General features: G+C 34.8%; 1 pseudogene; it reads left to right on the top strand.

Moving 5' to 3' along the window:
• Positions 1-48,221: 48,221 nt before the first annotated feature.
• Positions 48,222-48,322, top strand: LOC123324451 (annotated as a pseudogene).
• Positions 48,323-72,089: the final 23,767 nt, after the last annotated feature.

Below are 72,089 nucleotides of genomic sequence, written 5' to 3'. Positions count from 1 at the left end.
TTTCAGTTTTTTACTACTAAGTATAATTGCTAGCTGTGGGTTTTTTTTTTTTAATAAATTCCCTCTATCATGTTGAAAAAAATTTCCTTCTATTCCTAGTGTTCTAAGTGTTTTTATCATGAAAGAGTTTGTTTTTGTCAAATGCTTTCACTGCTTTAATTTTTCTATTGATTTAGGTGCAAAATTTTGCTATTTATTTGAGATCTTTTTTTATATGTTGGCATTCATCCCTATAAGTTTTTCTCTAAGCACTGTTTTCTTTGCATTCCATGTATTTTGGTATGTTTTATTTTCATTGGTCTTAAAGTAATTTCTAATCTCCCATGTAATTTCTTCTTTGTTACATTGGTTGTTCACTAATGTGTTGCTTAATTTCCATATATTTGTCAATACTCCAGTTTACTGTCTGTTATTGATTTATATTTTCATTTCATTATGATTGGAGGCAAGATACTTTCATTATTTCAGTCTTTTTATATAAAAACTTGTTTTGTGGCCCAGCATATGGTCTGTCCTGGAGAATGTCTCTTGTGTGTTTAAGAAAAACATATATCCTGTACATATATTATCATTGTCTCTATTTTTGCTTTATGCAGTCAGTTTGTAAGAGTAGCTTTAAAAATAACTTCATTTATGGTCGTTCTTGGACTTCCCATTTTTTATGTGTAGATCTAAATTTCTGCCTCATATCATACTTCTTCCTGAATAACTGCTTTTACATTTCTTGTAATACAGGTGTTTTGGCATTGAATACACTTTTTAATTCTTTTTTTTACCTGAGAAGGTTTTTATATCTCTTTCCTTTTTTAAAAGATTATTTATTTATTTGAGAGAGAGGGAGAGAGCATGTGCAAGCCAGGGGAGAGGCAGAGGGAGATGGAAAGGGAGAGAATCCCAAGCAGACTCTGCACTGAGCATGGATGCAGGGCTCAATCTCATGACCCTGGGATCATGCCCTGAGCCGAAACCAAGAATCAGACGCTTAAGAGACTGAGCCACCCAGGTGACCCTCTCTTTTGTTTTTTAAAGATAATTTTTCTGGGTGTAGATTTTTTGGTTGATTTATTGATTTATTTATCTTTTAGCACTTTGAAGATGTAACTCCATGGTCTTTTGGCTTGTGTGGTTTGTGCAATGAGTAAGAAACCAGTTTGTTTTTAGTAATAATAGCAAATAATGACAAAAATAAGCATTTATGTAGTCTTACTACATTTAGGCACAATTGTAGTACCTTTCAAATATTATTTATTTTTTAAATTTACATGTCATCTTAAATTTTTTTTTAACAAAGTGAATTTAACTGCTTGTACACATCTTGAAGGAGTAAACATACATCCATACACATTTCCATTTCTTCTTAACATATATACATGTTAAGAAGAAAAATGATAAATGACTAGTATCAGAAGTAGCAATGAGCTCTCCCCTAAAGACTAAAGATTGTTTATTTAATTTAGAAAATGAGAGATTGTTGATGCTCTTAGTTAAATTTTTTTGGTAAAATATTTATAGGGCTAAAATCAGATTATAGTGGGTTGTAGATATAAAAGCTATTGAAAAGGAGATAGGGCAAAATTAAGTTAGTCTTTTGAAAAGTTTGCATGGGAAAATGGAAAAGTGTGAAAAAGGATAATAGGAATAGTTATAAAATTTATTACGATAAAAGTATATAGAACACTAAATTTGAACATTTATTATTTGCTTACTATGCCGAGCACTTTACATACATTATTATGTATACATACATTATTTTAGTCAATTTGCTTCAGTCTTATAATAGTATTTTGAGGGAGATTATATTAATTATCTCAATTGTACAAATAAGGAAACTGAGGCATAAAAAGATTGAGTTACCTATCTGTGTCTTGAGAGTTTTGTTTAAAAAGAAAAATGAAGTCTCTCTCTCTCTCTCTCCCCAGAAATACTGTAATAGAATTTGATTGCTTCTTTGTCTTGGTTAAAATACATGGGCATGACATCTTTTGTTTATTTTTTTTATTTTTATTTTTTTAAAGATTTTATTTATTTATTTGAGAGAGAGAGAATGAGAGAAAGCACATGAAAGGGGGTAGGGTCAGAGGGAGAAGCAGGCTCCCTGCCAAGCAGGGAGCCCGATGCGGGACTCGATCCAGGGACTCCAGGATCATGACCTGAGCCGAAGGCAGTCGCTTAACCAACTGAGCCACCCAGGCGCCCCTTTTGTTTATTTTTTTTAACAGGTAGAAGTCAAATGTGAATTAAAGTTTACCTTGTTTTAACTGCCACATGAAATATTAATAGTAAAGCCAATTTGGAGAATAGTTTGGCAATATCTACTGAAATTTAAATGCTCATTTCCTTTCATTGCAGATGAGATTTTCCAAAATATGGCTGCCCAATGTCATGATGACATCTTCCTTCAAAAGTAAGGTTATGTTTACTTCCTTTGAAACTAGACAGATCTGTGTGAATATCTTAACCCTTACAATGTAATGAAAGTGATGATGTGTGGCTTTTGAAACCAGGTTGTAATAAGCAATATGGCTTCCTTCTGACCTTTTCCCTGTCTTGACAAGCTTGTTCTGGGAAACCCTGCCACCATGTTGTGAAGAAGTCCAGGTGACACAGAGAGGTCATGAGTGGATATTCCACTGACAGAGTGGGCCAAGCTTGTAGCTGACAATTAGCCACAACCATCAGATAGATTTGAGCTCTTGACTTCAGATCTTGGAGCTGAGGCCTTAGACATCAGAGCACAGACACAAGCCATCCCCATTGTGCCCTGTTTGAATATTTGACCCAGAGGAACCATGAGAAATAATAAATAACTACTGTGTATATGGTGTATAGCCACAAGCTTTTGAAATAATTTGTTACCCAACCATAGATAACTGAGATGTGTTTGTTCCAGTAATCCATATTTGGTATATACTCAGGAAGTGTTGTACAATAAGAAATAATATGAAAAATGTTTGTTGAGTCATAATTTGTAAGGGCAAGAAACTTGAAAAATCTAGAAATAAGCATCTAAAAATCAGAGACTGGCTAAATAATCTTAGAAAATACATACTATGAAACACAATTCCATAATTTAAAAAATCAAATTTATTTATGGGGAAAGTTTTTTAATACATACTGTTGGATAAAAACAGCAAAGCACAAAAGGGAACATAACATTTATGTAAAACACATACATATCCCTAAAATAATATTACATATTTTCTACTGGAATATAAAAGTCAGTCAAAACTGGTGTGATAAGATGCACCCAATCTAATGCATAAATGAGGGTAACAATAGTACAAATTCAAACTAACATGAGTTAAACAGAAAGAGGAAGAAGTTATTTGGGGTTCTATTCTGTGCAAGTTATTGAACTATGAGTCTCTTTGATGTTATTTTATATATATCTCATAATAATCTTGGAAATATATATTATTGCCATGTTTTTTTAAGAGAAGATAAATGATTATAAGGGTATTTAATACATGCTGTAGAAGCTAACCAGGCTTAGTCAGCTACATAATTGATTCTAGAGAGCCTAATTTTTGACTGCTTAGTACATATGGGCCCCTTTAAACGTACATACTGCTTTTGAAATTTATCTTTAATCAAATAAGTTCTTAAACCTACCTAACCTTATTTTCCTCATGTACAGTGCCAAGGGGCTAACCAGATGAATTACATGATTTTTTTAACTCTGAAATTCTGAAAGCACATTGTAGTTTGAATCAAACTGAATGGATATACGTTAGTGGCCTCTCAGGTCATTTTTTTGCTTCCTTTATTTCAGTAGACATTTGTATTATACCAATCATTCAGAGTTCTTTGATGTTCTCCTTGAGGATTATGGAGAATGAAGCAGAAAGTTTCCATGACTGTTCTGAAAACAATTGCCAAATGCTATTTGTATGAAGCTTGTTTATTCATTGATACCAACTCCACAGGTATATGCAACAGATCATCCAGCTGAATGCAAGCAGAGGTTTGGGTAACACTTGATTCAAATCAAATTACTGTATGTGAAGGAACTGGACCTTCCTTCCTCTGTGATTGCCTCATAAAAACCTTTCTCAGTCACTTGAGTATGCTTTGGTTCTGTAAGAAATGGCATTATCATGTGTGGCATCCACATTTTGGCTTAAGTTAGTTCTAGTTTAGTGTCTTTTTCATTGCAAAGCAAGTATTTCTGGAAGAGCCAGATCTATGCTAGTCCTAAGTTAGTAGAGCAAGGAGGAGTAAGAGAAGGAAAGCAGTTTTAAGTAGAGGGTACTAGAAAAACAAAACCCCAGTGATGTGCAAGAGTACATAGTCAAGAAACTGTCAGTGGTCAAGTTGACTGGTTCCTCTGTGTGTGTGTGTGTGTGTGTGCAAATATGCAACAAGAGAATATGCAGGAGAATGGGCAGAGGAATAAGCAGCAAGTAATAAGATTATTTCTCAGAACAAGAACCAGGTAATATAGGCCTAAGGCATTAAGAATTTGTTATATTCAGATTCTTGGTAATGTGTTGGTTCACCTTAATTAGTAACTCCACTTCTCTTAAATAGATTTTAATCACCATGAACGTTCAGGTACTTCCGTTTATCATCTTATGTCAATGCTATTCATCTTGTGTGTATAGTGCTGTGCTTTGTCACTTGGCCATTATACTACCCATTAGTTTCCTTGAATATATTCTTTTCTGTAATAACGAGTCAGTGTCAAGAAATCTTGTGGCAAGATCTTGATATATTTTTAACTGGAGGACTCCTTTAAAAAATGAGTCAATGATGAAGGATTGTCTTGTAGTGAAGGGGGAAAAAAAAGTAGAAAGTTAATGAATCTGGACTTTGACATGTCATATATCTTATGCAGGGACACCCAAGAATTGTTGGAGAATGTTGGACATATTCCAGGAATTGTCATGGCAGGATGGTAGCCAGGTTGATGATGATGCATTGTCATTTTACTTTTGGAAAATCCTGTGAGGCTCGCTATGGAGTCTGGCAATAGCAATTACAATTACTGTACTTCATTTTATTCACTTGGGCAAAATAATGTCATTTCACTTAAAACATACAAAATTACAAACTAATAATAAAGCTCTCTTAATGGCCCTTAGAGCAAGGAGTTAACCTTGATGATAAAGTGATGTAAGGCTTAATAAACCTTGTTTCTGGCTAAGTCTCAGAGAGAATGAATTCTGTGTGATTTAGCTGTGTAGAATCAATAATAACTGACTGCTGCCTGGCACTAGTTGAATCTGAGGACTGAGCACAATGCTCACACAGGTATGGCATTTGCGCAGGCTTTCTCTGCCTACCCTCACAGTGCTTCCCTTTTGCTTTTCTTGTCATCAAATGACTCTCCTCTGTGATGTGAGCCTCAAGTGCTTTGGCGTGTATTTGACTATGGCTCCCCAACAAGGATAGTCTCACTAATGAAATCAAGCACAGTTAGTTGTTTCAGATATTTATGTGCTAAATAACAATAAACCTTGGGTAAATATTCTAAACAGCCAATCCAATAGCAAGCTTTGTAGTGAATTGGGTAAATACACCGGCATTGTGTTCAAAGATCTTTTATAAAAGAAAGTTGTTGAGCAGCTCCACTTAGAGCTGTCACTGAAAAAATTTACAAAGCCTGGATATTAGTAGAATGCTATATAGACCAGGAAAATTCATATTGCCGAATTTTGAAGAAAGGGTATCTGGACAAAGTCCCTGTCTAAGAAGACACTTGCCTGACTAAATTTACTGTTTTCTCAGTCTTGTGGACTCAAGAAAAAAGAAAACTTTCTGTTGAGTGTCCTGGTAGACAGTAGAACTGAGGATGTGGAATTATCTAAGTAAAAGTCTTGAGAGCATGATGTACAAAATATGCAGCTGTATTCATATACACCAGAATGTATGGATATCTACCAGTTTATTCCCTGTACCATTCAGAAAGTAGCTAGTCAGAAAGTTATTTAAGTGAGTCTAAATTAACATAGGCGTAATTAATTGCATGTTACAAATGAGTAATTGCCTCATGCTATAATATTTGAGGCAGATGAGATTCTTAAAGTAGCTTAACAGGGATGCATTCCCATGGCCAATGCTGGGTAGCATCTTCCCATTGCAAGCTGACCCATGGACACTGTCATTGCCTATTTGCTCCTTTGGTTTCTCCGATTTTATATATATATGTTTAATTTTCATATTAGTTTTGTTTTATATAAATAGTAACAGAAGTACATTTATAATATAAATAATGGCAGTGGTTGGAATGCAATGAAATCTAAGAGCCAGTTTACATGCTGAGAATTTAAAGGTATTTCTAGGACTTGCAGGCATAGATTGAGGGTCTCTGGAAAGAGGCTTTATGCTCAGAATTCCAGGCTGAATTCCAGGGGTACGAATAAACCCCAAGGTGGTTTTGTGGATTGTGGGAATAGAAGGGCCATGTGATCCACTTCCTATATGGAACACTGGGACAGTAAGCAAGGGTATTTTTCCATTACCGTTTAAATGGGGAAGAATACAACATTTTCAGGATGTCAGAAAGAGTATGAGGGAGCTGGCTGGGGATCTAGAAGGTATCGGGATGGACCATGTAATTGGACACCAGTTGAGACTGTGTCCCTGACAGCAACCAGTGTGGAAAAGCTGGGAAGCTGAAAAAAGGTTATAACTCAGTAAGGCTATCATGGACAGAAACCAGCCTCTGACTGTCTGAATTTTTCTCTTGAGGTCATGGTCAGTTTAAGCCTGGATACCTAAATTATCCAGCCCATGGAAAAGGAAGTGAAAAAGGAGAAATCTTAATTGGCTGAGTTTAAATTTGAAATGGCTGAAAAGTATACAAGCTTATCTGATGTTAACTAGATTGATTTTTTTTTTTTGCCACTAGTCAGAAAATAGTCTCAATATAAATTGAATATAAAAAAAAGTCAAGCTAAATTTTGCCAATCAGAATTTGTGGCTTGAAAATACACATCTGCTTTTTGTTTACATGTATGTATAAGTGGTTGTGGGGTTTATACTGAGATTTAAGGCGTTTAGAACATTATTAAAAAGATGGGTTGTTGAGGTTTTTTAAGAGATAGAGAATTTGGGTAGCTATAATTCAAATTTATAAAACAACTATTCACAAATATTTCAATATTATTGGTTTAATGACAACAGATACTCTGTCTTGACACAGTTTTACGATGAGATTTGTAATCTGGAATTAATGTTATTGACTTTGCTGTTAGGTTTCTTTAAAAATTCTGTTTATTAAGTGTGTAATGTTTTAATGATAGCATGTGAAGAAGAGGAATTGGGACATTCCTGACCAAATTTTGAGCTATAGTGGCCTCAAGATAGCTTTAACTTCTTTATTTCTCTTATACAGCAATTTATACTAATTACAACAATTCATTTTAGCTAACACGTGGAAACATAAAAATGTAGAACGATACATAATGAAATTGAAAGTGATCATAAAATTTTAAAATAAATTTTAATATGAGTGGTTCCATGCAGCTGCATATTCAGACTTCTTTTTCCTATTTAGGTCCCCAAATATTTCATTGGTTTTTGTTATTTCATGATCAGTATGAATGCCATAGCCCAAACAATTTTGAGCAATAAGTAAAACAGGAGAAACTCATTATCATATAAACTTCTTAGAAATAATATTGAGTTTCAAATCATTGGAAATAGTAATAACCAAATTAGATACTATCAGACTTTTCTAATACAAAATATATGTTTCTCCATTCTATTACTTGAATACTTGAGCAACTAGATGCCACCAGCAATGTTCAATTTGATTAGGGGTTTTTGGCTTACTACTTAATAAGCTTAGTTATGAATATTAGCTCACTATCTTTTAGATCTAGAAAAAAAGCCAGAGTATTACAAATGAGTTAGATTCCCTTTAAAAAAAAAAATCTTATTTGGTTTTAAAAGACCAGCAATCACAGGACAGTGAAAGTACTAATAGTAGCAGAAATTAACAAATTTGCATATAGAAGATATTGAAGAGGTGAGGTTGGGGTGAGTGAGCAAGTAAAGTAGAAAACACATGAGCAGAAGTATAGGAATCTGAAAAAAATGTTTATATAAAGTGTTTCCCATCATTCAGTATGTCTATCATATCTGGTGTGAAGAGGAAAAGGCTTTGGATGGCTGGAGAAGTATACAGGACCATATTATGGAGAACCTTAATTTCCATGCATCGACTTAGGACTTTATGCTGGTCATTTCTTTCTTTTTTTATGCTGGTCATTTCTAATGGGACATTTCACCGAGCCATAGGGTGACCTTAATCTTTGTGACTGCCATTTTCTTGAAGAAGAAAGAGAAAGAAAGGAAATTGGGGTTGATTATGAGATTTGAAGGGAATATTGATCATTAATAATAGCCAATGAGGAAAATGGGAAAGTGTGTGACCAATAATCAGGACAAGTTTTTTAGAATGGCACTGGTGTTTAACTAAGATCATGTGTTAGAACTTTGTTATGTTGCCCATAGATAGTTTTATTCAACTGTGCTAAGCAACCATGGTAGGGAAACAGAAATGTGAAAAAGAAAAAAGTGATCATAGGTGTTATGATATAGAATAAATCTTTATAATATAAAGTAAGTTAAGAACAGGAAGCTATCCTATGGTCAAATAAACAAAAAAAAAAACAACCTTCAAATTCAATGTGTTGACCAGTTTCTTGCTCTCATGACTAATGCAGGTTGAGTGGTGTTAAGGTTGAATTGTGTCCTCCAAAAGGTATGTTGAAGATCTGACCCCTAGGACCTAAAAATGTAACCTTATTTTGAAATAAGTTCTTCACAGATGTAGTCAAATTAAGATGAAGCCTTTAGAGTGGGCCCTAACGTAGTTTAACCAGTCTCCTTATAAAATGGTGAAATGTGGGCACAGATACAGACATATGCAGAGGAAAGATATTATGAAGAGACACACAGAGAATAAACTATTTACAAGCCAAGCCTGAAGCTACCAGAAGCTAGGGGCAAAATGTGGAACAGATCATTCCCTAGAGCCTTCCGAAGAGAGCACAGACCTATTGATACCTTGATTACAGAGTTCTGACCTCCAGAACTGTGAGACAATATATTTCTATTATTGAAGCCCCTTAGATTAAGGAACTTTGTAACGGCAGCCCTAGGCCACTAATACACTAATTTCCACCTTTTTATAATTTCAGCATCTAAAAGATGTCATCAAACTAGCCTTAACAGAGAGAAGCATGGAGGTTCCACACTGTTTCTTATCTGCCTTGGTGAGAAGGGGCATAAGTAACTTCCATTCATAATCCAATGGCTAGAAATAGACATATGGTCTCAGGTTAACTCCAAAAGAGCCTGGAAAGTGTTTTTAGTATTTGGTATACAGATACTGTCTTCTTTGCAACAGCTGCTGAAGAAGATGTATCTGGCTCTTTTTTTGTTTGTTTATTCTTGAGGGGGAGAGAGAGAGAAAGAGAGAGAGTGAAAGAGAGAGAAGGGGGGCAGAGGGAGAGGGAGAGAGTCTTAAGCAGGCTCTGCGTAGGGTATGGAGCTGCACGCTGGGCTCAATCTCACGACCCTAAGATCATGACCTGAGCCGAAACCAAGAGTTGGACACTTAACCAACTGAGCTACCTGGGTGCCCCAGTGTATCTGGCCTCTTAATTCAGTGTCTGCCTCTTAATAGTAGTGGGAAAATTGTTCCTAACTTAAACATTAATTTTTAGATAAGAGTAATGCTACCCTTAAATAAGAGTAATCTTATCTAGTTGATATGAAGCACCTGACATAGAGAATACTTTCAGTAGGCCACTGTTACTAAGAATTAGAGGATTTTTGTAGAATGAGTTCTGCCAGAGGATATTAGTACTGAGAACGTTAGTGTCCTGGTGATATTTCTTTTTAAAAGCTTGAAGATATCTTGAAATATTTTAGATCTTGCCTATTATCAAAACATTGGTAGAGTTGGATAGGAATTAAGCAATTTGGGGAACACCAACCTATTCACTCTATTTCTTTACTTTTGCTGACTCATTTTACTATTCATATGTGAATTGATGTGTATTATATATGATAACTTGCTAAAAATTAGGCTTCCTCACTTTACATTTTTATCACTCACTAAGGAAAAATAGAAAAAAAATAAGTTTATAAGAGAACATGTAGGCAAATAACCAATAATTTGTCCTGTATAAATGTCATTTTACTTGACATCCTTTTTATATTTATCTTCTTAAATAAATATAAATATAAATACTGACCAGACATATTTTGTTATGCTGAAAATAAAAGATAAAGAAATTCTGGAGATTCTATTTATTTATCATTAAATGAAATTTTAGAAATTTATGTTTCCAAATAACTTTGTATTTGAAATAAAACCATTGTGTAATGTTATATGGTAATGAAAAGCAGAAAATGTTCTACAGTCCCTGTCCACTTACCTTACAAACATATTTATTTGTGTTTTTAAAGAATCTTGACTTAAATGAATGGTGCCAGGAAGCAGCTAAAGGAGCATTTTTTTTTTTACTTATTCTCAATGATTCCTGTCTTAATAAAATTTCCACATAATAAGTTGAGTAGTGTGGCTTATACTAATGAACTCAGATAAATAATGGTATTAGTAAGGGAAGCACATGACAAAAAGGATTCCATTTGCAAAGTATTTTAATCTTGCAAAGGATTCTAAGACTGAGGGAAAACAGTACAAATGATTGCAAAAGAGCTGAGAAGAGGCATAGAAAATCAGTTGAAAGTTTGCATGATTTGGCAGTCAAAAAGTACAGTCAAAACAATAATGCAAATAATTACATTATTACAATAATCTGTTAGAACTACCGAAGTATGATTTTTGTGGTTGTCGTTAAATCAAGGGATGATTCCATCTTCTCTACTGCCACAGAAAGTGCACAGGAAACACATTTTTGCCACCCAGAAAGTATGAAAATTACAGAGAATAATAATGGCAATGACAATGATTAAAGAGAAAGACCTATTAAAGAATAAAGCAAATGAATTTTTGATATTGCCAAGTGATTAATATAACTTCAGAAAGTCATTCATTCTTTGCCACATTATACATTTATCATGGGGTTGTAAAAGAAGAACAGGGTCAGGTATGACAAACTAGGGCCTAAGTCTTCTGTAGGCTGTTCTTTTATACATGCTGGCTATCATGAAGTCTTCCCTGTCATAAGAGTCCTCAGTAATCTCCTGCAAATGCAGTAAACAGCCTGTTTTTTCAGAGTTGGTGGTTTGGAGTTCTCTACTCCCTCTGGTAACATTCTGTCTTGCTGTTCATTCCTGCCTCCCTCCATATCAGGCAGACTCTTGGAGAAGAAGACAAGTGAACTCATAATTCATGAGGCTGCAATTTAACTATTTCCTACATGCTGGGGCTTTGCCCCAAAAGTAGATTGACAGCAGCAAGTCGCTATAAACTTTACCTCTTAAAACCCTTATCATGATAAGGCAGAGTTTTAAACTGACCAGATATATCAGAGAAATTTAAAGCAGGTAAGTAATGACTAGGTGAAGACTGGAATATCGTACCACTAAGTGATAGGGCAAAGCAGCATGTAGTAGTGATCAGAATCCTGAAACATCATGCTAGTTTTGTTTTGTTTGTGAAGACTAGAAATTTGACAAGCCTAATTAGAGAATGGTAATTATTTTCTTTTTCTTTTTCATGTATTTTCAACTATATGACAGGAATAAAACATTATTTTCTAATTGGCCTTTCAAAGATTTAAAACATTATTTAATAGATAATGTTGGACAAACTGCCCACTTCCTTTCACGTCACTGTCCTCTCCCTGATGTTTCCAGTTTCTCTTAACATGTTTTCCAAACATAGGTGAAAGAGTAACATTAATAGTTATTATTTAATTGAGTATTACTATATGCTAGACACTGACCTAGATCTGTTATGGGTCTTCTCAACAAACTTATGGGGGTAGGCACTGTTCTTATTTACATTTTACCAGTGTAAAAACGGAAGCAGAGAAAGGGTAGGTGACTTTTCCTCAGCCACATTTATTTAGAGCGCTTTATGCCCTGATGCAGATTTAGACAGTGTGGCTCCAGAGTTTGTCCTCTCAATGTCTGCCTTATACTAGGCTACAGTAGAAGCATCCTCCTTCCATATTTGTCTTGGGCCCTTTCACAGCTAATAAGTAACAGAAAGAGAAGAAACCTTACTCAGTCAGTGCCTCCCCAATTTTATGTTCATGAGAATCACCTGGAGACTTGTTAAAACATTTTCCTCAGTCCTTCTCCCCCGTGTTGGGGCCTACCAGTTTGCACTCTAACAAGTGTCCAGGTGGTTCTGGTGCTGCTGATCTATAGGCTACCCTTTGAGTTTCACCGCATTCAATTATATTTAATTAAGTCATAAGCTATTCCCTATTTACATCCCGACTGTGTATCTTCGAGAACCTCAGAATGTGTCTCTTTTTCTAAACTGTACCAAAGTTAATAAGGACATAAAAGCTGGACCCCATATGGGAATCAGAAGTTTGTTCACTTAGACACAGTATTGACACTTGTAGTTTTCTTAGTTGTGGGGAAATCCTTCCTGTGAATAGATGGCAGCAAGAGAGATTTAGGTTAGTGTTTAGCAGGAATTTTCAAAGATATTTTTTCATGTCAGAAGAACAAGATATGAGCGGGATTAAAATTAATTCAGTTTTGGTCCCAAGATGTTGACCCTTCTAATTAGCTATGAACATTTTGTTAGATTAAGAAGAAACTTTATCTTGAATCAATTGTTGATGAAATCACTTCTATATTTTCTTTCTGATCTGTGTATTTCATCGCATAAAAATTACCAGCAATTAAGCTAATAACAGAAGCATAAATGAGAAGATAGTAGAATAGTGCTTTCAGAGGAATTAATTATTTTTTATTTTAACATTGTCATTTTCCTCCATAGCATTTTTGCCCATAGCATTGACTTTGCTAAAATATTTCCCAAAGGAATAAAGTTAGTAATGCGTCTGTTAAAGGGAAAAGAAAATCTTTTTTTTTTTTTTCTGTCTCACTCCACTCAGGCCTAAATAATTTTCCCCCCTTTGGAAAGAGACATTTTAATATGTCACGTTTCAGTTCCAGCTCAATAAACAGCCATTTATTTACAATTTTAAAACAATCTCCAGCCTTGTCAGGTAAGAATTATTTCAAAAGAATAAAAACATTTTCATTTCCCATCACTGCCAAAAAAGAAAAGAACATGAGTTATGAGTCTTGCTATGTTGTCTTAAGTTGATTACTATGGAATGATTAAAAAACTAGCTGTGCTGTCAGTGCAGAGGAGTACATTATAAGTGTAATAACAGCTTAGGGATACAATCCATCAATGCCGCACTTGGAAGAAGAAAAAAAGTTGATCTATTTCTTTGGTCATCATTTTCAGCATATTAGATGACAAATAATTGTACATTCATCAATAACAATAGATTAAAGTTGAAATGATTTATTGCTATTACACTGCTCTTATGATGGAGCACCGGGTCAGTCAAGCATCAGCGGGATCTGTATTTAATTTTCATGGGTCTCTTAGCAGAAATAATAGACAGAGAGTAAACCACCTGAAACAAGGTAGATCAAAGTTGTTGACAAGTGATTTGTAGGTTGGTTCTTCATGAGTGGTGGAAGAGAGGAGATAGGACCTCTTTGGCGGGCTTGTTGAACCACTAAATCAAGCAGACCTTATGGAGCTCAGGCTAACATTCAGCCAGGCAGCACATGGAAATATGAAAGCTACACAAGTATAAACTTCATTTAATATTATACAAAGGTAATGGAATGCAGTACCAGTTCCTGGGGCCAAAGCAGGCAATTTAAATAATCTGCAAATCTCAGGTAGGCTAATGAGAATCTGCTTCTTAGGAAGTAGTCTAATTGTTTCTATATCCACTGACTGTCAAAAAGTTGGTGTGATCATGGAAAATTGCATAATATATTCATCTTAATATATTTATTATATCTTTTTAAGCAAGGTGAGAATTACTTATATTCAATGTACTTGAACATTTAAATTTCAATTCAACAAGAATTTACTAAGCAGCATGTTGGCTAGGTTTTCTCAAAGTGTGGTCTATGGACTCTCTGTATCAGAATCACCTGGGATTCTTGCAAAAACACATTACTGGACTCCATCCAGACATACCTAGTGAGAATTTCTGGGATAAAGGCTAAAAATGTGCATTTCTACAAAGTTTCCTGGGTGATTATGATGGAATATTTACTTTAAGAATTAATGTGTTAGGACCAGATATTGTGGACAAGCAATAATAACTAGACTGTGTCAGTGAGTTTCAGGAAAGCCTGCCCATCTTGGGGTTTAGGCATACCCAGAGACAAGTGAATATGCTCATAAGAATTCAACTATGCGTGGATCCTTATAATCCTAACCTTAAGTTTTTAAGTGATTTCTTTACATTTTAAAGGATGTATTTGGATTTCTCATGCGGAACATTGTGACACAATTCCTTGTTTGCTAGTCTATGAAATAATTTTGTGCCTCATGTCACCCAATATGCATCTTTATTGATTTATTTTATGTTTACTAATCTCTTTGTGTGTTTTTTTTTTTAAAGATTTTATTTATTTATTTGACAGAGAGAGACAGCGAGAGAGGGAACACAAGCAGGGGGAGTGGGAGAGGGAGAAGCAGGCTTCCCGCTGAGCAGGAAGCCGGATGCGGGGCTCGATCCCAGGACCCTGAGATCATGACCCAAGCCGAAGGCAGACGCTTAACGACTGAGCCACCCAGGTGCCCCTTCTTTGTGTTTTTTAATTTATTATCCATTTTCTGTTTTTGCATACTCTTCAGTGTACAATTCATAGTGGCTGCAAAAGTGTTTAGCAAAAGCTGGTAAACAGCGGAATTAATTAAGATAAAATGTTTGATGATGTTGAATTTTGAACTGTCCTACTTAAATAGTCTTTCCTGTTATTTAAAAAAAATAGACATCAGTTTTGAAATTAAAGAATAAGTAATTTCTTCCTCCTCAAAGTGATGGAAAAATTGTCATTCTGAGAACTTACACTCTGAGGTGTGTTTTCAGTAGGGATTTGTCAATAAAAGGTAGGGGGGGGGACTTATTTATAAGGTACCTCTCATCTAATTCATAAGTAGAAGAACTTGGATTGTGCCAGGCCAAAAGAAAAGTCTCAAAATAATTTGGTCTTATAGAGAAATGACCAGTTCAGAATGGAAGGAAGTAAACTAATAAATCAATGCTTAGTTTATTGCTGCTGAAGTAGAAATCGGGATACAGTGTTGCCACCACCCACTGCTGGATTGGCAGAGAATTCCCATCTCATGGGCAGCAGTGTTGATTGGTAATATCTACCCAGAGCACCATGTTTAGAAGTTGCCACAAAAGTAGACCCAGAGAAAAGTAGCCTATTTGGCACATAAAGTAAGAAAGGGAAGTGGGGAAAGTTAATAATGGTGAAGTTAATGTGAAGCTATTGCTGTAGGCAGTTGGGGCTCACTCCTGCCAGAGACCCCTTAAAATATCGTGTAGAAAGACTATGGCTCAGGGGTAATGAGTCGGCGTATTAACACCAACTTTCATTACACAATGAGTGAGGGTTGCTCCCCTGACATGCTCCTGGGACTTTAACACTTGGCCCTTCTGGCTCACCCCATGCACTGGTCAAACAGACTCCATAGAGAGAAACAGGTGCTTGAGGTCAGAAAGCCTTAGGTAAGTACTGGAACTGTCCATAGAAGTGCAAACTGACCTCTGAGGTGGGCCAGGGAGATGTGGGCAGGGCACTGATAGTGTCTGCTTAAAAAAGATTCTTAGGTTAAATCTGGACTTAACAAATGAGAATACATTCACAGATGTCTCTGCTGGTTTTGCCATCCTTTAACTTATTATAATCCCCCATGATTGCATTTCATGGAAACTGAATCTCATCATATCTTTCTGTGGTATATATATGTTCCCTCTGTATGGTTGATTGACATAGAAATAAATGTAGGAGCGCCACATACATGCCCTTAGTGTCTTTAATTAGCAGTAGCCCTAGGGACATAGAAATGACTTTCACAGTGGAAGAATAAAGACCAACAGCATTCCTATTGTTTGATGATGCTGTTTGGGTGGTGAAGCCTGAGTTCTCAGATTTAATTTGGTAAACATAGTTTTGTGTGAGGTTGTTTGTCAAAATACTGCAAATATTTGAAATCATGTCATTACATTCCCTAATTTAAGGCTTTTAAAAAAAGACATATTTAATAGTCTTAGCTGTGAAGGCAACAATGTCTAACAAGAAATCTGTCTCCTGATGTTTGTAATTTGCAACAGTATCCCTGTACAGAGCAGTGTACTAACAATCACTGATAGTATTAATTATTCCTTTCAGTTTAGGAAGAAAATGAGAAGTGCTTAATAATCAATCTCAAGTTTATTAGGAGCTAAATTCCGTTGGATGTGAGAGGCAGTTTTGCAGTAAGAATGCCAGAGGAGCACATCAGTGGCCTGGAGCCCTGCTGAAATTAAAATCATTAGAAAACAATTAACATATGTGGATTTAGCAAACTAGATGACTGGCTAAATTCAGCTTTGAAAAATCCCACACCTGTCAATAGTTATCATCAGCAAAGTAGTATGTATAGTTAAAAAAAAAGAAAAAGCTTTAATTTTCTGTCCAGTCAAATCTAAGTGTATCACACTCAATTTTCCTTCCTTAGTAATCTAAATAATTTCCCACCTTGCTCATGATGAATGTCTTGCCAGTTCCTACTCAGTTCCTCCACTTTACACGACCTAATTAAAGAAAACATTCCATGATTGCCTATTTTTTCTCATGCATGACAACCTATTATTTTTTCTACCACCTGATTAGGGCTTTATTACCCTTGGATTTAGATTGATTTGCTGAGCACTTTAATAAAATACTACTTAGTTTGATTTAAAGGGCTACAGGTTTCCTTCATTCATACAATTATTCTTATAACCATCTCACATTCTAAGTACACTACAGTCCCCCCAAAAAGCAGTTTTAGATTGCCACTGAACAAGGTTATAAAATAAGAATCACAGGTGACATTCCTGTTGAATATGGGCAATGCGGTTTCCATTGTGGGCAGTCATGAGAGGACATTTTGCAATATAATTTGTCAAGGGTGATAAATCTATTTCATCATATCTGTCAGGAATGGCTCCTGTGTATTAAAGCCACTATAAAGTTTGCTCAAGATAAACCAAAACTTTCATATGATTAAATAATAATACGTTTATGATGACAAATTACATTTACTGTTATCTACAACGTGAGCCAAAATTAGATAGAGTTCAAATGGATGATGATGCATTTTGATTTCCTATCTAGTGAATTTTTATTAAATGAATGTGCAACATTTATAAAACTGTCTTTTATTTTGGACCTTTTAGTAGAGAGTTGTATCCTACTTGTAAAAAATAAAGGGACACACATATCCACATTGAATAACTTACTAACTGAATAAATTGCCAATAAAAAGAGAAAATACTTAAATATTCACTGGAAAACACATTAAGCTTTTTGAAGGCTAAGCAGTTACAGATGGAAAGAAATTCCAGTCCTAGGAAAAAGTTATAAATCCTACTCTATAGTGGTGGAAGACAGGTGTTATTCAGCAGTAGGCTAGAAAAGATAGCCTAGTGAAACCCACTGGAGTCCAGGGACTAAAGAAATATTGACAGAAGTTTCAGTTGTACATAATCTAATCAGAGATTCAATCATGTATTTATTTACTAAATGCATGCTCTGTGAAAGATTCAGAACAAAATGTTTTCCACAATTTTAAAGGACCTCAAGGGGCTTGCAATCTCATTGGGGTAACTGGGTTTATTTGTCAAAGGGAGTTTAAGGAGGCCAGGCTTGGAATATGCCCTATAGGTGTTAAGGAGCTGTATAAATCCCATCTATTTGATTTTAGGATTCTCTACTGAGGGAACTGAAAGAATGCAGATGGGAAGTTGTTTTTGGCCAAATGGATATTTCTGTGACTTTTAATACCCCTGGCAGGTGTGTACGTGTACACGCGAGCACATGCATGCACACACATGTGTGCGCACACACACACACACTTTTTTTATACTTGTGAAAATTAGAATTAAGAGTTTTCCAAACTTAGTAGCATTCATAAATCATATCAAGGCATTTTCGTATCTGTTTCAGATCAGGCAAATTGGGATTTCTGTGCAACAGCCCATCCTCTACCATTCAGCCTGTGGAAATCTGGGAGTCACTAGGTAGTCACTTCCTAATTTGGTCAGTGAGAGAATTCAGTGTAAACATCACTTGTCTGAATAGCTATGATCAATGAATATGAGTGTTGTGAAGAGTTTTGATTTCTGTAGAACGTGAGGTGAAGATAAATCTAGACAGGTAATTTAGGGTATATATAACGGAAGGATTGAAAATATGGTAGGTGTAGAGTGATCATATAATATATTGTCCAAATTGGAACAATTTTAAAGTAATAGTGGATGCTGGTAATAGTTACAGTGCTGTAACACTCATTACACAGGATAGTCCCAGGCTAACAAGATATATGTTTGCCCTAGGCGTGTACCTCCATGTTTCCCATTCCTTTTTCCTCCTGATTCGCCCTCAAACCCCACAAGTCATGGATCGAGAACAATATCAGTGTTACTGATGCTCATATAATCATCTCTATCATCCATGTCCTTTGTGGCTACCATGTTTTCCTCTTTATGTTAATCTCTTTAATTATTGAAACTTAGCTGCTGTGCCAGTTCATTTTTTTCATCTCTACTCTTTGTCATCTATCTCAGTAGCATCTGTGTAGATGCCACAATCAACTGCCTGGCCCCTCAGTTCCTGAGTTTACTTGTCTGTAAAGATCTCTCGTCTGCACTGGTTGTTTCAAACACACTCAGGTGTTCCTTGCCAGGTATCCACATTCTAAATATTGTCATTACCAATAACAGCATTACTATCAAAATCTTGGTGTAAAACATTTTATTTTCTGACCACCAAATTTTCTTTTTTGACTTCCTTACTCTAATACTTCTATTGTAGTAACCTAAGAATTCCAAATCATTTACCCACATCAGTATTTCATTATTTGTCAACACGTCTCCTTCTATATTTATTGCTTCACTCACCTTAGAGATGACGTATTATCATGGCTACCCACCTTGAAAATAGCCTAAAAAATTTACTCCACTCTTTACACTCCTTGACCAACCCAAATTTAAATTTAATTATCTACCTTTCCACATCTACAGCAGGATAACTGAAATTTTTGAGGGGAAAAATCACTCTACAAAGAAATCGCTTTCTTCTCTTTCATATCAACCAATTAAAACATAGTCACAAACAAATCACAGTGTTATAGTGGACACCAGAAGTATTGGCCAAGGGCTGATTTTATTAAGCCTTAAATGGGCACTCTATACTTAATCCTTTTATATTTCTGAGGTAAGATCACTGTCCTCCTCTTTGAGAAAACTATACATTCCTCTTTCTTGCCAATTTTCTGCACTTTTGCCTTTACCTTATTCACCTGATTGAGAAAATAGTAATCAGGAACAAATTACCTCATCTTCTCACTAGAAGCCTATCTCCGTAATATCTGCATTCTTAGTACTACTCTGGATTCCATGCCCTCTCTGTTTTCAGTAGCCCCCTCTTTCTTCCTTCATCAGTTTCTCCCTCTTCCTCTCTCTCTCCCTCTATCCCTTTCCCTCTCCCTCTCCTTCCCTCCATACCCTCCACCCCCTTGCTACCTCACCAGCCAAGATCATTTAAAAAAAAATTAAGATTTATTTATTTGAGAGAGAGAGAGAGAGTGCACAGGAGGGGGGAAACAAACTTTCCCCCGCTGAGCATGGAGCCCAAAGCTCCGTCACAGGACCTGAGCCAAAACCAAGAGTTGGACACTCAATTGTCAGAGCCACCCAGGCATCCCCAGGATCATTTTTTTTGAGTTCTAGCTATTGATTATTGGCTCTTGGTTAAGTGCATGGACCTCCTCATAGTGGACTGCCGCTCAGTCTTGAAAGGCATTGTTCTTAAGATGACACTTTAGCTGAGCCTTCAACATATAATCCCACTATTATATCAGGGCAGCCATGTACATGGTCAGAGCAGAGCAGACAATTATTGTCTTATTATATGTTTTTGTAATAGTAAGAGTTCCATAGTCTAAGGCAATGCTGTATATGATAACATGACAATGGATTGAGCCCTTGGATGGCGCTAGAAGAGGCATCTGAGCAGGGAAAGTGAAGCACATCACTCTGTATTCTCTTACTCTCTATTCTGTCAGGCAGCTTCTTCTGGGTAATGGAACATATACTCAGAGAACCAAGAAAATAACTACAGGGTGGGTCTGACTACCCACTGAAATCAGTAAGAGATAGACTCAGTCCAGCATTCATGTGGCTCCTGATCAAAGGAAGACCTTGATGGTATTTCACATCATCCTGTACAACATCAACTCAGATCCTGTATCTATTTTTTTTTTAAGATTTTATTGATTTATTTGAGAGAAAGAGAGAGCAAGAGAAAACATAAGCAGGGAGGAGAGGGAGAAGCAGGCTCCCCGCTGAGCAGGGAGCCCCATGTGGGGCTTGATCCCAAGATCCTGAGATCATGACCTGAGCCAAAGGCAGCTGCTTAACCGACTAAGGCACCCAAGTGCCCCTCAGACCGTGTACCTTAACAGTCCTTGAAAAGTCTGGATATTCCCTTTTCTATAGTGCATGGTTACCCTGGTAAATAAACTCAGATTCTTTAGGGGAAACATTAAAGTGCTGGATTTACTCTATCCTGCATTTGCAAATTGCAAATTCTCAAGGGGAATCCTATCTTTCCTTCAATTAGTGGGCTTAGGGTATGAAAACTGACTTAGATCTGGAAACTGAATGAATATCATGATTTTCCTTTGAGGTAAGCCTTCTCTTCACCATTTCTTCTGTTATGATTAAGATTATCCTTATGATTATTCAAATAGAACACATTCTAGTTGGCTGTTCATCTATATTGCCCTTCACAATAATGTGGTATATTGTCATTGTCATAGATCTCTATAGGTTGAAATAATCTGATTGCTTCTACTTACTAAGATGACTATATGAGGACTTGCTATTTATTAAGCCACCTTCATCTACCTCTCCCTTTTTTTCTTATATTCTTTCCACTGGTCTCTGCTCCTCTGAAGTTCTATATTCAGATTCCGTGGTGGCATCTCCTACTATTACACCTAGATTGGAGATGGATGATAGCCATTACCAGATTTCTCAAAGATGTCACTGCTCCTCCTCATAGATACATTCCTTATTGACCTAGCAAAGACAGAGTCCTCTAGCCCCTTGGGGAAAACAGCCAGGTTTTATGTTATCAGGGCTTACATAATAAATGGCTTTACATATTTCACCTTGTAGCTAACAAATCACGTATTACTGCTTGAGAGCAATCTTCTCTGATAACCTTGTGTATAGAAGTCTTTTCTGCTGCTGCTTTATTATACCACTGTATTTATTTCCTTCAGAATACTTCAGGAGAATCTGGAAGTTTTCTCTTTTAGGTAGTTGATTATTTGATTATTGTCTGGTTCCCCAGTAGAATGCAAACATCTCAGGGACAGCAGTATCACTTGTCCTACCATATGTTTAGCTCTTAGGAACTAAAAAAATGTTTTCAGGAAAAGTGAAATTTTTGGTTTCTAAAAGGCTCTTACACCTTCTTATGTGCAGATGCATAGAAAGTGGAAAGTATCTGTCGGGCTTAGGCTTCGTTAGTGACACTAATTTTTCTGGTTCACACATGATTACTCAACAGAGCAAATCTCTGTATGTTAATAAAAGTTCATTTTACTTTTGTATGTATTTGAAATATTATTATTATATTGTGCCCTTTTCTATTACATAAAAAAGTAAAGGACTGTATTTTATATCAAATAATACTTTTATGGTAGATATTATGGTATATAAGTAAAGAGAATACCCACATCTAATCAAATAGCAGTATTTGGAGACTTCTGATCTTTTATTTTGTGGCCTGAGACAATTAATTGGGAGGGGGAAAAGAGAGAGAAAGATCATAATCCAATAAAAATTCTGGAATGGGAATTCTGAAATTTTACTGTAGTCAGAAGACTCATATTGATGTATTTAACATGCAAAAGTTCATTATAGGAGTAAATTCAGTTCTTATGTAGGAAAACTCACTTGTTAAGGAAACATCCCTTGGGGCGCCTGGGTGGCTCAGTTGGTTGGGCGACTGCCTTCGGCTCAGGTCATGATCCTGGAGTCCCTGGATCGAGTCCCGCATCAGGCTCCCTGCTCAGCAAGGAGCCTGCTTCTCCCTCTAACCCTCCCCCCATCATGTACTCTCTCTCTCTCTCTCTCATTCTCGCTCTCTCAGGTGAATGAATCTTTGAAAAAAAAAAAAAAGGAAACATCTCAGTAGAATAAGAATTTTTAGTAAAGATTTAGCACCAGGCTCTCTCTTCTCTACAGGAAGAATAGTCAGGGATAACGCCCTTAGAAAGAATAAACAAGCTATGATTTAGGGTATGTTATTCATTTTCCATGGAAATGACCAAATTACTGATTTTCATTAAATATTTCATTTTTGTAGTCTTTCCTAATGAACATTTTCCCTCTTGGAGATATGGAGCCGTACTTTGTCAAGGGTATATGAATTAAAACACTCAGTCTATCTAAGCCTACTTAATTAAATCTATTTAAATTAGGTTTAAAATACAGAATCTGGGAATTCACAGTGTGGTTTAAACTGGGAACCCATAGGATCTTTATAATTGTATACTTAGATAAATTGATCAGAAATTTGTATGTGATTTGTTAAATCCCAGGAACAATAGATACATAAATAAGTTCTACAAAAGCCCAGTTTTATAGTTTTGAACAAGATAGGGAGACACAGTATTAATAGGATGAGAGTATGCAAGATTTTTAGTATGGAACAAACTTTTAAAAAATTTTCAGATAATCGTTTGCTTGATAATACTGCCAATTGACTAGAGCAAAAGCTTTGAAAGGGAAAATTTACAGGAACATTTTTTTAAATCTCAGTGTCCTGTGGACTCTGAGAAACAAACTGAGGGTTCTAGAGGGGAGGGGTGTGGGGGGATGGGTTAGCCTGGTGATGGGTATTAAAGAGGGCATGTACTGAATGGAGCACTGGGTGTTATACGCAAACAATGAATCATGGAACACTACATCAGAAACTAATGATGTAATGTATGGTGATTAACATAACAGAAAAAAATTAAAAAAAAAACAACTCAGTGTCATTTTTTAATTCTTGAGGATGTTGGTTTAGTGCATCAGCAGACTCTTTTATATTTGTGTAATTGTGAGAAAGATGTATATTATTTTTATTATTGATATTCCCAAACCAAAGTAGAGCAAGAGTTCATATATTTATTTTACTTCCAAGATATTACATAGGTGTATTACGTTAGATGAGTAGGAGATCCACTGGTCAATAGGTAGTCAAGACAAGAACATATTAGACAGATCATAGAGTGTGTGCAACTGTTTTGTAGTTAAGTGACATGCATTTGGGCTCTTTTATTTTTGTCCAAGTGTCTCAGTTGGTAAGTTTAATTTTCAAATTCTAGAAACCTTGATCACAGTTTTTGAGAATGAAAGATGCTTACCATGAAATTCCAGAACCCAAGGAAGAGAGTGTCCTTAAATGGGGGGTGGGATATACCAGATAAAGAATGCTAATTTACAAAGATAAAACCTGAAAACAAGAAAAGGGAAACATATAATGAGATGATAGATTCAGTGGCACAGAAAGCAACCAGAGTTTCTCCCAGTGTTGATAATTCTGTTCTAACAAGGTTGTTCTCTATGGCCCTGTGGTACAGATAATCCTGTCTTCAGAAAGGGAGCAGGGACATTTTCATATGTATATCCAATGCTCAAGTATAACATACAAGTGGGTGGGTATTGTTATTTAGTACAGTATTGTTTTGATAGTAGTTAATCATTCTTACTTTATGAAATAATTCCATAAGCAATAAAGAAAAGTTGGGTATCTCAGTGAACTATAAAGTGCAAAAATTTCTCTGACTTTTTTTTGTGCCTCAATTTCCTCTATTTTGGATAAATGGCAATAAATAAGGTTTTTGTCTAGTGCATTTTGATTTCCAACATAATATTTGAAAAGTTTGTAGTCTTGACAGTGAAAGGAACTTGCAAGGAAGAGCTTCTGGAAGATGAGATTGTAGGTTTGCATGATTCTGTTGATTTATGACTTAGTGGGTTGCTTACTTACCATCCCAGTTTGTTCTGTATTCATTAAGGAGAATGAAGAAACTGACATATGGGAAATATACCATTTCAGTTCCAGACACTCTGACATATTTTAAAGCTTAATAGATGGAGTTATTCAAATGCAAAACAACTACATTCAAGTCAGTCCGCAAAAACATGTTGAAATTTTCCTCTTATCAAAATATGAGGCAAGGCCTGCCCAGGTTCAAAACAATTACTTTTTTTGGTAGATAAACATCAAAAATAATTTTCTGCATTTGTTGGTATTAAGATAAGGTGCTCTATCAGTGTAATAGTTGAGAATGATATGCTCTGGTAATATTTTGATGAATTACATGATTATATGAACAATTTCATCATGCTTGAATTAATAATGGTACTATGATTTGGCAAGCACTCTTGCAACATTCTCTAACTCATTACTTCAGTAGACAGACCTATATAGTCTGTCCATTGTTTTAGAAAATGTGAGTTGATATAGTTTTTTTTAAAAAAAGAAAGGGCAAGGGGAATCATGTCTGCTATAGAAACTAATGCATGCACAGATTTTCATAACATCATTTCTTGATTACATTACTTCTTACTGTTCATTTTAATCTCTTGCATAACTAACAGTAAGTCAGCATCAAGGGGCATTTTTGAATATTTCATTATTTACCGAATTTAATTGAAAATGATATACACCTCAAGGTACTCCTGACACACAGATATTGTGTGTGTATGTGTGTTATTTTACATTTAGATTTAAGAGGATTAGGAAGGATAATATATAATCAATTCAACATTCATTTAGGTATCAATCAAGTAAAACACACACAGAGCTGAACATTACATAATTTCAGTCATAAAGAGTACAAATTGTGAATTGATTTAATATATTCATAACTAAGTATTCTCCTTTAATGTAATTCACAATTTGTTTCACAAAATTATTCTGTTCATTTTCTTTCAAACCTTACATGCCTGGATATGTCTTCTTAGAAGATACATATAAAAGCACTCTTTTAAGGATTTATACTTATATGCTGCATTGTAGATCAGAAGTAGTCAAAATTAACATTTTAAATACATCTTTTTTAACAGACATATTTGAATGTAAAGTTAAGTCACAAATAGATTATTATTCTTTCTTGAACTAATGTGTAGATAATTTAATAAATATTGCTATAATATTACAATGAATATTCAAAACAAATCTATACTCATCATTTATGTGGGGTTTTTTTTAACACATTTTAAATGGATTTCTTATGTGAGATGTGGCAATTACTTAATTTTTCTTAAGAGTTAGAAGTATCTTGAAATTGTGTATCCATTTTTCGATTTTTTTTTTAGGAATCTCAAAATGCATCTGTATTCTGAAATGTTTTATCTACAATTATTTAGGTGATATGAATAGGACAAAGCCTCTTATACAGTATTTCAAAACTGATATGTCATTAAATCTTTTTATCTTGATGGTCTTTAATATATGTGTTGTTTTGGATTTGAAGTGTAAAGTTAAACTAAAAAATCTTTATGTTTAATTTTTATCAAAGATGTTTACATACAAGGTTGTGTTTTTATCTCATTCTATAAAAAACTAGGTAATTGTTCTGGTCTCCATCCTTAGAAAGCTTTCCATACAGAGTAGGAAGGGAAGATCTGATATCATTTGGTTAATTTGATTACTTTATGCAAATTGGATGCTTCAAACCTTGGAAGTACATACAGTGTCATAGAATGCGATAGTTGACAAGAGGTTTACCTCTCAGATTGGAATAAAACTCTTTAGAAGTTAAAGAAAAAGCAAAACGGTGCCATATTTTCCTGGATCACCTGTTTTAATCGAAAGAAATAAGGTTTGTGTTCTTAAAAGTTGTATTTATCTACAACCATAAGCAAGTGACATCAACCAGATTCCACTTTTCTATGAAAGTCAACCTTGTGTCATTCATGAGCTCAGGGAGCAAGTCATATTTAAGGTTAATGGGTGGTTGAAAATTGTATGTGTATCTTGAAAGCTTCATGGTATAAGTAAGGTGCTCATATTTCTAATCAGAGCATATTACTGTGGCAGGAAGAAATGGTGTCTATATTAGCCTCACAGACCAGGGGCTAATCGTAAGTCCTTGGAAGCCTGCAGAGTCAAATTTAAAAAAAAATAGTATTTTTGTTAGTTAATATGTTTGCCTTTTATATTCCATCACTAAAACCCAAATATTTTTCACCAATTAGTTCAAATTCTTGTGGACTGTGTTTTTAGAAACCCTTGATTACCCTTAGTTGCATTTTCTGCTGCTTTGGAGTATTAAAGCATATGTCTTTAAAATGACCTATGTGAAGATTTCCCCTTGTCAAAGTGACATATTAGGTAACAACCTTCTCACTGAGGAAACTAGAACTTGGTGGAGGTGGAGTGGTGAGGGTGGTGGCAGGTCTACCACAAGCATTTGTTTGAGGGCATCAGAGAGCTAAACGTTGTGAAGTATTTCTAATTTAAGATTGAGGACAAGATGAAAATCCATGGAAATGGGGTGCTTTTCCCCAAGGGACATTCCCAAATTCCCAAATAGGTGACTGAAAGGCTGAGTAGTTCTTTTGATCCTTTCATGGTTCAGGGCCACAATTTAGAGTAGCAGGCTCACAGTGATGGTCACCCTGGTATATCCTTTTATCTTCTAATTGGAACACAAAATGACTCTACACAGGAGTAAAGGTGAACTGGAAGCAAACAGGCCTCATACAGACTTTAGCCCATCTACTAGCCATTTAAGTGGCCCAGAAAATTATTGCTCAAATTGGATTAAGGTATTCTGGATGTCAGTTTCCCCCAGGTGCCTAACCAGAGGGAAACAATATCCTAGACCTCAAAATATATCTACAAATAAGTTATCAATACAGTGTCAAACGGATCGAAGATATCCAAGGAGACAAAGAAATATAAATGATAACCAATAGCAAAAAAGAATATCGAAAGAGAGCTATAGGGGCTTCTGATATTGGAACTATCAAGTATAGACTTAAAAAACAATGCTTACTATACTTAAAGTCATTTTAAAAACATACAAGATTAATAATCTTGACAAATAATTTAAAATGATAAAAAATTAGAAGGCTTAAATACAAACTTTAGAACTTTATATAAATTGTAAGAAATTGTAAGAAACAGGATAAAGAAGTCTATGGATGGTTTTAACAGTAGAGTGATGTGAATAAAAGAGAACTACCAGATGTCTAAAAGAGATCAGAAGAAAATACCAATAGTGGATGGAGAGATAAAAAGACAGAAAATATAGAAAACAAGGATAAGAACTGAGAAGTTATGATGATTAGACCTTGCATACTTTTAATTGGAGTCCACATTCAAGTGATGAATTTTCCAAAACTTACTAAAAAAATTATTCCATAGATTCAAGAGACCATGCAAATCCTAAGCAAGATCCTAAACAGAAATTCGTACTTAAATAACTCATAGAAAAACTGCAGAAAACCAAAGACAAGGGAAAAAATCTTAAAACCATTTGGAGGAATAAAAAAGAAGAAAGAGATTACTTAAGTGGAATAAGAAAAGAGGAATTGTAAATGACTTCTAAATAGAATCAATGAAAACAAGAGTTAACTTTTTAATGTGATGAAGAAAATAATAAATAATCCAAAAATTGTAAGGCCACTGCAGATTTACATCTACAATAAAGATGAAATAAAGATTTTTTTGACAAAAAAAAACTTGAGCAAAAAAAGGGAAATAATAACCTGACTATTTGGTTCCCCTTATCAACCAAGGCTTAAAAAGGTATAAATAGTATTATATTTATATATAGTTTTATTTATATGTTTTATATATCATAAATATAAATAGTATTAAAGAAATTATAGATTGTTTTGAGTCAAGCATAAGGCTCCACTGGATTGCTGATATGTATATTTATCTTATATAATCCAGTTATGGTCATATAATGTATATTAGAGTATGATAGAGAAATAGAGTCAGATATGAGAAAATCTACTATATTAAAAAATATATTTTGTTGGATTCCTAACTTATACCATTCACAAAAATCAACTTGATATGTAACAAGGACTTATAAATATAAGACCTGTAATCATAAAACTTCTAGAAGAAAACATAGGGAAAAATTTTCCACCATTGGTCATGGTGAGGATTTTAAAGATATGACACAAAAGCACAAGTAACAAAAGCAAAAAAATCAACAAGTAGGGCTACATCAAGCTAAAAAGTCTCTGCACAGCAGAAGGAACAATCAACAAAATGAAAAGGCAATTTACTGAATGGGAGACAATATTTATAAACCACACATTTGATATGGGATTAATATCCAGAATGTATAAGGAACTACTGCAACTCAATAGCAAAACAAAAATAAAACCCCAAATAATCCAATTCAAAATGGGCAAAAGATCTGAGTGGACATTTTTTCAAAGAGGACATACACATAACCAACAGGTACATAAAAGGTGCTCAGCATCACCAATCCTTGGGGAAATGTAAATCAAAGCCACAATGAAACATCACCTCACACCTGTTAGATGACTATTATCAAAAAGAAAAGAGATAACAATACATGCATGATGGAATATTATTCAGCCATAAAAAAGAAGAAAATCCTGACATTTGCAACAACATGGATGAACTTTGAGGACATTATGCTCTGTGAAATAAACCAGATGCAGAGAGACAAATACTGTATGATCTCATTTACGTGTGGCATCTAAAAAAGCTAAACTTAGAGGAGATTGGTGGTTGCTATAGGCTGCGGCGTAGGGGTGGGGGAGGGAGAGAAACGTGGGGTTGTTGGTCAAAGGGTACAAACTTATGGTTTTAAGAGGGATAAGCTCTGGGGATTTAATGTACAGCATCATGACAAAACTTGCATACTTAATAACAGTTGAAGGTGCTATGAGAGTAAATTTTAAATGTTCTCAACATAACAACAACAAAACAGTAATTATGTAAGGTGAAGGATATGTCAACTAACCTTTTTGTGGTAAACATTTCACCATATATGTGCCTCAATTCATTACATTGTAAACCTTAAGCTTAAAGAGTGTTATATGTGAACATATATACAACATACGTTACATGCTGTAACTCAATAAAGCTAGAAAATAAAATAATCTTATATATATGTGTGTATTTCAGCTGAAATTTGAAAGATGAGCTAAGTGGATGACATGAAATAGAGCTTTAATGTTGTCATATTAGGTGGTATGATTAATATATTGGGTTCATGAGTCCTGTTCTGGCATATTCTTATATAACACAAAAAGGGGGACCTAAATCCTCCACAGAATCTATTATCATTTATTTAAAGTCCACTATCAGCAAAGTAGCCTGCTGGACATTACCAAGGGGAATGTGAAGGGAGCAAAGATGATTATGACATGTCTTTATCCTGGGAGGAGTTTTCTATGTAGTGGAAGTGAAGTTGTTTGGGTGGTCATCCATGAGAAAGATATCAGAAGTGAACAAAGGTGAGTGGAGTAAATGCTGAATATGGGCCAAGAATGGAAGTCTCAAGCTTTGCAGTGAGAATGCTTTTCATGCTCCTATCTCTTAGTGTAGGCTTTTTAGAGATGCTACCTCTCAGTTTTAAATGTTTTACCACTTAGCATGTAAGTCTATACCCTCTCTGAAACTTGGAGTCCACTTACTATCTTTAGAACCTCAGAGTATTTTGAGGCTACTTGATGAAATCTTAGCTCCTTCTGGAAGATTTCCTTGAATGTACATCTCAGAACTTCAGTGATACTACTTTTTAACTTTATATTCAGTCTTCATATTATAGTCCCTTAAAATCCACGAATTTATTTATTTACTCATTAAGTCATGCAAAAATGTTTGATTTTCAAGGATATTATTAGCATCTGGGATTGAGAGAAGATGAATGATACAGATCTTATATAAAGGTTTGGCTCATTTTGCTTACTAGTCTCTGCTCCTTTTTGATTAATATTACATTGAGCTGTTTAAATAAAGACTGCTGGGGCGCCTGGGTGGCTCAGTCGTTAAGCGTCTGCCTTCAGCGCAGGTCATGATCCCAGGGTCCTGGGATCGAGCCCCGCATCGGGCTCCCTGCTCAGTGGGGAGTCTGCTTCTCCCTCTCCCTCTCCCCCTGCTTGTGTTCCCTCTCTCGCTGTGTCTTTCTCTGTCAAATAAATAAATAAAATATTTATAAATAAATAAATAAAGACTGCTGTTTTTTGTGAGTAGAAAATTGATGTCTTTTTTTTGTTGTTTTCAGATGTAATGTATGTCCTGTAGTTCCAACCATGGTTCAACTGAGTGAACCATCTGTAGACACCCTATGTCAGGGTACATAAATTAAGAGATCAAATTATGAGACCCTAATTAATCCCTTGAAAATAATGTTTGTGTAGTTTTCAGATTCAAAGTAATCAGAAAAAACCCTACTCTTGTTAATGGTAGAGGCATGATGAAAAGCCAGATATTCTTCTATACAGTTCTTTTTACAGATGAATCAAAACAATCTGAAAATTATATTAACTACTGTGTTATAAAGTGTGCTTAGTCTTATAATCTTCATGCATATGTCTTAATTTATAAGTTAATTTATCCACTGTCTGAGGTAAATAATTATGATTAAACTTTTAAAAATTCTAAATGCTTAATTAGTATTTAGTTTTTTGTATTTTCATAATACTAATATATGTTCACTGTGAGGAGAAATACAAAACACTCTAAAGCAAATAGAGGTTAATTTAAAAATACTGATTATCCCACCCATCAGAGATAAATTTAGTATATTTTTTTCCTACCAATATATGTATGAGTATATTTATGAAAATGAGGTTATGCTGTAATGGAGATAATACCTCATAGGGCTGCCTGTAGGATTAAATGAAAGCATATAGCAGAGTGCCTGGTATAACACAAGTGCTCAATAATGTAGCTATATAAGGTAGTATTTACAGTTTTTAAACCTGCTTTTATCACAAGACTGCACAAAATGAATGTTTGTTGTGAATAGATATTCTTTTACAACTCCTGTTTCTTTAAAATGATTTCTTTAAAATGATTTAAAATGATATTTGGTTGTATGGATAAGTCTAATTTTCCCTATTGCTGGAAATAAATTATTTCTAATTTTTTATTATAATAGACAACAATAGAGCAAAACTTTGTCGTTTGTTGATCTTGTTTTGTTTTGTTTGATCTTTTTATTATTTTTTAAGATTTTGTTTATTTATTTGACAGAGAGAGACACAGCGAGAGAGGGAACACAAGCGGGGGGAGAGGGAGAGGGAGAAGCAGGCTTCCTGTGGAGCAGGGAGCCCCACGCAGGGCTCGATCCCAGGACCCTGGGATCATGACCTGAGCCGAAGGCAGACGCTTAATGACTGAGCCACCCAGGCACCAATTTGATCTTTTTAAAACAAACTTTTTAGTGATACCTTCTTTAATTTTTATAACCTGACAACATAAATCTCTGCTATGTTGCAGTCTACTTTAATTTAAAAATTTACCATTCCCCAATAAAACAAGTGCCTCACATAAATTTGTTTATTATCCTCCCACGTTTTGTGCTGTGATAGTCATATATTTTATATCATACAAAATATTGTTATTTTATATGCCAGTTTTAAATTTGTTACCTCTCAGCTCCAAATCTACGATGCATTGCCCTTCTTGGTGTTACGGGAGCTGGACCTGAAAACATTTCTCCTTTGCCATTTGGCTCAATATTAGGCTTTGCAGTAGAGCGACTGAAGGGGCACTGCAACAAGGAGCAAGGAATAGGCTTATCCTCCTGGTTTGACTGGGCTTTTCTTTTTGTTTCCTATGACAGTGCTTCTAGCAGCAAATGGGATAAAGTCCAATGGCTCTTAAGCTTCAGAGTTTCAACAGAGATTAAGCAATTTGCTTGCTGCTCACCAATCCCAGTCCACTGCATATGGACCAACTCTGTTCTATGGCACTCTCTGAACTTTTTGATTTTCCAGTAGACCACTGTCTTACCCCTTCAACGAGGTGTGAATCTCAGCCTGGTGGTGGTTCTGGCAAGCAGGGGCACAGAGTCTTCCAAGTATATTACTTTCGTGGGTAGCCTTCCTCAGCCTTCGAGGTAGAAGATTCTCTCATTCACTATCCTATATTGTTTAAAGTTCTCTTAACTCCTTTTAGTAGTTAAGTACCTTTTACTAATTAATAATTTTTATATTAATATAAAGTAGGGTGCCTGTGTGGCTCAGTTAAGCATCTGCTTTAGGTTTAGGTCGTGGTCCTGGGGTCCTGGGATCCATTCCCTCTAAGGGCTCTCTGCTTAGCGGGGAATCTGCTTCTCCCTCTCCCACTGCCCCTCCCCCTGCTTGTGCTCTCTCTCTCTCTCTCTCAAATAGATGGGTGGAATCTTTAAAAAATATATAAAGTAATTTATATTTGTGTTCAAATTATTGTTCTGTTTCCTGACCAGAACCTAATTCATATGGTGATTTTAAAGTTAATATTCATTTTTTTTCTTCAGGTTTTTATTTAAATTCCAGTTAGTTAACATGCAGTATAATATTAACTTCAGGTGTAGATTTAGTGATTCATCACTTCCATACAACACTCCGTACTCATCACAAGTGCACTCCTTAATCCCCATCACCTATTTAAACCATCCCCCCCACCTCCCCTCTGGTAATCATTAATTTGTTCTCTATAGTTGAGTCTGGTTTCTTGGTTTGCCTCTCTGTCTCTTTTTTTTTTAAACATATATATTTATCATTTCTGATCATTTTATTCTAAGCTGAAGGTTGGTTTTCCACCAAAGGCATGTTTCTTCATTGTGATGAAATCTGGTTAATATTTTTTGGAGTGCAAATGTGAGTGGTACAGAGTTTTGTTTGTTTGGGTCTGAAAACTTCTTTATTTTATCATCACCTTCAAAGAAATTTCCAGTAGATATACACTTCTAGATTAACAGCTGTCTTTTTCCCCCTTAGTACTTTAAGTATTTCAATCTACTGTCTTCTAGCTGCCAAAATTGGTTGATATTCAGCCATCAGTCTGTGGCTTTAGTGAAAATAACATGACATTTTGCTTCTGTCTCCTTGTAGAATTTTATCTTTGTATGCGATTCTTAGCAATTTGACTATGACTAGTTTACTTTGTGTTTTTCCTATAGGACTATCTGAGATTCTTGAATCTGTGGGCTGATTCGTTGGATTATTCCATTTTTTTTTCTATGCCATTCTCCTTTTGTTCTAGGAGTCTAATTAAAGTCTATCTGATCTTTTAGTTGAGTCTCACCTACTCTTCTCATCTGTTCTGACTTTTCCATTTAATTTTCTCTCTGTACTTCACTTCAGATATTTTCTATTGACATCTTTTGAATTCACTAATCCTCCTTTCTGCTGTGTGTAGTCTCTTGTTAAATCCATTACATGAGATAACCTTCAAACTTGAAAGAAGTTTCTTAGTATTTTTTTATTAAGGCATAATCTACACATGGTGTATAATACAATGATTATTGGTGAATGTGTATACCTTGGTACAAAAATAGGTAGGATATAGCTAATTTTCATCATCTCAGAAATTTCCTTCAAGTTCACTCTCAGTCAGTTTGCATACCTCCTAAGTAAGGATTCTTCTCATTTCTATAATTGTAGATTGATTATCTCTGTTCTTGAATGTCACATAAATGGAATCACACAGTATGTACTCTTCTATGTCTACCTGCTTTCATTCAACATGTTTTTGAGATTTACTCATGTAGTTTCAGGTGGTAGTATTTTACTACCTCTCCTCCTCCTCCTCGCCCTCCTCCTACTATGGGGTAATATTCCAGTGTATGAATATATCAAAATTTGATATATATATTATCTTGTAGATGGACATTTGGGTTGTTTCCAGTTTATAAATAGTATGACTAAAACTGCTACTCAAATATTCTTGTACAAGTTTTTTTTTTTCTTGTTTATTTATAAGATTTCATTTATCTTGGAAAATACGTAGGAATGGAATAACTGGATCATATGGTATGTTTATAATTAAATTTATAAGAAAATTCCAATTTTCCAATTGGTTGAACCATTTAATACTCCCATAGTAATTAATGAGAGTTCCAGTGGCGTCACATTTTCACCAACATTTGGTGTTGTCAGTCATTTTATTTTTTTAACCATTCTAGGTAATGTGTAATGGTATCACATTGCCATTTTAATTTACATTTCCCTGATAACTAGAATGTTGAACACTTACCTTATGCTTATTATTAGCCAGTCATTTATCTTCCTTTTAGAAGTTTCTAAAGGATTTTGCCCATTTTTATTGAGTTATTTTTTGTTACTTATTATGAGGAATTGTTTACATAGTCTAAATACAAGTTCTTTTTCATATATATGTATTACAAATATTTTCTTACAATGTGTGACATCCCTTTTTATTTTTTAATGATGTCTATTCATGGGGGGAAGTTTTTGATTTTGATAAAGTCCATTTCATCCATACTTTTTCTCTTATGGAATCTATATTGTTTTCTCCCAAATGCTTTATAGTTTTGCATTTATATCTGTGTCCATAATCTATTTAAAATTAAGGTTTTTGGTATGGCATGAGATATGGGTGAAAGTTTTTTTGTTTTGTTTTTATTTTCTGATACATTTGTTTAGTTTTCTGGGACCTTTTTTATTTACTTATTTGTCAGAGAGAGAGAGAGAGTGAGCACAAGTGGGGGAACCATAGGCAGAGGGAGAGTCTCCCCACTGAGCAAGGAGCCTGATGCAGGACTAGATTCCAGGACCCTGGGATCATGACTTGAGTCAAAGGCAGATGCCTAACTGAACTAAGCCACCCAGGTGTCCTTTTTTTTTTTTTTTAAATTTCTCTATTTCCTTGGCCCTTTGATGAAAATCAGTAGACATTCTGGACTGTATTTTGATTCACTTAGGGAAAATCAAAATCTTAACAAAATGAGTCTTCTGATTCATAAATATATATCTACTCTTAAGATATGGCTGGTATTGCCTTATCTAGAAAAATTCCCAGTCCCTTGTACCTGGTTTCCTGCTGGCTAAGGTGATCTTCATTTGTGCCATCATATGTAGAAATCCTATATTTATTCAACTTACTGATTTATGCATGTTATAATTAATCAGGGACCATATATTATTTATTTTATATCTTTTGTTTCCAGATAAAAGAAGCTGATCCAAAGAAGGCATTATTTATATAATTATTGGTCTTAAGTTGTTTTGTTAAGGTGATATTTTTATTTTTTGTTTTTATTTTTCTTTTTAGAGAGAGAGAGCATGTGAACGGGATGGGGAGGGGCAGAGGGAGAGGGGGAGAGAGAATCTTAAGCAGGCTCCACACCCAGCATGGAGCCTGGCAAGGGGCTTGATCTTACAACCTGAGATCATGACCTGAGCCAAAATCAGGACTAAGACACTTAACCAATGGAGCCACACAGGCACCCATTAAGGTGAATTTTTAAAGTATGCAACTAGACAACCTTAGTTTTTACAAACTTAGCATAAAGAAAAATTGAGTTTATTCTTTAATAATGATAACAATTTATTTATTATGCTGGTTTAGGAAGAGGTTTAGATAATTAATGCATTTAAAATACTAAGATCCAGGCATTACTTTTTGGGCTAAAAACATAAAGGTAAGTGCAACATAATCCATAACCTTACAAATATGTGATTAGTATGATTACTGATTCTGTTTGAACAATGTCCTTTCACATCTCTAAACATATTGAAATGCAAGAGTATTACTCTGTATATTTACTTCTAGTTTTCATTGGTTTCCTTGATAAATAAGTTATAACTATTTTTAGGGGTATCTATCTATCTATGTGAACATATATCATTAATCCATTAAATACTTCCTATCATCTCTCTTTTTTTACTCTTTTTGTATTTTTTAGGATATGCAACTTGACCCTTTCACTTCTATTCCCATTCTTTTATTATCAGTCTCCCTTTTTAATCCTTCTGAATGAGCTTCATCTTATTTTCCTTTTTGCTGTCTTCAATTGTATCTTTTTGAAGTATATATTGAGTTTTCTGTTTTAACTGTGATATTTTCACACTCAGAATCCCTAGTTGTTATATTTTATTATTTTTTGTTCCCTTTTCAAGTGTACAATATCCTCCTTTGACTATCTGACAACATTTAGCACACTCACTTAAATGTTTGTTAAATCAGCTTTGACATATAAGTTTGCAGTTTGTTGTATTTCTCTTATATTTGCTGAGCTCACAAGGTGTCTTTTTACTTTTCCTTGTGAGTTTCTATTGCCTTTGGGAATTAATCATCTTTACTGTGTTGTGTACTTAGGGATGGGGCAAAAAATATCCATGTCCTGATCTTTGTCCCTCTTCATGACTTTAGGGGATAGGGGACATGCCAGAAAACAAAAAGCATCGTGGTATTATTTGAACATTTACCCAGACACTGTTCTTTTTTAATTTTTTTTTTTTAAGATTTTATTTATTTGCGAGAGAGAGAATGAGAGACAGAGAGCACGAGAGGGAGGAGGGTCAGAGGGAGAAGCAGACCCCCCGCTGAGCAGGGAGCCCGATGCGGGACTCGATCCCGGGACTCCAGGATCATGACCCGAGCCGAAGGCAGTCGCTTAACCAGCTGAGCCACCCAGGCGCCCGACACTGTTCTTTTAAAGGAAATATTTCCTCCCTTATCCCTTACCTAGCCAGTACTATTCCTGGAAATTTCAAAGTGAGGGAAAGAAAAGGGCACACACCTCTATCAAAACTTATGGATATTGGGGAGGGCATGTACTATGGTGAATGCTGTGAATTGTGTAAGACTGATAAATCACAGACCTGTACCCCTGAAACAAATAATACATTATATGTTAATTAAAAAAAAACAACTTATGGATATTTTAATTAAATCAGTACTATCTAATCTGCTTCTGCTCCAAGTTCTTCTGCCTTTTATTCCCTCCACCTCTATCTCCACTTCCCCACCACTTCCCACCCATACACATCATCTTTTGCCCCCACAGACCTACCAACCTTTCTATGACTTTTGCTGGATGACAGATCTATTAATCTTCTTTCTGGAAAGTCTTTATATAGAAGGAGCCAGAAGACCATATTATTTTATCATCTCAGAAACTACAACTTGGAATAATCCCTCAAAGGGACTATGTGGAATGATGGAGGCAAAAAAATTAACACTTAAAATTTTTTTTACCACTCAGAAGTTAAATAGTATGCCAAAATTAAATGAGCAACCTTTTTCCTAGAGCTCTTTGAGGACAGATAATGGAATATATATTTTTCTTTGTATTTCCCTGTATCGGGATTTTGCCCCAAGTAGGAGATCCATTAATGTTGTTAAGTCACCTGCCAGTAAATTTTCATATAATAATATTATTAAATTTGAAAGATCTAGGACGCCTGGGTGGCTCAGTCAGTTAAGTATCTGCCTTCAGCTCAGGTCTTGATCCTAGGGTCCTGGAATCAAGTCCTGAATCACACTCCTTGCTCAGCAGGGAGCCTGCTTCTCCCTCTACTTGCTACTCTCCGTGCTTGTGAACTTTCTCTCTCTCCCTGTCAAATAAATAAATAAAATCTTAAAAAAATTTTTTTGAAAAATATATGATCAAATAGATTGGAATAGCTAGGAAACCAAAACAGAATATAGGATTTTTTGAGGATTCCATAATAACAAGTAATTGAAAATTTGTTAATAAACAATCACCCTGTGACTATCTGCACTATACATCCTTCATTCTTAACTATAGTATACAGCCAAGACTTCAGTATGTGCCACCACACGTACAAAAGCTGATGTTTTAATGGTTTCTTAAATAGTGATTTTTGTATTTATTAATCTGATATGATTCTGTAAATCTTTGTAAGTTAACACCAAACAAATAAGTAAGAAGTATAAGATATGAGGACTTCTATGAACTTGGTCAACACTTTTCAAAAGAAATACAATCTGATAGTAATTTTATTTGATTTTCTCCAATTCTATATGGTTAAAAAAGGAGGGGGGAATTCAGTGAGAAGAGATCGCATTCACCCATCCATTTAAAATCAGTGCTTTATTTCCACAGGCTAAAAGAGTTACAGTTGCACTGTTCATTACTTTGGAAGTGTCACATTTCCTAGTATGACAAGATGTATTATGGATGGGTTTTACAGATGTGGAGAAATCACTTTCCAAGTTTTTTATTTGACTTTCTCTCCTTATGCTTCTTTGTACTTTAGCGGCCAACCTTGGGATAATGGGATTACTTTATGCCTTCCACATCAGGCTCTGGATGAGTGCACAGAGGCCAGTGGCAAGAGAAATAAGATGGCTGTAAAAATGCAAACATTGGAAGTTAAAAAAGGTGCACCCAATAACTTGCCCTTAAATTTAAAGGGAACTAAATGAAGAACTTCTGGACAATTTATCTTGCTGTTTACTGATAACAATTCACTTTGTTTTTATGTGCTCAGTCTAGTATTCCATAATTTATTTGAAAGAAGATGAGAAATAATGTAGATAAATGATGAAGTGTCAGGGTCTGACGCTCTTAAATGAGGCTATTATGGTCAAAGAGAAAACGTAAAACCTGCGGCTCATTATGAGAGTGTTCTACTTGTCAGTTAAGTGAAAAGGCCTGGAATGATTTCCAGTTTATTTGTCATTGCAGTTATTAAAGCTGTCTTTTTGGTGCCATGAAAATGAATTGAAGACTTTATTCGAAGTAAATTTGTACTAAAGCTTTCAGATGTATCTTATGTGAGCTCAGTGAGGCAGGGAAGCAGCTTAAAAGCTGAAATATTACAAGGAGACAACTACCGAAGTCTTTGAAACATACTAGGATATATAAATGGCAATAAATAAAGTGTTTTCTTGACTAAGGAACAAACTTTTTGACTGACACAATAGAATAAGATTGGTAATGGGATATAGCACGTGCTTATTGTTGGGATGTATTTTATTCCTATGAGGAAGAAATTGCCTACATTTTTGTGTAACACTTCTACTGGAGTATCTTTCCTAAGACTGATTTCCAAGAAAAGTAAAAGGATGTATCATTTTAAATAATTTCTACTTACAAAAATGTAATGAGAATTAATAGAACAAGTATGTCAAAGAAACAAAGTTTTAGGCCTTTTTGAATGACAAAAACTGGGCTATAACAACAACCTCTTCTAAAGTTTACAAGGTAAGAAGTTCAGAAAACCTGAGTTGCATAATCTATTTTCCTAATTGAATTATTGGACATGCAAAAGGCTGTGTCTCAGTATAAGGAATGAATATATTATTGACATTTTTATCTCACACGCTGTTCTTAAAATACTTCACATCCTTGCCAAGGTGTGAGAATAGCTTACATTTTATCTCATGTTAGAAGGAGATCAAATCAGATGGACTATTGATACGGTTGAGATGGAATTTTTTTTTTTAAGCACTAAAAAAAATTAACTCTTTTGTGTTTTTTATTCCATGATCTAGAAGGAAGCTTTTGGTGTTTCCTTGTACTAGTCTGGCAGTCAAAAATGCTTTTTGCATAGCTTAGCTGTCTTTTTGATGAGCGGCAATTAATAGATACAGATAAAGGACAATTGAAAGACTTTCTCTGCATCAGTTTCCACCCCATTGCATGAAAGCAGACTCACTAAACTGAATGTTTTATTCCAAGCCTAAGAAATCTCCCAGTCATGTCTTCGAACTCTTTATTGTGGATATTACAAATGTTTGACACATCTTCAGGGTCAGTTTAAAAACAAAATGAATCCTACATCTCCTCAGAGGTAATCGCTCTCAGAGGTATTCCCTCTCAGAGGTAATCTTTCAGGGTTTTTGTCAGATTTTATAGCCATTTTCTGTGATATTGTCCAAGTAAAAGATCTACCAGGCTCTTTATTATATGCCTTATTTTCAGGCATTTAAATGTGCAACAAAACCTTCCTTGGAAATAGAATTTGAGCCTTTTTCCAAAGAAGACATCCAAATGCCAACAGACACATGAAGAAGTGCTCGACATCGTTCGGCATCAGGTAAATCCAAATCAAAACCTCAATGAGATACCACCTCACACCAGTCAGAATGGCTAAAATTAACAAGTCAGGAAACGACAGATATTGGTGGGGATGCAGGGAAAGGGGAACCCTCCTACACTGTTGGTGGGAATGCAAGCTGGTGCAGCCACTCTGGAAAACAGTATGGAGGTTCCTCAAAAAGTTGAAAATAGAGCTACCATATGATCCAGCAATTGCACTACTGGGTATTTACCCCAAAGATACAAATGTAGAGATCCAAAGGGGTATGTGCACCCCAATATTTATAAGTAGCAATGTCCACAATAGCCAAACTATGGAAAGAGCCAAGATGTCCATCAACAGATGAATGGATAAAGAAGAAGTGGTATATATATACAATGGAATATTATGCAGCCATCAAAAGGAATGGAATCTTGCCGTTTGCAAAGACATGGATGGAACTGGAGGATGTTATGCTGAGCAAAATAAGTCAATCAGAGAAAGACATGTATCATATGACCTCACTGATATGAGGAATTCTTAATCTCAGGAAACAAACTGAGGGTTGCTGGAGTGGTGGGAGGTGGGAGGGATGGTGTGGCTGGGTGATAGACACTGGGGAGGGTATGTGCTATATGCAAACAATGAATCATGGAACACTACATCAAAAACTAATGATGTAGGGACGCCTGGGTGGCTCAGATGGTTAAGCATCTGCCTTCGGCTCAGGTCATGATCCCAGGGTCCTGGGATCGAGCCCCACATTGGGCTCTGTGCTCAGCAGGGAGCCTGCTTCTCCCTCTGCCTGCCTGTCTGCCTACTTGTGATCTCTCTCTCTCTCTGTCAAATAAATAAATAAAATCTTTAAAAAACAAAAAAACTGATGATGTAATGTATGGCGATTAACATAACATAATAAAAAAATAGAATTCAGTGTTATATTTGGTATATTTCAAATATTTCTGTAACTTTTATATGCTAATAACTACAAATCCCAATGATTTAAAAATAAATGTTTTACAAACTCATAGCTGTGATGTGACAATGGAGAAAGCTACGTTGTAGTAATCGCCAGTTAAAGGTGTGGAGTTTAGATTAAATTCAGACTGATTCAGATTCAGAATGTGTTTAAATGCCCGGGAAGACTTGTAAACAAACAAAATGGTTGAATTTTTGAATAAGCAGTTATTTGGAGGGAAACTATTTTTAGATGATTCATGTATTAATTTTTTTGCTTATAGATCTACCTTTTGTGTGTAGATATACCATATGTAGATATATAGTTCCTTATGTTTTTGAAGATACTCAAGTTTTTATTTCAAATTAGTTAATTTACTTTGGGTGGTCAAATATATTTTATCCCATTTACTTATTTAATAAACAGGTGTCAAGCACTAACTTAGTTGGATTATAAAATTAACAGTTTTCTTTTTCTTGAGATCATGGAATAGAGAAGGAGGCAGAATCATAAAATAAGATATATATGCATAGATAAGCAAGGCTTCATAGTGGGGAAGATTCCTGACCTTGAATATTGAAGATACAGAAAAATTGACCCATTAGGACTAGGTAAAAAGTATCTTATGTTCATGGTTATATGACCAACAATCTGGCTGGCTGATTTCTTGCCTACCATGACACCAAATTTCTTTGGTAAAAAAATCACCTGGCTTATTTGCAATGACGTGGATGGAACTGGAGGGTATTATGTTGAGTGAAATAAGTCAAACAGAGAAAGACATGTATCATATGATCTCACTGATATGAGGAATTCTTAATTGCAGGAAACAAACTGAGGGTTGCTGGAGTGGGGGTGGGGTGGGAGGGATGGGGTGACTGGGTGATAGACACTGGGGAGGGTATGTGCTCTGGTAAGTGCTGTGAATTGTGCAAGACTGTTGAATCTCAGATCTGTACCTCTGAAACAAATAATGCAATATATGTTAAGGAAAAAAAAAGAAGAAGAAGGTAGCGGGAGGGGAAGAATGAAGCGGGGGAAATCGGAGGGGTAGACGAACCATGAGAGACGATGGACTCTGAAAAACAAACTGAGGGTTCTAGAGGGGAGGGGGTTGGGAGGATGCGTTAGCCTGGTGGTGGGTATTGAGGAGGGCACATTCTGCATGGAGCACTGGGTGTTATGCACAAACAATGAATCATGGAACACTACATCTAAAACTAATGATATAATGTATGGTGATTAACATAAGAATAAAAAAAAATCACTGGGCTTTTTCTTCCCAGAAAAATACCTAGAGTCAATGTGGCACTCTATCCATATTAACCATAGGGAGTTCAAAATCTGTTAGGTTAGCTATTGGGGACTAGACCCAGTTTACTATAAATTTTCATAGATTAAAATCATACTTATTCTCCTACTTTATTTTTATAAATATGTGTTTACAGTGTCCATATAGAGATTTAATCAACATGTGTTTATCAAAGATTAATAATGAAAAACAATAAAGAAATTTGGGAATATGCATAATCTTTTCCTACATAAATTTATAATCAACAAACTTAGAAATAAAAGAATTTTTTTTAAATGTTCTAGTTGCTTTTCTTAAATTTCCAATTTTCCATTTTTCTCTAAAAGCATGGGAAGTAAATTTTTTTAAAGATTTTATTTATTTATTTAAGAGAGAACAAAAGTGAGAGAGAGCACAGAGGGAGAGGGAGAAGCAGACTCCACGCTGAGCAGGGAGCCTGATGCGGGGTTCTACCCCACGCTCCTGAGACCATGACCTGAGCTGAAGGCAGACGCTTTAACTGACTGAGCCACCCAGGCACCCTGAGAAGTAATTTTTAAATTGAAGTATAAATCAGGGATCTGTGGGTGGCTTAGTCAGTTAAACATCTGCCTTCAGCTCAGGTCATGATCCCAGGGTCTTGGGGTTGAGGCCTGCATTGGGCTACTTGTTCAGTGGGGAGCCTGCTTCTCCCTCTGCCTGCTGCTCCCCCTGCTTGTGCACTCTCTATCTCTGACAAATAAATAAATAAAATCTTTAAAAAAATACAAATCATTTGGTATTATAGTTCTTATTAAGGATTCAGTTTTCAGATTGGATTCTTTTTTATAATATACCAATATATGATATTAATTAATTAATTAATGTTCACTGGCTATGTTTAAGTATCATTTTCAAGAAGGTAAATTTATGCCTCTGAGACAAATATTAAATGAACATTTTTCAAAGATTCTGTTTAACCCATTAATTAATGACTTAGCCAGTAAGTTTAAATCCGTTCAGAGGTCATTTGATGACATAGGTATAGTGGTAATTTTAAAAAGAAGTATTAAGATAAGATTCTTGGGTTACATGTAAAGCTGGTTAATGTCATTCAAGGCAATAAATTATAACTTTTGGGGTTATCTCTTCCATTGGACAGAAAGTATTTGCATCCCTACCTGACAAAAATTTATGAATTAACATTTTTTTTCCTACAGAGTTGTAAAATAGTTAAGCAAATAGAAAATCAATCAATAAAAGACTACCCAGTTATCTATTAGTTGTTTCCAAACTTCAGGTAATTTTTCTGTTAGTTATATGTAGTCACTGTGATTCTTTTCTTCAAAAATATTACTCTAAAGTTACTACAATAACATGTCAGTGTGGCTTGGTTAGACTGGTGAAGCATTTCCATAGTATACCAAACCAGATAGTGTTCTTGGCTTTCATATTAGATCAGCTATAAGAACTGGTTTGCTCAGCATCTTATCTGACATTTGAATATTTTTCTAATACATTTTCTGAAAATGGCCTGATAAATCTAGTTATATTAATCCCATTAAAAGGAAAGTTAAAACTTAAATCTTACTGATGCTTATCTTAAAGAGATAGATGAATAAAGGAACAAGGAATTCCCTCATAACAAGAGAATATATAAAAAGTTCCTTATAGGGACACCTGGGTGACTCCGTTGGTTAAGCGTCTGACTCTTGATACTGGCTCAGGCCATGATCTCAAGGTCCTGGGATCGAGCCCCGCGTCGGGCTCCCTGCTCGGCGGGAAGCCTGCTTCTCCCTCTCCCACTCCCCCTGCTTGTGTTCCCTCTCCCCCTGTCTCTCTCTGTCTGTCAAATAAATAAACAAAATCTTAAAAAAAGAAAAAGGTATATTGAATTTTGGCCCCATAATATTCAAATGTTGAAGCCTAATCCCCAATATGATTATATTTTGAGATACGGTGTTTAAATAGATAATTAAGGCAAATGAAATCGTAAGTGTGGAGCCCTAATCTGAAAGGATTAATGTCCTTTTAAGAAAAAGAAGAAATATCAGGGATGTGTGTGCACAGAAGAATGATCATGTGTAGGCATAGCCACAAGGCAGCCAGCTGCAAACCAAGGAGAGAGGCTTCAAGAGAAACCAACCCTGCCAGTGCCTTGATCTTGAAATTCCAGCTTCCAGAATTCTGAGAAAATACGTTTTTAATCCATTCAGTCTGTAGTGTTTTGTTATGGCAACCCCAGTAGACTAATATGATGCTTTTATTCACTAGAATATTTATGTGGTATTAAATAAAAGTATTTTCTATGAGAACTAAAGATGATATCTTATAATTTATATAAATTCAAATCCAGTTGATCATAATCACTTCAGTGTTCAGATAGATTAGAAGAAACTGGAAAAAATAACCAAAGAGAATATCTATAAAATAGCACCGAAATATTTACTGTAAACTGTCTTAAACTCTTAGCTCATTCCTTTGTCCTTACCTGAATGTCTCTATTTTTTTAAATCAATTCATCCTTTTCTCTTACTTCTCAATATGAGTTTTCTCCATTCTCTGAACTGAAGCAAGGATAAATTTCTTGTTTATTTCAATTACTTCTCGGAGAAAATACCACTAGTTTTAAAGAGCCTGACTCCACTGGACAGCTGGTCCTGTTTCTTAATCCCTCTTTGCATTGCTTCTGGCTAGATCTACTGACCAGAAGGTGTTGAATTAAAAGGACAATTTGAATCACAGTCTTGTCTTACTAAGGCTTTGTTCAGCAATATCTGTTTGTATTTCTACATCAAGCTTAGAAATAGACTAAATATGACAAGCATGCAATCACTCTCTAGGTTTGAATATGTTGAGGAAGCCAGATCCTGGCTTTTGGTCAGTTATATTTTGTTTTTCCTTTAAGGATGGTGGACTGAACTTGAGGAAAAGAACATAAGTAAATATGACCAAAAAGTCATTAATTTTATCCTATTAATACTCTCAGAAGAAAGTTTATTAAAAAATTCTGACTGAATTCCTAATATTTCTGACATGCTGCATACAACTGGAAACCCTGTAACTTTCCCTTGTCTTTGCTTTCCTTCTCTATATTCTTTCTTACCTCCCTTTTTAATTTCCCATGCACTCTCTTTTTTTAAAAAAATAAGACCAGTTAGGTTCATCCCACTCATTTACAGTTTATGACTTCAAAGCTCTTCTGGCAACTTTTCCATATGATAAAAACATAAAGCCTGGTTGTGAAAATGTCCTATAGAAGCAGTATAAACTGCTCTTTATGGCCCAGAAAAGGAGAATCAGCCACCATCATAACTAACGCTTGTTACATGAAATAAAACATGGGCATATGCTTGTTCACTTAGCTCATTTCTTGGAGCCTCCCCTCCACTTCTAAATTATCAAGATTAAGTCACGTGTAAATTAAATTATCTATACCAATAGATGGGAATAGCAATTTTTTTGTATGTTTATCTTTTCTTTGAATAGTTAAAATCAACTTTCAGTCTTAATTACAGTGATCTTATTGAGGTGGTGAGAATATAGTTTTCATGGCCCCATATGTTGGATGCATATAGTGAATGTAGGGGAATTCAAATGACTTCTTCAAGATAACCCAAGAACCTTTGGAGTAGTCTAACTCCTGGAACAATGATTTTTCCATTTTGCCACATGACTGTACAAAACCCATACCTGATCTCAAGTATATTTTTCTAAATAAAGGGTAATCAACAGTCAGACACATGGTAAATATATTTGGCTGCTGCTGTTACTCTAGTGTGCTATTATTTGGGGCTTATGAATAGGAAATGTAAAGTAATCTCACAAGGAATTTTATTCTAATGTTTTTTCAAAAAATGAAAGCTTTCTTTGAAAGGACGTTAGGATGACAAAAACCTGAGATTATTCGAAACCTGGTAGTAGATCTTTCCTTGGCAAGATTAGGGTGAGTTATTACCAGTAAGTGGTAAAAAGGGTTCATTCATTTTCCGTTTGTAAGTTGAACTTCAGAGGAACAGTTGCCAAAGGCTTTGTGGCATATCATTCAGTCGCAATGCATTGGATTAAAGAAATATGATACCTTTCTAGGCTTTCCATCTAGTCCCTCTACCTGAACTAAACCTTAGATGTTTTGATTGTTAAAATTCTAATGTAGCTACACGTTGATGGAGAAATTTAAAGCTTCTTATTTTTCACCATTGTGCTAGGCTGTTTTCCAAGAAACTATATAGACATTAAAATGCCTCTTCTATACATAATATCAAAATTCTTAATATATTATACAATTTATACTTGGCCATGTCAAACGTTTTTTTCCCTGGAGTGATAACCTTATTGACTTTCTGTGAAACCTGTCTTATTATTTCTAGATACCAATTTTAGTAACTTGATTTAAGAAACCACGATAACAAGTATTCAAGAAATAGACACACAGGAGTGCCTGGGTGGCTCAGTCGGCTAAGTGTCCGACTCTTGATTTCGGCTCAGGTCATGATCTCAGGGTCCTAGGAACGAGCCCTGCGTTGGGCTCCGTGCTCAGCTGGGGGTCTGCTTAAGGAATCTCTCCTTCTCACTCTGCGCTCCAGTCGATCTCAAATAAATCTCTGAAAAGTGAAGACTCACAAGTAAACGCTTTCTACTCTTCCTGGCTTCTTATGTATAAAGAACTTTTCTAATGTATAGATTCTATGTGCTTTTTACAGAAAGAAATTCTCTCTCTCATGACAGATGTTCTCCCTTAAAGTATCTTTGTTGACGAAATCCCAAAGATATCATTTGACTTCCTTATGATTGCACTGTTTTTTTCCCATTCATTAATGGGATAATGTAATCTTTACTTCCTAAGATCTGGGACATTGACTTTTCATAATCAAAATATGTTTCGTAATATATCATTGAAAATGAAATGAAGAATTTAGGGATGATAAAATCACTTCCTAAAGACAGCCTTATTTTGATGTTGGTGTGAGAAGTCTAGCAAGGAAAAGAAAACTTGAATACCCTAAATTTAAGATGGGCAGAAGCATGAAGAAAGCATATATGGAATTCTTCAAATATATATATATATATATATATATATATTTTATTTTTTTAAAAGATTTTATTTATTTATTTGACACAGCGAGAGAGGGAACACTAGCAGGGGGAGTGGGAGAGGGAGAAGCAGGCTTCCCACGGAGCAGGAAGCCCGATGTCGGGCTCGATCTCAGGACCCTGGGATCATGACCTGAGCCGAAGGCAGACGCTTAACGTCTGAGCCACCCAGGTGCCCGGAATTCTTCAAATATATTTTAACAGAGTGAATATTTTTATTAAGTTCATGTAATAAAACTTGATGCACCTCATACTCAAAGACGTTTTCCATCTTTCACTGACATAATTTTGGTCCTAGGATATCAATATATAGCAAAGTGGATATGTTTATTCATTTATAGAAAGGAATTTGGTAAGAAATTATTATTATTTTCTTCTGTTAAAATTTGTTGTAAAGACCACATTCCTTATTTGAAGCCTAGATTCTAACTTCAGGGTTTCTTTATGATGCTGACTCTAGTGAATACAGTACTATATGTATTAATTAAGTTTCTTAGAATTATAAGTAACTGGATACACAACTGAAAACAAACAAACAAAAAACCCCACAATTGTAGCTAACTTTTAGAATGCAAGAAGTATGTGAAAAACCCAAGAATCCAGATCCAGGAACCTCAGCTAGAGGTTTTCACAGACATTCTGTTTAAAATATTGTAATAAAATTGACACAGTTTTAAAGATTTTTAGAAATTTGACCCCTGAGTTACAAATGCCCAATTTCTAATGACACAGAGATTAGCTTGGCCCCTGCAGAAGAGTGACCTGCCAATTGATGAAATGTTCCATATTTTTCTGAGATGATAGGCTTTCTACTGCCACCTGCAAGCAGCGGGATTCTGAGGTTATGAGAAGCAGAAAAATACAAATAATAAGAAGAAGGGACCCAAGTAGCTTGTGGCTTTCTGTCCAACCCTCTTGCCCTTAGCCTGTGTCACACCATGCTGGTGTGTCATCCTGTAGTACTCACAATGACATCCTTTTTCTCTGAGTCTCAGTGTTACCTTCTCCTCAGAAAGCCTCTCCTTCTGGGTCACTCCTGGGAGTTAGGGGGTTCCCCTTCCCAGTGTTTTGTAGTCCTGTGGGGCTCACCTCAAAGTATTAAAAGTAGCTTTGTAATAAATAAACAAAAACACACAAATTTCCAATTTCTGAGGAAAAAAGTCTGATTTTCTTGCTTGACTATGGTGCCTACTTAAGCATGAGAGACAAGTTTCTGTATTACAGTTTTACTTAGTGAGGGTAGGGCAGCTTTTAATGAGAAATTTCCAGAGAAGGGGGTCGGTCAGTGTGAGCTTGGAAGCCCTTCCAAATGCTGAACAAGTCAAATCCAAACAAGCCACATTAAGGATTATGGTGGATATTAAGAAGTGTGAGATCATATGAGTATGAGACTCTGAAGAAATCATAATCTAATTTATTATGGCAGCATAATAATAAGACTGATGGAAAATAAGAACAAATTATTTAAATAATCACTTAATAAAATAAAGTAAAATAATACCCCAAAGTAGAGCATACTTTATTGGTATATAAATTATACAGAGAATAACAGGGAACAAGTCAGAGAGATTACTTTCTATAGAATGGCTAATGGAAGTTGTGTTGTTGACATAAGATATACATTGTTCTTTTAAAGCTGAGTCCTTCAAAAGGCAAAAATTTGTTCAGAAAGCATTTTATTTATTTACTTTATTATGTTTTTAATTGAAGTATAGTTGATAATACTAGTTTCAGATGTACAACATAGTGATTCCACAATTACATACATTGCTAAATGCTCACTGTAAGTGTAGTTACCATCTGTCACCATACAGAGTTATACTATTATTGACTATATTCCCTATGCTGTTCTTTTTATCCCTGTGACTTATTTATTTTATAACTGGAAGTTTGGTATTTCTATTTTTAGTTTTTTAATGAACCTAGCTAGTGTTTTCCAATTTACATTTCCACCAACAGTGCACAAAGGTTCTCTTTTCTCCAAATCTTTGGCAACATTTGTTATTTCTTGTCCTATTATACTGGTCATTCTAACTGGTGTGAGATGGTATTTCATTATGGCTTTGATTTGCATTTTAGGTGGAAGAAATGCACTGGTGAAATATGTATCATTCCTTTTGATAAAAACAATAAAATTTTGTGTGGACGTTATTAGGCCAGGAGACTTTATACTATGCCCATTTATGAATAGCTTCTATTGGGGAGGAATATTTTTCATTTACCTCTCGATTCTTTGGCTAATCTAATAATCAAATTAACACAGGACAGATTAATAGGATTAAAAACAAATTTAATTACATTCTTACAGGGCCCCACAGAGATAATGAGACACAAAGGCATATTGGTCAGTTGAGGTTTATATGCCATCCTGAGCTAAAACATGGGATAGGGGGGCGCCTGGGTGGCTCAGATGGTTAAGCGTCTGCCTTCGGCTCAGGTCATGATCCCAGGGTCCTGGGATCGAATCCCGCATCGGGCTCCCTGTTCCTTGGGAGCCTGCTTCTCCCTCTGCCTCTCTCTCTCTCTCATGAATAAATAAATAAAATCTTAAAAAAAAAAAAAAAAAACATGGGATAGGGGCCTAGGGCTTCAAAGAGGAGGAAGGTAATTCAATGGACAATAGGAAGAACAGATGCTTGGTAGTTAGATGTTTGCCCTGCCATACAAATAGGTCATTCAGAGCTCTCTCTCTGAGCAAGGCCTCTTATCTAAATTCCTTTAAATAGTTAAGGGAAGGGTAAAAGTTTTCCTTGTATCAGCTGGGTCTTGATTGCTGTCAACTCAAATAATCCACATGCCTGAGTGGCATATTTTGGGGTCATATATTCTTGCTGCTCTTCACCTTACAGATTTTATTGTATATGATTTTCCAAGTTGAGTAAAGCTGTGTATGTGTATTTTTTTTTAAAGATTTTATTTATTTATTTGAGAGAGAGAATGAGAGAGAGAGAGAGCATGAGAGGGGGGAGGGTCAGAGGGAGAAGCAGACTCCCCGCCGAGCAGGGAGCCCGATGCGGGACTCTATCCCGGGACTCCAGGATCATGACCTGAGCCGAAGGCAGTCGCTTAACCAACTGAGCCACCCAGGCGCCCTGTGTATGTGTATTTGATTTCTAAAACTATGATATAAAAAATAGGTTCAGGATAATTGTCTTACTGTCCTAAGACTTTTGTGTTAATAATCTCCTTAGTTTTATATACAAACCATTTTTTCATTGGGCATTAAAAATAAAATAGAGGGGCGCCTGGGTGGCTCAGTCATTAAGCTCTACCTTCAGCTCAGGTCATGATCCCAGGGTCCTGGGATCGAGTCCCACACTGGGCTCCCTGCTCAGCGAGGAGCCTGCTTCTCCCTCTCCCACTCCCCCTGCTTGTGTTCCTGCTCTCACTATCTCTCTCTCTGTCAAATAAATAAATAAAATCTTAAAAAAAATAAAATAGAAATTGGATACTGATGATAGGAATTTGATCATTTAGAAAAATACTTGTTGTGTGTATTTTAATTATGTTTTGTTTTGTTATAGAGATATTTTCTCTCAGTTTTTGTCACTTTGCCCAAAGGAAGCAAAGTGTCTACATGGTACTTGATTTCTTTGTATATATGTGTGTATTTTTTCTGGTAATAGGGGTCTCTTCATATTGGGTGGTTGTTGCATGTGAGACGTGCTATTTCTTGAAATATTTATTTACGAATAAGGTGATAATAGAGATAGCTAACATTTTTTCAGGCAATTTAATCATGTTTAGATAAAGACCAATAATTTTGTCCTGATAAAACAACAACTTTGTATCAGGCACTGTGCTAAACTGACACCCACAAAGTACAAACTAACAGAGCCTACATAGTTGTGAAATTACGTATATGTGTAGAAACATATTACCAATTGAAAAAAAATATTTTGTGCCCTCTGACAAAAAGTTTTAACTATTCTGAAAAGTACCTTACTGGGCTTAAATCAACTATAATGTTAAAGATAGAGACACATCTTAACATCAAACAAACATGAAATTAGTGAGGTATTTTAAAAACATAACATTTGATTCTAGGAATTAGAAAACAGCATACATTTTAACAGTTTAAGAAGTGTTCTACTGTAGGGAAAAAAGGCCTATTGAATTTCCAAAGAAGTATTTTATAACATGTTTACAGTTTTTGAAATTTTTGGTATGAGACAGGAGTCCTGACAGGCAACACAAGTTGTGGACTGGGCATATTTCTAAGTCTCAAGTAGTATGCTTGGTAAATAGTTGAGACAACCCGTGTTGGGCATTACAAATGGGCATCACATGGTAGCATGGTAGAGGTGTGGCATGGATTTTTTCAGTCAAGTAGACAAGCACCTTGACATGTTACCTTCTCCTTTCTAACAAAAAAGCTTTCATTCTATCATTTGGCCATTTAAATAATTTAGAAAAATAATATTATCTAATGTAACTGCATATGTTCTTTGTATAGGTACAAACTGTTCTCTTGGGGAAAAATATTTCAGTTTTTTATTGTGACAGAGTAAGCCGATGACTACAGTCTGCTTCATCCCCTGAGAAACATTCTGTAATGCCATATTTGAAGGTATTCGCCAGGTTTCATCAGCCTTGTCACTGAGACATTCTCTGTAAAATCAAATCTATAGTCTCTTTACTGCAATAAGTTCTCAAATACTTAAACTATTACTAAGGTAATGTGTGTGTGACTTCTTTCCCCCTGAAGAAACAATTTAATGTTCTTTGTCATTCTTCAAAAGCAACACAAACCCTGTGCACAGCTCTAAGCTAGGTAAGGTTTACCCTGTGGCTCCCAGCCTTCTGATTCTATATCCTCATTCTCTACTTTTGGACACTTCTTTCTGCCTGAGATCACATTAGTATCCTCCTGGCAGCTCTCTATGGAGACTGTTGTCAAGGAAGGATAGAAATCTCTTCCCCGGGACAGTAAATGACTGTTAGCAATTTTAAGTATTGCCTTCCTGGCAATGATTATATATCCAGTATAATGGAGATCAAAACCTTCAGTTTAAACATGGGTCTTAAAGCCTTTGAGAATATAATGTAATAATGTAATCAGGCATTTCTTCAGGGGGAGAAAATACAATTTTCCACAAAATTTTAAAGAAAGACAATATCTGGGCAAGCTAGCCAAAGAATACATGTTAAAACAACACAATAAAATGAATAAACATGTTAGGGTATAATTTTTGGTATCAGTGAGAATGATTATTTTAGGTTTGGAATTTTCCTATTTATTTAAATCTTAAAACTCACATATATATACATATATATATATATATAAATACATGTATATATATTTAAATCTTAAAACTCCTTTTGACTTATCCATAATCTCATGCAGTACTCAAGATGGTTACCACATTCTTAGAAGATGCTAACTATCCAAATTAGAATGTTATAAAACAATTACCTTTCAGCTTTAAGACACTTTGATCCTTTTTAATTATAAAATAATTAAACAGAATATTTTATTTATTCTGGAAGTCATGTAAATTTCACTTAAAGAAATTTTTTAAGCTGAAAAAATAAATTTATATCTATCTATATCTACATAGATATATTTGATATAGATATAGATATAGATATAGATCTATCTAGTTGTGTAGCATACATTACCTATATTTGTGAATTCTATGTTGAAAAGGATATGCTCTCTTTATTGCTAAGTATGAACTACATAAAAAGTTTAAATCAGTGGATAAAATTGAAGGTCCAGTGTTTGCTAACATTAAATTTTCACTTCTTAGTCACTTTGTATCAGGAATGACTTCAGTATATTTACTAATATATCAACAGTAAGATTTTCCTAAGATGTTTCTATGTATAATTAGTAATGCAATCAAGTAAAAACTATCGTACAGGAAACTCGGAGTCCTAAAGTTATACATGAATTAAAGGTAAAATCTGTGATATTGTACTACTCCTTTTTCCATTCTCATCTGTCTATAATTCAGATTGCCTAACTAAACTTAAATACAAATATGAGAGTTAGAGTATTTGCAAAGTACTAAGCTGAAAATACAGAGTGCTGGCTATTATTTCTGTTTGGAAGTCACAGATTTGAGCTATTCATTTTGTAGTCTGACAGTCATCACTACAATTCCTTGAATTCCCAAAGCTTTTCATACAGCTTCCTCAAGGACGGCTATCATGTCTTAGCTACTGCAATGACAGATGGGATATAATGTGTCATGTGATGGATAACTCTGGAGCCACAGTACTTAATCCTTCTAATACTAATAGCTGCATTATCATAGAGATTTATGGGAATGTCAGTTTCAAGTTCCCAGTTCCATTCATGGGTTTTTAAAACTTCAGCTGCAAAAAACATGCATCCATCCCATTAATTCTAATTATCATGGTTCATCTTCTCAGCAGTTCTGCACTCCGGAACCTTTCAGTGCAAATTAACGTACCAAAAAAGTGTATTAATTAATATTTGTAGCTTTTAATTTCTGCAAGAGTGTTGTCTGGAAGCAGCTGGCAGTACAGGGCCGCTGCTATTGAATCTTCGCCAAACAAGTGCAGATGTAATTTTGTTATCTCTTGCTTAGTCATTTACGCAAATTAATTTGAACAATTAGCCTTTTACTGGTCCTTCATGAATCATGCAAAAGGGATCTGCCAAAAATTGCTAGTTGACAGAAAAGAATTGGTTAATGCTGTGCATTTTGTGGGAAGGTAATGCAGAGTGAAGCTCAACACTCTTTTAGACTGTAGACAATTGCTTAAATATTCTATTGTAAGATTTACTTAGCACTTAAAACTTGAGAATCCCCTTAATGAAGAGTAAACCTGCGTACTAGTGAAGTATATTTGAGAGCACTCAAATTTTTCATGAAATATCCAACCTGAAAATGTCTTAATCAAGTATATATGCAAAATAAGAAATGAGTTCTCATTATGAAATAGAAATTAATTAACCAATTTTTACTACTTCTCGGGTCACAGATAGTCACTGCTATTTACTGAATACTTGTATATATCTTTATGTAATTATTTGCTTATCATATAATGTAGATATAAAACACATTTGTAGCTTCCTTTGGTACTTTCTAATAATCCTCTAACCTTCTAAGAAGTTAGAGATAGAGAGTATTTTAAAATAGTTAAATATGTAGTCATTAAATTTTGAAGACCAGGGTAAAAAAAGACTTTAAGTGAAGGATACATAATTAAATCACATCTGAATGAGTAGAGATCTATTCTGTGGTCTTCATATGAAGTTACCAGTATGTTAAAGGAAAAACAAACAAAACCAGAAAATAACAATTATAACATTTGCTATTCTTTTCCTTAGAAGTGCTTCAAACTACCTGCGATTTTATGTTTTTAGTTTAATTTGAATCTACTCTTTTCTTGGCATTTTTAATCACTGGAGCTAAGGATTTTTCATCTAATATTATATGCAGGTGGTTGTACACTGTCATAATGTCAAATAAAACCTCACCGAAAAATAAATCTTTCTTTACTTGTATAGCATTAGCTTAGAAAGGGCCCAGGAAGTATTTCATGATATACATTCACATATATTGGAAGTTATGCATGTACATGTTTTAAATACCTGTACATGTATTCCCATGAACAACATATTTATATTTGATTAAAATATGTCACTCCGGGGCGCCTGGGTGGCTCAGTCATTAAGCATCTGCCTTCGGCTCAGGTCATGATCCCAGAGTCCTGGGATCGAGCCCCACGTCGGGCTCCCTGCTCTGAGGGAAGCCTGCTTCTCCCCCTCCAGCTCCCCCTGCTTGTGTTCCCTCTCTCGCTGTGTCTCTCTCTGTCAAATAAATAAAATCTTTAAAAAAAAATATGTCACTCCATCTTCTTATTATTATTTAAGTATAAAAGAAAATTGTTACTCTCAGACCATAGCTTTTAGAAAAGAGAATTGAAAAAACAAATGAAATTCATTTAGATAACTGTCCCAGCATAGGTCTTAAAAGTGAGTCTCCTTGAGATAGGGCTAATGAATTTCTCCTGCAGAATATTTTTAAAATTCAAGTTACTGAGAATTATGTGGCTAATCATTGTAATCATAAAGATTAAAATCATGAATGTCTAAAACTGCAAAGTGATTGTTTTTCAATGACATTTTTTTGCTCCATAATGGAATTTAAATTTTCCCAAATATAATTTCCATAAATCTAACATTAATGGAAAAAATATTTGAAATATTTTAAATTGTCATTTGTAGAAAACCTTCTTTTTCTCTATGTTGGTCTCAGTCATCTTTAAATTAAAATGCTTTGGAGGATTTTAATTGCATAAATAGTGACAAGTCAAGGTCAATGTAAGATAAATCCAGTGGATATTTAGGTGATATTCAAAGTTTTAAAACATAATTAGTTATATTTTTGTCTATTTAAAGAAGCAACATTTGCTCACTGTTAAAAATCTATAAACTATAATAAAGAATATTTTAAAAATCACCTTTAATACCCCTTTTGCAAAATAACTGTAATTAACATTTTGATTTATTTTATACCTACTTCTATATATTTTTTAAAATGTCACCATGTTATAAGTAGTAATATATAATGTGAAAATCATTCTTGCTATTAAAAATAATTATTAATATAATTTTAATAGATTTATAGTGTTGAAATTTCTTTGCCCATTTTGCTATTGCTACACATTAAGTTGTATCTTTTAGTTATAAATAATAAAGCAATGGACATCTTTAGTCATAAACTTTTCCTTTATTTCCGTCAAATTCTTTAGGCTTCATTCTCAGAAGTGGGACTGTTCAAATGATGTGAATACTTTGACATTTGGTATCCATTTCTTTCTTTCCAAAATAATTGTACTTTTCCCTAGAAATAACTTAGATTACCACATCTCCAACAGCATCAAATGTTATCATCAAAATAACAAAAAAATTTTAATATAATAGTTTTAAAAAAGTAACATGCTTATTTGTCTACCTCTCATTATTAGTAAAGTTGAACATTTTCTCATATAGCTTTTGATTCAAAATTTTCTCACTTGTAAAATACTTACTAATATGAAGTTCAGTGATTATTTTTTGAGATTTTGTTGCAATGATTTGTTTAAAAGAGCTTTGTAAAATCCCATACAAATATAAGCTATTATCAGTAACATATTGATGAATAACCTTTTTCTATAAAAACCTGATTTTGTAACTAAATAACAATAATACTGTTATTTCAACTTAGCATAAAAGCAATAATAAGACCCTGTGCCTCCAGAATTAGGGGATGCTCATGTCTTTGGCTAAAATCCTTTTCAGAAAATGTATTTTTCTTCTGTATTACTGTGTGGATCATTAGTCAATATAAATAATCAAAACTTAATTTACATTATAACAATATATAAGATAGTCTGTAACTATAATTTTTCTAGCTCAAGCTATGAAAATTCAGTCAATTTTTAAATTTCATCTTCTCTTATTTTTACTAGCAGATACTGCCATATAGTTACTTATATTACATATAATAAAATCCCTTGGCTTTAATTAAATGAAAAATAACTTTCTCATATAGAAAATAAAAAATATATGGAAAAATAAATCAACAAAATAATATTATTATTTTTACTAATTGACCAAGGTATCAAATGTTATCTGCATGTATGTAGTCTACATTATTGTCGCAAACATGCAATGTAATACAATAATTATCCAGATTTGTTTTAAAGAATTCTATGACCTGGTGTAATAATCATTTATGGTGCTATATAAATATTGAAGAAAAAATAGGACAAAATACTTCTATTTTTCTTTGGCTATGTAGATGAATTCTTATGTATGAAATGAGATGGATTAATGTCATTTATCTAGTTACAAAGGAATGTGTATTTGATGTTGAAAATGCAGAATTAAGAAAATAAATATGACTCATAATCATCAAAACATAAGTACTGGTCATATGTGGATGTATATATGGACAGGGATTTTTTGCATTTGCATATATTTTAACAAAATAAACTGGCTTTTTTTCTACTTAATATATGACACATATATCCCATATTAAAAAAAGTTGTATAAACCTACTGTTTATATTATTCAGTTATTTGGAAGAATGATCCATAATTTTCTATTTTGAATATCTATGTTGCTCTAAATATTTGGTATTATGAACAACACTGAAACAAACATAGATAAATCTTTGCATATATTCATTATTATTTTTTGAAATAGATTTATGAGTTGATTTTTATATTTTAAAGTATGTTTCAGCATGTATCTTAATGAATGCATTAGTGTTTTATAATAGTAATAACTCTTTGTTAGCAGTGAACACCAAGGAATTCAGATTTGTAATCATTCTTAAAAACAGTTAATAGTTTAAGATAGTTTATAATATTTTGGTTTGTTGTTATCAAATCTACAACTAATGTCTTAGTAATGTGTGTCTAAACCAAGTTTGCAGTTTATTTCATTGCTGGGTAACTGACTAATCAGAAAAAAAAAAAAAAATTCCCCTCATAAATACACACTGAGAGAGATGAAGCTAGTCTCTCTGTAATTGAAAGTATCAGTGGTAAACTTGGCTGAAGCTTGATTAATAGTATATTAAAATCAGAGTCTTCTTGGTGAGTGCTAGATAAGGAGTTTTGGGCAAATTACTTGGTTACTGGGAAGCCTTTAAATTTTAATCATGCAAGTACTTCAGTGTCATTAGAAACTGAAAGGACAATGGGGTCTGCTGGCAAGTTCTCTGAATTGTTGTGCTTTTCAGGCTCTCCTTCTGCCATGCTATTGAGAGCCAAGCATGGGCTGCAATCGAAAATCCTTTAGCTCCCCATGACTTTGATTGCTATTATTGTAATTTAATATTACGCAGAATCTTAGAATAAAATAGTCCATGGAAATGAGAAGAGATAATGCAGGAGGTGGGGGTGGGGGTGGGGAAAACTGAAATAGAACTCAAAATTAGTTCTGAAAATAGTTTAAAGCCAGTGAATCTTTCTTCAACCCACTGAAGCTGCAGTGAGAAAAGCAGGATATTAAAAATGTTTAACTTAAAAATAAGCAACAGGCATAAAATAAAGACAGAAAACTTTGTTCATTCTTGAAAATATCAAACCGTGTTTAACTAGTTGCAAGGTGAAAAATGCAATAGGAAGCAAAGGTAGGTGTCCTAGACTCTGCATGTTTTGACATTTCACAGATAGTATTTAGATAAACTATGGGACAGATAGTTTTATCCAAATAAGAATCCAACATACAATTGGCTATTATTAAGATTTTTATATTAAAGTCATGCCATGAGATTATTCAATGTTCAAGAGGCAACTGGGCATTTTCCCCTGGGAATTCTAGTCAGTGTGACCCTGGCTACCTCAGTTTTGAACAGGATAAACAAGGAATAGAATCATAAACCGTAAGGTAGCAATCTTAGAAATCACCTAATCTAATAACTTTTACCAATTAACAAAAGGAAGAATAGAGTGGGGACATTATCTGATTAGTATGATGCAATTGAAGCAAGCTTCCCCTTAGAGGATTTTCAGTATAGTTTATAAGCTTGGGTATTCTGTATTATGTTTGACTCCTGCTTAAGAAACAATTTTTCAGTGATTTATGCAGCTATTTTCTAGAAAATGGCACAGAGGACTTGTGAGATTTGGAAAGAATTTTCTGAATAATCCTAAGAAACCAATGTGTTACTCTTTGCATTGGTGGCTTGCAGATGTGTTGTGTTCTGCATTGGGAGTTGTTTTAAGTTTTTGTAACTTCTTTAATATACATACAAATGAACTTTTCTCTTTTGTGAAAAAAATGAAGGCAAACCAAGGTAGGTTATTTATAATCCAATTATGAACAAAACACAGTCTATTCAAGCATAGATATAAGCCATTTTAAGCAGTGGGGCTATAAATATATATCATAGATTGCAGGAGATATAGTCCTTACACAAATTTTCACTGTGATGTCATAAGCAGATTTGTAAAGGCACAAACAAGATTGAGTGGTGCTATGAAACTGATATACCATATAATTATTTCTTGATTATCTTGTGTTCATTTCTCTCCACACCTTTAAATTATTTAGTTTTTTGGTGTTGAAACAATCACAAATTTACAGAAAAGTTACAAGATTGGTACAAATAACTTCATTTTTGTTTCCTGCACTAATTGAGTGTATATTGCTACCCTCATATTCCCTCATCCCTAAATGTTTTAGTGTTTGTTTCCTACATGACAATAGTACAACCATCAAAATCAAGAATTTAATACTGATGTATCACTTTCATTTAATTCTCAGGGGATCCAGGTCAGAGTCAAGTAGTGTTTTTAGTTATTATATTTCCTTAGTCTCCTTCAGCCTAAAACAGTTCCTCAATCTTTGACCTTCATGACCTTTTGAAGATTACAAGCTAGTTATTTTGCAGAATGTCCTTCAATTTGGATTGGCTCTCATGATTAGATCCAGATGATACATCATTGAAGGTAAAATTAGAGTTGGTGCTTTGACTGCATTCTATCGCATTGGCTCATGATTTTTTGTTTGTCCTGTTACTTATGATTTCATTTTATTGCTTGATAAAAGTGTGTTTGCCAGGATTCCTGAAATAGGCATATTATATGTGTTTCACCAGTGGTTTTGCACAGTTATTCAGGATTCTTTACAGATCTTTTGAGTCCTCTGCACATTTTCACCTTAAGAATTAGTGTTTTTTGAGAAGTACTAGTACTTTTAAACTATGTAATAAGCTCATGGAGCCTAGCAGGACTGCTTTATTTATTTATCCATTTATTTTATATTTGTTTTTTTTTATATCTGAATAGGTTTTATTTTTATTATGTTATGTTAATCACCATACATTACATCATTAGTTTTTGATGTAGTGTTCCATGATTCATGATAGGTTTATGATTTCCTATTTTATTCAGTGGTTTCTAATTCACCACTATCACTTATCTTTACTTGACTGGTGGGAGCCCATCAAGAAGCTAATTTTTTTCTGAAACAAATAATACATTATATGTTAAAAAAAAAAAAAGAAGAAGATAGCAGGAAGGGGAAAATGAAGTGGGGGGAAATCGGAGGGGGAGATGAACCGTGAGAGACTATGGACTCTGAAAAACAAACTGAGGGTTCTAGAGGGGTGGGGGGATGGGTTAGCCTGGTGATGGGTATTAAGGAGGGCACGTTCTGCATGGAAGCACTGGGTGTTATACGCAAACAATGAATCATGGAACACTACATCAAAAACTAATGATGTATGGTGATTAACATAACATAATAAAATAAAATAAAAGAAGCTAATTTTTGTGTCCTGTCATTCTTTGAGTACTTCTTTTTTTTTTTTTGGTAGACCAAGATTTCTTGGCTTATCTTGTACTTTGCTTGAAAACAGCAATTTCTCTAAGGAATTCTGGTTCTTTTCAGTAATGTGCAATATTTAGAAGATCCAATTCCTTTATAATTCCTTATTGTATCATTGTTCTCAGGCCCTATTAGTAGGGGAAACTAGAGCATGTGTGCGTGTGGGTGCACACATGCATGCGTATAGTACACATATGCTCTGTTGATATCTATTATTGATCTATATAAAACATGTCTATTAGATTTATATTTTTCTACATATAACTATATACATGTGTGCATGTATGACTGTGTATATGCACATGCATATGTGTATTTCCACCAGTAATTCCAATTCCAATACATTACCATAGAGTTTATTCTAGTTTTTGTTTGTTTATTACTTTTCCATATTTGTAAAAATGGCTTCTTCTACAATGAGAACCTGCCTCCCATTATCCTCAATAAACTAATTTGATTAAACCTCTGTATGTATACAAACTAGTGTCTTCACTGCACTTCTTCCCGGGCATGGACTCCCTCTTGACATAGATTGGGCTTCAGTATTCAGTGAGGGGCCGTTCTTATGTAAGCATATGCCCCTTTCTGACTTGGTATGTGACCCCTCCCCTGGGACAGCCCTTCCACACGGATGCCTTCCGTGTTCTGCTTAGATACCAACAACTTGTTCTGGACCACTGCCACTTCATTCTACATACCCTCCCTCCATTTACTAACCTGTAAGTTTTTGTGCTGCATGTAAAGGTTTTAGGACTAATTTAAGAAGGGGAAGGAGAAAGGAAAGAAGGAAAGGAAGAGAGCAGAATAGAAAAAAAGAGGACGAGAAAATGCTCTACATGTTCATCAACTCACCTACTTATTTGTGCTAATTATGATCATTCTAGCACACTGTTCATTATTTTTTGTTCTCATTATGAGCTGTTAGAAGAATTTGGCTGACTGTGAGAGAGTGCTGAGTCTGTCTATGCCCTACAGAAATATGGGGTATAATGTTTTTAAAGGAAATAAAATCAAATAGATTTTAGGGGAAGTCACTGGAAGGCAAGAGAGCAGGTAAAGTCAAAAGTACATTAGATATTGTCACCTTGGGGAATAGCATGTAAAAATGTCTAGAGTTGCAAAAAGAACATTGTTTTAGATGAAGAACAGAAATAGTGGTCTGTATTTTTTTTAATAGTAACTGAGGAAGATAGTCATCTAAATAAGAGCAGCCAATAATTTGAGTCCCACTTCCAGACTTTCCATTACTTATGACAGTAGCCCATTATGTTCCCCCAACTGCCCAATTTGACAGTCTTTTTAATTTTATAATTCTAAATATCCATTAGCTGATTTAGAATGTTTAAATCCCAAATGTTTAGGATGTTTAAATGTTATTATTATTTTTTTAAGTTTTTATTTTAATTCCAGCTAGCTAACATACAGTGTTATATTAGTGGACAGAACTTATTGACCCAAAAAATAGGATGGCTAGTTCCCAATTGCTTAGCCAATGAACTGTCAAAATTATTGTGTGTGACGATATGGCTATGCAAAAGACACCTGGAATAGAGAGCTAAGAAATCCTTAGAATACAAAAAATTACTATTGATGTGGAGAGAACCCCTCCCCAGTTCTTGCTTCCACAAATTCAAAATTCCAGCTGCATGGAATGGTCAGATTGAGGTTGGCACTCTTAGGAGTAAGCATATTTGAGAGAGCAATAGCCATCTTCAAACTTGATTTTAAATATCTCATGTAAGTAAGGAAATATTTTATCATTAAACAATCAATAATATAGGCTGCTTGATTAAAGATGTAAATGGAAATTATAGTAGTCTTAATCCACAGGCTAACACAGAACATTATTAGATTGTGATAATAAACAGGCATATTGAATGAGTCTTTGATTTGGAGAGGTATCCCTAGAGAAATGGCTCATGGAGGAGCAATGATCTCAGTCCAAATTTCCTATGAATGATGCTTTGCCTGAACTGGTGATACTGCTGGCATTCTAGTATAGTATAATTATCGTTTTACTTAATATAGAGAGATCTTCATAGGATTCTAAACTTAAGAACGTGAAATTTTGCAACAGTGTCTGCTGCTCTTATTCCTAAGGCTAGAGTCATCAGTTAACCACATCATAGAATTTTCATTTCTTTTTTTAAAAAATTTATTTATTTATTTTAGAGAAAGAGAGGAGAGAGAGAGCACACGCATGCACGCATGCGTGCACACAAGCGGGGGGGGGGGGGGGGGGGGGGGGGGGGGGGGGCGGGACAGAGGGGGAGAGAGAATCCCGAAGCAGACTCCCCATTGAGCATGTAGCCCTACACCGTGCTTGCCCCCAAGGCCCTGAGATCATGACCTGAGCTGAAACTGAGTCGGCCACTTAACTGACTGAGCCACCCAGCTGTCCCAAATCTTCATTTCTTATTGGCTCTAGCAGTGTAATTGAAATAACCAACCATTTGATTTCATTTTTTGCCTTTTTTCCTTTTTTTTTTTTCTTTTGGAATAGATACATTGGTATAAAAGTACTTGTGTGGTTAAGCTTATGTCTGATTTCCTTTGAGGAAGTTTGAGTGTTTGTTCTGCAAACATTGCCCCATTTCCCCAAGCTACCCATACTTTATTCTTGTTAGTGCTGCCCTCTGAATCCTCACTCTTTCCTTGTTTCTTATTATGTGATGCTGCTTATGACTCAGCAGGACCTTAGGAAAAAGTATCAATGAATGCTGCGGTATAACTTGATTACTGGATGTGTGTGTGCTCTTGTGCACACAAGCCATTTGAGTGTGAGGGGGCCAAAGACAAAAAATGAATTTCAATGTAACACTCAAGTTTTGAAATTGAGAAATTTAAGGGAAAAAAGAGGAAGGCAAGCAAAGTTAAGATAAAACTGGGGGAGTTGAGTATATTTTAAGATGATTCTGGGACATTCTTATGGAAATGCCCAGCATGCTGATATTGGAAAAACACTCATTTTAACCTGTTTCACATTTAATAATGTGTAGCACTTAGAGTTTTTGCATGTTGGGAAAGAAATGCAGCACTTCATTCGGTACCTGGATGTTTCTAGATGAATTCAGAGTTAGACCTCTTTGAAATACTAATTTTGCTTGTGGGTTTCATTGGGCAATGTGAAAATGACAATTAGTTCTTTTGAAGTTGATAAAGTTATACTTGGAAATTTGAAAGTTTTCAGACTTAATTGGCCACAGATAGTTGCAAACTTATTCCAATTATTTCAGTTAAGGAATGAAGTGTAGACCGTATTAAAAACAAAATCAGGAAATGATTCTGATTAAGATGAAAGATCCATCACAAATTAAGAAATAAAAGTGTAATGCTGGTACTTCATGTTAAAGCAGGCCATTTAAAAAATCATGAAGTGAAACATAAGAAGGCTAGAAAAGTTTGGAGTAGGCTAGATAAATTATTTGGAAGACTCTGTGTTAATCTGCCATAAGGGTAAGAATCAATTTGGCTGATAGGCAACGAGTGACTTGTGTTTGATATCTGAATTTTTCAATCAGCATTTTCTGAACATGGTTTCTCATTATGATAATGACTAAAGGATTAATTATCACCATGAGAACAGTGATAATGGCACTTTGAACTGTACTTGTCACCATATGACACAGACTATTACTTGTTTTTTGTATTTTAAGAAAGATATGTGCATTTGGAAGCATTTGATTCACTTGGTGAAAGTAATACTATTAGGTTGTTGGAGTTAAATGATGGGGAGACAACATTTTAAAAACACTACTTTCACACTGGCCATCCTTTTTACAGTTTTAATTGACCAGTTAAAACAGAGAATAATTAACAGAATCAGTGTGAATGCTTGTGTCAAATGCATGGTTCAATTAGAATATTTGCTGGTTTCTTCTAAAACTCTCTACTGTAGCAGATAGAATGTTGTAAGAAATAATATTGCTAATTACCTTTCCAAAACAATATCCTTCACTAGCTCAAGTGCAACAGATTAGATGTAAGCCATTTAATGAGAATGGCATAGCATACTGGATTTTAATTTTAGATTATTGGATACATGCATGGTAGGCAATGATATAATTGAGAAATGACTATGTTACTAATTGATACTAATGGAGGCAAAATATAGATTTTTTTGGTATCATCATTTTTATAGGGACTAGAAACAATGTTTATTAAAATAATCAAATTAATTTACATAAATGATTATATTTTCCTTGTTCTGGAGTGCTTCATATTTGCCATATTGAGGAAGGCTACTGAGTTAAAAGGATAGGAAGTTCGGAAATACTGAGCACATTTAGTGTAGCTAGCTGCCATTCTTTGATGTACCCTATGGCAGCACAATTAAGATAACCACTAGACAGTTTCAAGTGAATACTTTTCCTGAATCTGCATTTCTTACTTAGGTGAACTCTAGAGGAAGCTGTTTTAATGCCTGTGTGCTTTCATTTCTTCATCTGTTTATATAGGTTGTTTTAGAGCCATAGTTTCTCAAACTCTTCTTACCTAGTCTCATAGTAAGAAATACATTTTGCCGTGCATACCAACATATTTTCATATATGTAACACAGAAAAAGAGTTTCACTAAAAGTATTTTCTTTTTTTTTTAAGATCTTATTCACTTATTTGAGAGCGAGGGAGAGAGAGACAGAGACGGAGAGCAGGGGAGACGCAGAGGGAGGAAAAGCAGACTCCGTGCTGAGCACAGAGCCCAATGTGGAGCTCGATCCCAGGACCCTGCGATCATGACCTGAGCCAAAAACAAGAGTTGGGTGCTTAACTGACTGAGCCACCCATGCCCCACTAAAAGTATTTTCTTACTACAAAGTGTACACTGATATTTTCTTTTTTTGTCCCTTATCTGTTTTATACTGTTTCAAAAAAAATACTTCTGTGGCACCTGGGTGGCTCAGTTGGTTAAGTGTCTGCCTTCGGCTCAGGTCATGATCTTGGGTTACTGGGATCCAGTCCCCAGTTGGGCTCTCTGCTCGGTGGGGAGCCTGCTTCTCCCTCTGCCTGCCGCTCCCCCTGCTTGTGCTCTCTCTCTCTCTCTGTCAAATAAATAAATAAATAAAATCTTAAAAAAAAAATTTAAAAATACTGCTTATGACCAACTAAACTGATGGATCACAGCCTGCAGTTATAGAATCCTGGCTACAGGACCTTGATATTAGCCCAGCGTGGCAAAGGGCAGGTCTGAAGGAAGATAGGAGTCAGGATTGCAACTACCTAACTCTACATACAGACATAGCAAATGATGTAAGTAAATGAGAACTCGTTAATAGGTTTTGAGAATAATATTTTAGGGAAATATAAATATATTTCATACTCAATAAAAATCTTTTAAAATAGTAAAGGACCAAGGTAGGAAAATAAAAGTAATGATTGTGACACAAAAAGATAATAGTTGTTAATATTTTGCGTATGAGTTTTTGGTAATTTTTCATATATATGTGTGTAGAGTTTCTTAGTAAAACAGAATATGTGTGCTATTTTATAGTCCCACTTTTTCTCAAATATTATTTTACAATATGATTTTTAATAGCTACAGAACATTATTGGGGAAAATTTCAGTTTGAATTCTGGGATAAAAGTGTCTCTGACATCGAAAGTTTGATTGTTTAGCTGCCCTACCAGAGGCTGGCTGCTCCTTGGCTATATCAGAAATTTAGTTTCCTTTTCCAAATCATAAATGAGTTCATTCTTAAGAACTAGGATTTGCTTTTCTCTTTTAAAGTTAATAGATGAAAATTTTGCAAAGTACATGAAACACTTGGATATAAAATAAAGTAAAAGTGATTCAACATAATAAGAAAAATAATAAAGGGCTGGGGAAAGAGAAGAGGTTCACAAGCATAAAGTTGAGCCCTTGACTTATTGGGGGAAGAGGAAGATTAAATGATCTCAGATCATAACTCCTCTGATGCATTGGAAACTTCTATAAACAGTTGTCACTGCTGATGGCCTTGGCCTCAGGATGCATTAATAATACCTGCTATAAGCCAATAGTGAATCCATTAATGTGTGTCCTCGATATAATTATTTTAAGTGACATATAATTAACTCATATCTTGTATATACCTAATAGTACTCTTCAATTAACATGCGGTGACTATATTAGTAAATCAAAGTGAAATGCTTACTGAAGACACTAAGTTTGGTGTGTTGCTCTCTAAACCCTTCATGATTTATACATTTGTATCTCACTAGTGATAAGTGTATATGTCCTTGGAGTGTGACAAACTTTGGCATCAAAAAACAACAGCTCAGAGGTCTTTTTTAGGTAGGAATGATAGATTTAGTTTATTGGGTGGACTTAAGTATTCATTTCAAGCCCAGGAATTTTGCTCTACCAGGTGCAGTCCCAGTTGGTTCTGTTGGTTGTGCAGGATAGCTTCCAAGCTGTAGTCTTCCTCTGTTTAATTTTTGAGAACAGATTTGTCCTCCTGAGTTAGAAATTTAGATGCTTCTTTCCATATTCAAATCTTTACTGCTGGAAATAGTTTTTCAAGTTCTCAAGGAATCTATGGGCCATCTGTGTACTATATCCATCATTCTCTAATTCAGTTTTGTTTATGCTGCTTTGAAATTGTTCACTTCCTATCTCCAATAGGTATAAATTCATTTATATCTGCAGATAGAACATTTGAAACTTAGCTTTAAATTTGAAGATAGGAAACCACTCCTTTACTTGCATTTAAGGGTCAATAATACATAGCCACTAAAGGCATAGGTTTTGGAAAGGGCTCCCTGAGTTTAGATCCCAGCTCTACCACTTACTGCCTGCATGACATAGGCCTAGGCATTGCACAATTTTGTGCCTTCCTAATCTGCAAAAAATGGAATATAAAACTGTACTTGTCTCATAGGGTAAAGAACTAGGTGAGTGAATTTATGTAACACACATTCACAGTAACATTGAATAAATATTACCTATCTCTATATTTGTCTTTAATGTCTAATAGCATACAAAGGATAGTTATAGCTGAATACATGCTATTGGATGAATGAATACATATTACAGCCAAAATACCTCACAGACACCTTGATTACCCAATTCCTTTATGTAAAATTGAAAAATTGAAGCAACTTACTTTATATTCTCTAAAACACCTAGTGTTTTATGGTACAAATGATATGTAATGAGTGGGATGTGGGGGAGAATGAAATTAGCAACGAATGTTAGAAAATAAAGTGTACTCTATCCTAGAATAAAAGTCATTTGTAATGATTTAATATGTACAAGTTGCAGGAAAAGCGTATCCTATAAAGATCAAGGTCATCTCTCTTTCAGAAGTTGTTTTAAATATATATATTAAATTGTATATATACATAAATATATTTGCATATATATGAACTATATATTGAATTTTAGACTATGTTTTTGAAAAGTAAATTAGAAGTATGTGACTGCTATGGACTTCAGGATTGTTCATATAAATGCAGTGCTATTCGAATATCTCCAAGACTTGTTCTCAGAATAAATTTATTCTGGCAGTGGATTAGAATCCAGAATGAAGACCTTTATATTCAAAGTAATTAGCAGTACTTAGTAGTATTAGCAGCTTGACCCTGAATTCTGTGGTCTCTTCCCTAGACTATGTATAGATGTTTGTGTCAAGCAGTGTCTAACCAGTGTACAAAAGATATTAAATTATAGGGAACACATAATAGAGGCTGTGGAGCGGCTTTGGCAGTAGAATGTGCATCTGGAAGTTGATGAGGGTGGGTGGAAGCTAAGAGGATACTGAACTTGACTCATGTACTTATCATAATGTGGCAAGTTGTAACTTGTTTCCCACTTCCTTAGGAATTCTTAGAAAATAAAATATATCCCACATTGACTTTTAAATTTACATAGTAAGAGACATGCCTCAGAGTAGAATCAAAATAATTGTGAAAAATCGAAGTCCACATCTATAGCTTGAATTTGAGCTGTTTTTCTCTAACCATTGACCCATTTCATATTAAGAAGAAAAGAGTTTCATTTATATCCCAGAGCTCAGGAACAAGTACTTTAGTGAAAAGCTGGAATTCATCATTAAAACTTGGGATAAAATCTTTCCTTAAATAAAAAGCTTTAAAAAAAAATAACTGGAGTAGACAGCTAGATCTCTAGACATAAATGTTATAAAATGATGGGTTCAGTAGAAGCTAACTTAGCCTGAGAAGAAAGAATCTGAGGAAGCTAAGGTATGGAAACATGACATTATCTTGTATGTTTCTATTGCATCCATCAGGGGTTTTTAAAAATATTTTTATTATTATGTTAATCACCATACATTACATCATTAGTTTTTGATGTAGTGTTCCATGATTCATTGTTTGTGTATAACACCCAGTGCTCCATGCAATACGTGCCCTCTTTAATACCCATCACCAGGCTAACCCATCCCCTCACCCCCTCCCCTCTAGAACCCTCAGTTTGTTTCTCAGAGTCCGTCGTCTCTCATGGTTCGTCTCCTCCTCAATTTCCCCCTGCATCCATCAGTTTTTCAGAAAAGAAATATAGTGCATTTTAAATGATATGTGTGAATTAGAATTGTATTATTTCTGAATATTATAAGCATAATGTTGCTTGCTTAGATGCTGCGTTTGGAAGTGATATTATGTTTAAAATGTGTGTCAAACTTTATTAAACCTCTTTTCACCTCATTCTCTTAGTTAAATTACTGTGAATTTGACAAATTTGGAGCTCAAAGACAATGGAAGACTATTCATTGAAACGCACTTAATTGAACTTCTGATTCAACAGCTATATTTCATTTCCCCACACTTTCCTCTCTTCATTTTCTTATCTTCCTCATGGCTATATTTTATCATTGTCTTTCTAGCCATAATTTATTCATTCCATTATTCCTTTCTATTCCTTCCTTTTTTATTTTGGCTTTCCCCTTCCTCCTCTCTCCTCTCTCTTCAACAAGCCTGAATCTTCATGGCCTGATCTTCAGCACTCATGTGTTTCCTATGCACAGGACAACCAACAATAGAGCTATATGATTTTTGTTCACCTCTCTTTTTCTAAGACCTTATTTGTATTCCTGTGCATAGTCTGTTAATTAGGTGTTCAAATTAGCTGTAACCTGGGTGTTTATGTGGATTACTGGAGCCTTATTTATCCAAATTTGCTTGGAGTTGCACGCAGGCTAAGGAAATCAGGGATGTGTTGTTTCCAGGGCCAAACATCTCCATCTTTTCTCAGGCTTTTCCACACAGGAGAAAGATGCTGGTTATCAGTTTGAATTTCCACCAATCTGCAATTTTTATGTGACCTGACAAATACACATATTTAATATCATTATAAATGACAGTGTTGCTGGAATAACTTTATTTTCAAGATTAGCAAATGCTTTTAGGATCACTAGTCTTAAATGTATTTTCACTCTCTTAAAAAGTGTATTCTGTATAGAAAACATCAAAACATTGAATCAAAGAATGACTCTTCAAACATATTAACTTAAATGCAATATAGTAGAATTTATGGCTATAATTTTTTTATTTGTGGTTTCAAAGATACCTACGTGGAAAATTATTAATCAAGGGGCACTTCAATGGAAAAACAACCATATCTTTCAAAAAGCATCCTTTCTATTTTTGAATGGGGTATCTTTTATGAGTTTTTGGGTCTCTCATGTTAATGAGACATTCTGTATTGGTGAGACCCTTTGATGATTGGCACTTTTCTGTTATATTTTTGAAAGCCTTCCCTTTCAAACAGTTTTTGCAAGCTAATATTAATATATTTATCAAGTTTTAAAGAAACTATGAACTTTCTGGAATTTGTAAAGAAATTGAGAGAATTAAATGCTTAAGGAAGCATACTAAGAGAAAAGATTTCTTTTAATCAAATTTAGTTGCCTGAGTTACAATCTTATTTATGTAGTGGCCAATACTTGCTTGGATTTTTACCATGATTCTTTTCTTTTTTTTAAGATCTTATTTATTTATTTGACTCAGCAAGAGAGAGAGAGAGAGTGCACAAGCAGGGGGGAGAGGCAGATTCCCCACTGAGCAGGGAGCCCCATGCAGGGCTTGATCCAAGGACCCTGGGATCATGACCTGAGCCAAAGGCAGACGCTTAACCGACTAAGCCACCCAGGCGCCCCTAAAGATCTCTATCTTTTAATTCTCTGACTTTCCTGTTTCTTCTACTGCTTCCTTTTTTTTTTTTTAAGATTTATTTATTTATTTGAGATAGAGAGAGGAGGGGGAAGAACAGAGGGAGAGAGAGAGAGACAGCCTTAAGCAGTACTGCTTCCGTTTTTAATGAAAACATTTTAAAGTTCAAGTGAAGGATTCTAAGTCCATTGCTCTGAGTTCTTTATAAAGAATCCATTAACAGAGTTTTTTCACTCAAGATGGAAGATACATATTAGAAAACTGTTCTCACCCACTTCTGTCCCATTAACTTTGAACAGAATGAGTCAAGGATGTGGAACGGCAGAGATGTCCTGATGATTCTGAATTCTCAATTCTCATTTGTCACACTGCACAAGTAGAAGTCAGCTAGAATACTACGATCATTGTTGTCTTACTGCATCCGTTACTCATCTTTAATAGCAGTAATAGAGGCTCTCTGGGAGGTATTAACAACTTCATCTCTCTTGGATAAAGCCTCTTCCCTCTTTGTACTCTAGCCATATTGCCTTCTTCAGTTTCTTCATGTCCTTTCTAACCTCAGGGCCTTTGTACATACTGCTCTTTCTAGCTGGGATAATTCCTGCTTGGCTTATATTGCATTAATTGCTATTCATTCTATAAATCTCAGCTTAAATGTGAGCTTCTTTTGAAGGACTCTCCTGACTACCCAGATTTGATAGGTTTTCCAAATAAACCTTCCTGTAACAGAGTGTATTTCTTCCTACCACTTACCACAATTGTAATGAATGAAAAAGTTAATTCTTTCTGTAAATCTTTCTCTCACATCTGCTTTTGCTGCCAGTCTAAATAGTCAATCATGGTAAGGACTGTCTTTGCCTTGCTGATAGCTATATTCCCTGGTGCCTAGCACAATTCCTGGAATATAGAAGTTACACCATAATCAGTTATTGAGAGAAAGAAGGGGGGAAAAGGATTTATGAAGAAGCTGATTATTTTTCAGTTCCTTTCATCCACATTTAAGAAAATGGGTACATAGAAAATATTTTGAAAGTGTCCGTGAGCTAATATCTTATCCTAGAGTCACAATTAGAATATTTGAAGGAGGTGACAGGGTCATAAAGTTATGGGAAGGTGGTATAGGATCACAGACACCACATTGGTATA

The sequence above is a fragment of the Neomonachus schauinslandi genome, chromosome 3 (genome assembly GCF_002201575.2).
Source record: "Neomonachus schauinslandi chromosome 3, ASM220157v2, whole genome shotgun sequence".
In the NCBI taxonomy this organism is placed as follows: Eukaryota; Metazoa; Chordata; class Mammalia; order Carnivora; family Phocidae; genus Neomonachus; species Neomonachus schauinslandi.
This window is presented reverse-complemented; position numbering and strand designations above follow the sequence as displayed.